Source organism: Podarcis pityusensis (assembly GCF_964106645.2).
Source record: "Podarcis pityusensis genome assembly, chromosome: 1".
NCBI lineage: Eukaryota > Metazoa > Chordata > Lepidosauria > Squamata > Lacertidae > Podarcis > Podarcis pityusensis.
The window spans coordinates 65,225,280-65,296,704 of NC_138028.1; the positions used below are offsets into that span (position 1 = coordinate 65,225,280).

The 71,425-nt window shown below is 46.3% G+C and overlaps 1 protein-coding gene across 14 annotated transcripts; it reads right to left on the minus strand.

Moving 5' to 3' along the window:
* Window positions 1-3,038: 3,038 nt before the first annotated feature.
* Window positions 3,039-45,833, minus strand: PAX6 (paired box 6). Of its 14 annotated transcripts, none has more exons than XM_080983614.1 (14): window positions 45,650-45,833; window positions 35,068-35,213; window positions 30,653-30,729; window positions 30,194-30,248; window positions 24,104-24,234; window positions 23,072-23,113; window positions 22,762-22,977; window positions 21,635-21,800; window positions 11,989-12,147; window positions 11,063-11,145; window positions 10,126-10,276; window positions 9,869-9,984; window positions 4,713-4,863; window positions 3,042-4,106 (listed from the first exon to the last, which is right to left on the minus strand). In XM_080983614.1, the coding sequence occupies exons 4-14, from the start codon at window positions 30,201-30,203 to the stop codon at window positions 4,021-4,023; spliced, it is 1,311 nt and encodes a 436-aa protein (XP_080839740.1). In that variant the 5' UTR covers window positions 30,204-30,248; window positions 30,653-30,729; window positions 35,068-35,213; window positions 45,650-45,833; the 3' UTR covers window positions 3,042-4,020. The 14 variants fall into 14 exon arrangements, with proteins under 14 accessions (XP_080839734.1, XP_080839739.1, XP_080839736.1 ...); XM_080983616.1 differs by lacking the exon at window positions 45,650-45,833 and adding an exon at window positions 44,526-44,743; XM_080983617.1 differs by lacking the exon at window positions 45,650-45,833 and adding an exon at window positions 44,334-44,457.
* Between the last annotated feature and the right edge of the window lie 25,592 nt (window positions 45,834-71,425).

Consider the following 71,425-nt stretch of genomic DNA (forward strand, 5'->3'; position numbering starts at 1 on the left):
AAAGCTTACACATTGTTTCTCATCTGTGTGCCTAGAATGTACTATGCCTCAAGGCTCTGTAGGATAACAGCAGATATAAAATGGAAAACACACAACAGGAGATGCACATTGCTGCATCCAATATATATATATATATATAATGGCATTTCCCAAGAAAATCAATGGCAAAAATCCCCCAAAATTAAATGGAAATGGGTTCAGTGTCACAAACAGATGCAAGAAACACTTAATGATGGTTGATAAATGTCAGTCTGTAAACATTTCTATAAATCAAGCCTGCGTGATCAGGAGCTGCCGTTTAGAACACACGCTCAAAGCTTTCCGTTTACGAACCGCTTGCCAAAATGTAAAAGTAGTACCAATGCACAGACTTTCTCTCATCATGCTTTAAATCCTGGAAATTGTGCTGTGTCCAGTTAGATGTTTGGGTTGCTGCAGAATCTCGCATGCCCCTGAGCCAGGAGCCAGGAACTGGCATGTGAGCTCAGGCATGTTGAGATGTTGCAGCCTCTCTCCCTGCCATCCCACTCCAGGCGATAGACCCCTGTCAGGATTCTAGACAAGAGTCCTCCAGCACAACGCTGCGTTCAGCTAGTGTTCTCTAACCCAAGATGCCCTGTGGCTGAGAGAACCGCAGCTTTTCCAGGCAGGCAGCGCTCAGGGGCTCAAGTGGCCTCTCTTCTGCCTAATGAGCAGTGAGCCAAGGACTCTTCCCAGCCTCTCTCCCTTTGACAAGGAAAAGGATCACCAGCCAGTGAGCCATAAAGGCCTCCCTTGCTCTGAATAAACTCAGAGAATGTACTGCCACTCTGGTACATGATGGTCGTAGATTGTCCCTTGTCCAGGGGTATACTTTGAAGAACAAAGTATCAATAAAATAAAAAATTAAGCAATGCAGATAAGCCTTGTTACTGTACAGATCCAACCTGTAGGAGAAAACTGAATGCCTGCCTAGAGTAGAAAGAAGCAAAATTATTGGGGGACAACGGAAAGAAGAAGAAGAAAGCCTTTGTCTTTGGCTCTTTTCACCAGCTCCTTTGGATGAAAGCACCAGGAAGGAGTTTCTTTGTAACTACAGTATAGGCAAGGATGCTGTCCCGCTCAAGTCTTCTCTAACTTGAGCCCTGAAGTTATCTACTAAACATTTCTGATGACACGTTCTTAAGATAATTTAACATATGCTACCCTTAACACATTGTAATAACCTGTAATCAAGACAGTTTAAAACTTAGGATAGGTTTCCCCCCCCCACACACACACTCTTTCACTTTCTATTCAGATCTTCTATGCTGATGACTATAATCTGTTTTAGTGATGCTCTGAGTACAGAACCAGGAGGTGGTAGTTAGATTAATTAACCTGGAATAAAGAGTGTGATCTTGTGATGTGCAGTAGGACACAATTTGGCTCTCATGTTGCTGCAAATGAGGGGGAGTAAAAAAGTATTTTAAAAATTGATCAAAATATTACTTAGGTTGAAAAGGGTATAGCTGTCTGATTTGGATAAGTGTGCGAGGGGTCAAATTCATGCCTATCTGATACAGATATTCATGTTAAGATTCGCACACTCAGTCATGTACAAGGAAGGGAATTCCTTGGAAGATGGATGATCCTCAGGAGAGATTATATTGTGTTATGAAGAATTATGCAGTTAACTGAGCTGTTTGTATAGGACTGATTTTCCTGATGCCTGCAATTACATGCATGTCATATTATTTTATGCATAAAACGCGTACTCTCTCTCTGAAAAAACATTTAAAATGATCAGCAGAAATAAATAGCTGACTTTTATGCAAAACATCTCTATTAGTTGTGATTCCTAGGTTGGGTTTTCCACATTATTATAGATATTTCTATTTCAGAAAAGCCACCATGCTCATTTTAAACTCATGGGGTGTGTGTGTGTGTGTGTGTGTGTGTGTGTGTGTGTTAATTAAAGCCATATTATTATAGGTTATGCTTTTCTGCATTTGTCACAAAAGAAAATTATGCATCTGGATGCTTTTATGGCATCAGCAAATTGTCTCAAAGCAGCCACAGTGTCTCCAACTTATAGAAAAGTAGTATTTGATTATGTTATGGCACACTGAACAGAAGAGAAATGTTATTCTCTGTCTTTTGTGAGTACAGCTTGTGGTGCTTTCTCTTTGATTCCAAATTCCCTGTGCTTTCATACATCATCAGATCTGTTTTTCCTTGCAACATTGCAAGTAACAGCTGGACCACAATGAACCTCCTCCATAGATGTGGGAATGTTTATATTTAGCTGCCAATGACTAAAGTCCTTCGGCTTTCACTAGCCAGTCACAGTTTGCATTGTTGTTGCCTGTTTATTTTCCTTCTCTCTTTATTTCTTGACATGCACCTCTCCACCCTCGCCCACACTCATGCAAAGTGCATTGAAATATTAGCCAGGTTAGAAGTTCATTGGGAAATTACACTAAGAATGTGCTTTGAGAAGGCACATAGAGAGATTGTTTCCTCAGAGAGCTTTGCTTTTGTTATAATGCACCAGTTTAATCATTTAAAAGGAAAAGGTCTGAGACTGCAATCTTGCAACCAAATATTCCAGCTTAATCCCATTTGATTTAACCTGGATTTATTTGAAGATAGATTGCTTTAGGACTGCTGCAGCACTGAAGTAAGTAGAAAATGTTAACCCTTTCTATAAATCCACATTTATGCAGCATAATTCAAAATGCAGACCTTCCTTAAAAGTTAGCTAGATTTCTCCCTATTAAACAACTCTTTCCTTGCATACACTTCTGTGCAACAGGAAAAAGTTTCCTTTTTATAGCTATTCTAGAGAGACTTCCATATATAGCTCTGGTGTTCCAGCAATCTGTTAACTTTTCAGCTAAGATTCCAAACCAAGCAATAGAATATATAAAAGTGATTTCTTGAGGACCTCCAATATTTAAAAACAGAAAATAATGTCAAAATAAGATTTGTCTGTATAAAAATATATATATTAAAACCTAACAAGGAAAAAAAATTGGCCACACCACACTATAAGGTTAAAAAGAAAATAGTATAATAAAGGAAATACAAAGGCTTTGGCATGGTTTTTACAATCAACAATGGTTAATTTTGATATGTCGTTGTGAACAACTTCAAAACACTTAAGTTTAAAACTCTTGCAAGCACTTTTAATTGATTAGGAATGAATTTTAGATGCACAAAAATGATTGGACTGTGAACAGTAGTACAACTTCAGCTAAGAACAATTAACTTTTGCTGACCAAAAAAGAAACGTTTGATGCATGAAAATGTGTATAAAACATCTATAGAATATTCTTGTCAAATATAAATGAAATTAACTTTATTATAGAAATCATTCTGGGAGATTTCTAGGGAAGACAAATACTTACATTTTGACATAAAACAAATTGGATTATATCGAAGACACAATCTATCCTTTTCCTATCAAACTTTTCTTCTTTGAAGTTCTCTCTTGATCCTTCGTTTGCACATAAGCATCATCTGTTAATAACCTTTGGAAATCCCAACAGATATTTTTCTTACAGAAATCTAATGCCGTATTGTTCCAGGTTGAATTATATGCAATGGAATGATACAAACTTGAAGCATCAGTCTGAAATCTATGAACAGATTGGTAGAAGTATTCGATATAGCTTGATAAAACTCTTAATTCGTGGCAAAGCTTGTTGATCATGGCTTCCTTTTTTAAAAATAAAATAAAAAACACAACTTCATGACCAACACAAAAGCAAACATCCATTCAGTCTACATTGTTCTTTTTTCATTATAACATACAAATGCCCATTTACAAATAATACATCAAAATGAATAAAAGTTTGGATACCAAAATGAAGATTTGTTCCAACTGATATAATGCCTTCATGTATACAAAGGTCCATGTTAAAGTCTTTCTCCATGTGTTATGTCGTAGGGCACAGTTGCAGTACAGACGTACTCTGAAAGCCGTTCTTCTTTTAGAAAACACAGCGAAACCTCCAACTGTTGTCCATAGAGCCATTTACAAAATCAACACATGGTTTACTGTAATCTTGGCCAATATTGAGACATATCAGGTTCACTGCCGGGAACTTGAACAGGAACTGACACTCCAGGGGAAATAAGACCTTAAAAGAAAAAGAAGAAAAATTTTGTAGAACCAAACACACATATATTCAGCTTCTCTGTGGCCCTATTAAAAGGGGGCTTTCTTCTAAAGCTTCCAGAACTATGTTAAAGAAGTCAATAATATCTTTCCCCGTTTGATCATTTCCTAATTTTAGGAAATCAGTTGACCTAGCCATCTGCAAGCATAGTAGAAAATCCTTTTTGGCCCCACAGTTAAATGTCCAGTCAGTCTGCTCTAACATTTTCAAATTGTAATGGGATACAGTATTTTATTTTTATGTTCCAACTTTATCTAGAAGTGCTGAGAGGGGGAAAGATATAAACTAGAAGGAAGAAACAAAACAATGTTCTGTTCATCATTCCTTCCTTCCTTCAAGTGCAGCCCCCCCAAAACAAGCCAGGAATGGCTTCCCTATTTTATACATGAAGAGTCAAGCCACTAGGTTTAAGCAACTGCTACTAGGACTGGGTTTTTAACAGGTAACTAACAATCACATTTGGATAGAAAATTAGCAATAACTTTCTGAATAAATTGTTGAGATCAGACTGGCAGGAGAAACAACTCCTTTAAATTCCTTTTGACAAAGAAACAAAGGAGTGCTTACCTGTTGAAGTTGCGCCAGAGGCGCCCATTGGCTGGCTGTTCATATGTGTCTGCATGTGAGGAGGGGTATATGTATCATAACTCCTCCCATTTACTGACGGACTTGTGGGCAGCATGCAAGAGTAAGAGGAAGTCTGGCTGGGTACCGGGGGCTGAAAGAACAAAGCAAGGCTTGTGAATTTCAGCAGCATCATATAGCCATTGTTTCCTTTTAGGGACAGTAGATAGACTCTACACACAAAGAAGTAAAACATTCATATTTAGTGCCTTGTTCCACAGAGTGCTCAGTCTTCACGGTTCCCACCCCCAAAAGAGGGCAAATGATTCCCCATCTACATTCCATGGCATGCAGAGAGCAGGTCCTTCCACTTTAAGTCTTACTTATTATATTCAAATAGGGGCTACTTTCTTTGAGCACTTCACTTCCCCAGATTTGAGCACTTTCAGATCTGTCACTGGGTTGGGGAGTGGAGAGTGGAGCATCCTTGCTCAGAAGCATTAACTGTGAATTGGGCTATGTTTTTGTTTATATTGGAATGCATGTTAAGGGTATCTCTCAGAAGTGCCAATCCTAATGATTTTCTCAAATTCAGAAGGAATCATCTATCTTCTTGTTTGTAGCAGGAAATCGGATCAGCTTACCAATCTATAAGCCTTACAGTGAACACCAAAACAAAAACATTTTCTCTCTGGGTCTTGTGCACAAGCTTCCCACAAGTTGGTCTACCATTTGGGAATCACTGGTGCAGAATAGAAATTAGGGTGTGCATGAAAGCCACATTACTGAAGACAAATATTGCTTTTAAGAACTGATATCACTCTCAGTGTTTGGCAATGTAATGGTTTAAGTCTTACATCCCAGTCCAATTTCTGGATCAGTGAATATGTTAGACTTCAAGGTGACAACCAGTTTAAACCCATGAGGAATAGCAGCTTAAATCTAAATATTTTATCATAGTCAGGTTATGGATTGGCCTGGTTTTCTAGTTGTTTACCTATATTTATTCAGAACAGCATGGATATAGAAAGCAGCAGATATAATACAACAGGCCCATTGGTAACCTTAATAATATACAATCCACAAATTTATACCTGTATTTATCCCCAAACTGATTGTCATTGGGACTGAGTTGGGTTTTTTTGGGGGGGGGCTGCTAAAAGTAATTAGGTTTCTAATTCCCATTACAATATTCCCTGTGATTTGGATATTTTACTTTCTAATCTCTCTTAACTCTCTGTCTTTCCTTTGAAAGTACTGCTGTTACATTTTTGTGGATATTAGGTTACAGTTGCACTCTGGCTATCTGTGTAAAAGTGCTGCTTCTTCCTCAGCAATCCACATAAAACAGAAATAACAATTGCCTTTATTTTAGGAATATTGTTTTGCTTCCACAACGACTGTCAGGTTCTTAAAGGACTGTATTTTGAAACATTCTGTATTTATCTTTTATCCAGAATTTATCTTTCATGTATTATCTTTGGATTACTTTAGAACTCTTATCAGGCATGCTCAGATTCCCACTCCCAATAATCCTGGGTTCAATTAACAAAGAGTTCCCAACCCAAAATGCAACTCTGGTCCAAAATGCAAATTCAGATGCACATGCCAAGTAAATAACCAACATAAAGCCCTTCCCAACATTTACTCATGACTATGCATTAATATACTAGCTTCAGTTCTAAATTCAAGAGGCATGCCATACAGACATACTGTATTTACTGCAAATGTATTTGTATTTGATTGATTGTGGGGGTGGGGGGTCATAAAGAACATAGCAACCTATTCCATTATGGCCAATTCTACTATGATCTGATTTCCCCAAGTTCCAGCCTGAAATAGCTGTACCAGTCAATGCTTCATGAAAAGCCATGGAAAACCTATAGCTTCTGTATCTTCCTATGAGCTCCATCGCATGTGTACAATAATGATTGGGGACCCTAGCATTGTATTCTCCCCCCCCCCCACTCAGCCAGCTAGTTATCCACCTGCTTACAAGCATGAGGTTTGGCAGCTCTGTTCACTTTAACACAGCTATTTAGAACTGCAGGTGCTGTTCACATCCTCCTCTCCCCCTTGGGTATTTCTAGGGTGCCAATAGCCACAGTGTCTCATCAGCCAAGGTGTAATCCTGCTAGCATTTTAATAAGCCTTTTCTCCTCACCAATGCTATACTAATGAGTTTCTCTGGTTGGGTACATTTTTTTTCTTAAACAGATTCTGAAACTTTTGCTTTATGAATTCAAATCCATGAGCGCCAATTAACTCACTACACATATTTTTCACAATTTTATCAAGTCCTTTATTTCTCTTTTTCAGTCCAGATGATCACATTCCAGGTTTGGAAAGCTCTTCCTAGTTATTGTGTACCTAACTATCATGTTCCATTGCAACAGTCCTTTTATGTTGGCTCATTCTACAACTTTTAGATCAATGGGTTGTATGCTGCCTTCCTATTCATGGAAGGCTCTTTCATCCAGTGGAGGTTTCCATGAATGGAAAGAAGGGGGAAGATGTTTTTTGCAAATTCCCCTTTTCTCCCGCAGTCCCCAGCACTATCTTCCATGAGGGTACTCAACCATTTTAGGGGAAATCAGAGAAAAGGGGGATATCACAATGCCACGCCTTCCATTCACAAAAATATCTGCTGGATCAGAGTGCCTTTCTTGAACAAATCAGACACTTTAGAAGCCCTGATTCAGTTGAAATCGCATGTGCCCTACTAGAAAAACTAGTCATAGACCCCGAGTCTAAACATATTAGCCTTCATTCAGAAAATGTTTGCTGCACTTTTGTTCTATGGAAATCACTCAAGCAATGTATAACATTTTCTTACGATATAGCATGCATATTCAAAGAGCTCCACAACATTTATACACAATGCATCAGCCGCATGTCAAGAACTCTCAAACAGATTGAAATCAGTGAGACAATTAATCACAACTGACTGAAATGCCATGGGGCTTAAGCACAATCAACTCTAACTGGATCAGGACCAACCACCATGATTCAATATAGATTTCATGCATGTTTCATTCTGCACAATACTGTATCCTTTAGGTGGCATTTAGGTCTATTAAGTGCCTTGTAAAGTATACAAGGTCAGGGTGTCAGTTGTATACACCAATGGGCAAACTCCCATTAATTACCTGGATGTTCCTAATACACCCTTTGGTGATAATTTTTCTATTGCTCCGGGAACTTTGCCTCTTTGAAATCAGAGTATTATGCAACTTGTATATTTACCAGGAGTGGAATACCCAATAATATTGACAAATTTGCCTTTTAGTTGACTCATAGCCTATTAAATTGAGTTCATAAGAGATCTTAGGTATGGTCCCATTCTTTTAATTAATGTTAATCAATTGCAAATTAAATTATTCTGGATTAACAACTGTCACATTTTTCTACAGTAAAACATAAGAAGAGTGTGCTGGATCAGACCAATGGCCCATCTGATTCAGTAACCTGTTATCTCAGTAGCCAATGTATATCAATGGTCATGGACACCATTTAGAATCATGCTGTAGTCAAAAGCAAGTCTTCTTTTAAAAATGTGGGGGACTCTAATAGTGAGTTAATAAACAAGGTTAGCGACCGTTAGAGGGTGTCTAAACTGTCCTTGAACACTACTGTTGTGAATTAGAAGCAGGTTCCAGCCTTGCTTCCACACAGCAAAAAGTTAGCTGTGGATAGGGTTAATGCTAAGACTCCCCACTTTGGAGAAACTCAGAGCAACGCCACTTAGCCAGCAACTTCCTGCCATCTTGCCCAATGTTCAATTGAGTTTAGATATTGTAAATTGGGTTTGAAAATCCCCATGTCACACTAATACAGGACTTTTAAAAAATAATAATAATAATTGCATATGGCAGTACCAAAGGAACAGTGCTAAAAAATTATTAGTCATTCTTTTTATTTACTTATTCTGGCCTTCACTCCCAAGCATTACAGTTTTCCCTTGGTTTATTCTCACAAAGGTCCCTGGGATAGTGATTTGTCCAAGGCCACCCTGTGAGCTTCATGCTGAATAGGATTTTGAACCATGTCTAAACACTATCCACCAGTGGTGCTGTCAAGGTATGGCTTTGGGGAGAAAGTGCAGGGCCCCAGTCATCAAAATGACCAGGAGGACCCACCAAAAATGCCATAGGGCTGACTTACCACACGTTGAAATAATGCACATTACCATATGGAGGTGAGAGGTGGGGGAGGGGGAGAGAGAGAGAGCCATAATTTCTTCTAAAACTACCTAACTCACACAACTGCTATCCACAACAACAATTCAGTGGCTTCTACAGGATAGTATTGCCCACACAAAAGGAACAGAGTGGCAAACATAAGAAATCACTGAATTTAAGCATCCCTGTGAAAGCTCAGAAGGACCAGATTAAACTATTGATGTTTTACTCAGGAGTGACCTGATTGAAATAAAAAGGAGAAAACTATGCAGCATAGAAGCAAACTCCTAGGGGCCGAGGTCCCTTCACCCTCCCTCCAATAAAATATTTGAGGGGGCCGGGCCCCCTGGAAGTTGATGGGCATTGCCATTCAAACGGTGCCTGTCCACCAAGTCTTGTGGTCGATTATGCAGGGCAGGGCTTACTTCTCCCCCCCCCCATATTTTATTCAAGTTGGTACCCCTGCTTTGGAGTAGCCAGTTTGGAGGCTGCTGCCTTGCTCCTTCCAGGGTTTCAAACCCAAGAGCACTTTACTCTGATTAATTGTTCTCAAAATACCCTTTAGCTCTCTGTCAGAATCAAGGTAGTTAAACCTTGGCAAAAATGATGTCCCGAGGCCTGTTTATGGATAAAGTGGAACTTCTGGCCGGCATTGTAGACCGCTAGCATAAAGCCAGGCCCTGAGAGCTACTCCACGTTAATTAGCCCAAGGAAGAAATCTTGATGAGTGGCTCAAGCACCTCCATTAGGCTAATCAGTCTCAAGGAGGTTCCATGTTGACTTCACAAATTTGAAGACTTCATAATGGTGTGAAAACAGAAATCCCCTTGACCTTTGACAACCTCCTCTTTTGGCCTGGAATTGGCATTTTCCACCCCAACCATCGAATGGACAAGGCTCTGCCCAGCTCAGAGAGAGAACAAGAAAGTGGGGGAGAAAGAAAGAAAGAAAGAGAGCATATTAGTGGATTATACTTACTTGCATAGGCAGGTTGTTAGCCATTGTGAAGCTAGGCATGGGTGGCAAAGCACTGTATGTGTTTGTTAGCGCGGTGTCTGTTCTGCCCAGCATTGAACCTGATGTGAAAGAGGAAACTATAATAGAATAGATAGATAGACAGGATGGACGTATTAGTTTACGCTTCAATCAGATGACTGTATTACTGTACAGAGCGTTCTGTTCTATTGCCCCAAATGGGTGACTGACTGATCAATACATTTCTGAAAGCACATTACCAGGTGTTGTGGGTTGCGGGATTGGTTGGTAGACACTTGTGCTAAAACTACTGCTGATGGGAATGTGGCTGGGGGTGTTGCTGGCTTGTCTTCTCTGATTCCTTAGCTTCTCTTCCCGTCTCCATTTTGCCCTCCTGTTGGAAAACCACACCTGCAAAACGCAAGAGCCTTTCTGTTAGCACTGTGGAAAGAGGACCTTGTCCTATCACGCATCATTCAGAGCAGAAGACCCAGCTACTTCTCTAGAGCTACTCATGGGAAGCCTCTATAAAGACAGAGCCTCACTGCAACCTTTTTTTCATATTTATCTATTATCTATTTAACAAAATGACTGGGGAATAAACAGGGAACCACTGATCTACAAAGTCATCTGCATGTGTGACTGGCTTCCCACAGGGCAGATTGGATGCACATCTACTACACACCTGCACACATGGGTTTTTGTTAGGGGGGCAGGCCTTTTGTTGGGGGGGCAGAACCTCAGTTTGCTATGTGTTTTTATTGATTTTTATTGATTGGGGGGGCAGCTGCCCCTCCCTTGTGCCCACGCCTGCACATATATAGCTATCTAGGCAAGAGCCAGATGGAACAACAAGCACTGCTTGGGGCTTTCCTGTCCTCATGCATGGGAAGGGCTGTAGCCCAGTAGGAGAGCATCTAGCTTGGAATGCAGACGGTCCCAGGTTCAATCTCTGGCATCTCCAGGGAGGGATTGGAGAGGCCCCTGCCTGACAGAGAGCTGCAATGCACACAACACTGAGCCTGATGGACCAGTGGGCTGACTCAGGATAAGACAGCTTCATGTGTTCCTATCAGGCTGCAGATGGACAGCTTTGTTGGAGACTAGGTATTTCCCCCTGAAAACATCAGTGTCCCCCTTTACAGGGTGATGGGAGGGGAGGGGAAGAAAGAAAACATTACATAGTCACTTGAGTACCTGTATTCTTGCTTCAGGCAAGTCTATTTTGGCAGCTAGTCTCTCTCTGGCAAACACATCAGGATAGTGAGTTCTCTCGAATTCTGGTAGAAAGGAAACGTGGCGGAGTTAGTTTTAAAAACAGATCTCAGAAAGGACGGCCGCTTCCTGCTTTCAGCTGTCTATGTTTGAGTGCACTTTATGCTTTCAATCTTTTATGAGGAATATTTCCACCAAAGTGCTCCTATGATTTTTATTCCTTTCCTTTAAGAAGAGGGAGATGTCATTGTTCAGTGTTCACACACACATATACATTCTCTCACCCTGCTAGATAAATATGTGATTAATACCAGACTATGCAATTATAGGAGTAGATTGTTAAGAAGGAATTGACCAGAGTTCCTCTGTGTTTGGATGTATTTAGAGCAGCCAATGCATAAAAAATGAGGGCCTCCTTTTCCTGTGCTAACATTTGAACATGAGTAAGTTAATACGTGATCATCTAATCGGATTTCAAGCAAAGCGTTTGAAATCTGGGCCCAGAATCGGAGGTGCATCAAAAGAAGCAGAAGGACAACTGTCCTCTGGGGCAACTGGTGATGCCAGGACAGGAACTGCAGTCTCAGTATCCTGAAAGCTGCCCTTCAAGCATATAATGTAACCTGAGAGAAGGGCGAGGTTGGCTGCAGTCAGAAGTCTCATCACCATGACTCAGCCAATATGAGCTGCCCAACTGCTGCACTGTGGAGCAGGTGGATTGTCAGTTTAGAATGCTGTCCTTATCATGTCACCTCCAAGCATTTAAAAGATGCCTTTGGTAGGAAAACCATGTGAGATCCTCGTCAATGTCCATCGAAGAATTTCTTTGGAACTTGTCAGGATGGGCCAGAAGAGAGCAGAGGATGTGAAGCCCTTCCCTAGTTTTGACTCAGGCACATGCCACATACCTTTCTCAAGCGCTTCAATTTGTTCTTGGGTGAAGGAGGTCCGATTTCTTTGCAGCTTCCTTTTCAGCTGAAGCCTCATCTGGGCCTCGTCTGAATCTTCTCCATTGGAACTGATGGAGTTGGTGTTTTCTCCCCCTCCTTCTTGTTGCGGACAACCATCTGCAACAGAATGAGGAAGCCATCCTGAGAAAGACCAAGCTGGACCGCTATGTTCTAGCACAAAAAGTCAGCCGTGACCAAGGACATAGCTTCTTAACCTTGCCCAAGTTACAACCACCCATCAGCTTACTTGAGGGTGAGATGAGGCCTTGTGATAAATTGTATGAGAAGCCTCTTATTGGTCAAGTTGTTTCTCAGTTAAACCAAACATATTTGAGGTCAATGTATGTCCAGACCCAAAACATGCTGCCACCTGATAGTTCTGCAGTACATGTATCTCACTGAAGTTACATGAAACTTCCTTGCATATAATCAGCTTGATCCAACTTCTGCTGTGGGACATGGAGCGGTTATACCCAAAGGAGGTGCACAAAGTGGGCATCTAAACAAAAGGCAGAGGGGAATCTGCACTTCCAGGCTCTGAGTGTGCATGGCAACACTTGTGGAGTTTCAGACTGAGATTGGTGTAATAGGAATTGGGGATCAGAAGCCCCGGTACTCTATTCTAAATGGTTTGTGGACTAGAGTGTGAGGCTTAAGCCCTTGGTCCATACTGAAATACATGGACTACTGTGGGACTGGTGATATAAGGACAAACAATGCCTTATTTAAAAGGTTTATCAGTCTTGAAATCTTGGGTGGGATAGTGACTGATGAAAAAAGGTCACCCCCCTCCCACTTGCAATACAGAGGAGTTCAAAGGAATATGTAACAAAACACAAATTAGTATGTAACAATGGGGGACATATATCATGTTCAAATAAAGAAGATGCAGTTTATCTAAATAACAACATATTCCCACTGTATGAACTAAAGATTAACAATACATTTTAATTCTATTGATAAAAGACATCACTTCTCCCTCCCATACAAATACAACAATCCAATAAATGATTTCAAGTGGAGATGGTTGTAACTTTTTGAAAATGCCCTGCAAAAGATCCTCTCTGTATGGAATTTATTTACCTATTGCTGCACTTAAAATAGTGATGTTCAGTATTTCAGATTATCTATAATCAGTAATTCCTATCTAATCAATTAGATGTTGATAGGTTTGCAGAAAATGCTATTAAGAAACCAAACCAAGCTTGTAATCTTTTTTAAAAAATATTTATCTAGTTTTGATTTGAATTCTGCACAGTCAATTTCATTTTAAAGGTTGTGGATTTAGAAGTGCCTGCATTGTTCTGCAGTTTTATTCAACTATTGTATGAGTGTGCATTGCCTTGACACCTATTACAGAGCACAGCTGTAATTATATCATCACCAAGAACAGGCTATAATTGCTGAAAATGGAATTTTATATTTAGATAAAAGGACTGTCCATTCTTTGTAATGTGTTGCACCAGAGAAAAGTAAGATTTCTTTAAAATTTTTAACATGTAATTTTAAAAAGAAATAGTAGCGAGTTCGCTAAGTAGCTAAATATGCTATTCTGCAGCTGAGCGCCTGGCATATCATTTAAGTGGTACATTTTTAATTAGGGCATTTCCAACACTTTTAATGTAATTTCTATCATTAAACAAGAGAAAGTTTTATTGTTTTCACATTGCTGCTGGAGGTAAAGATATGCTCGTGGTCTAGCTGTCTTTCAAAGTGTCTGCAGACACTGAGGGAAAAGGGAAAGGAGGGGGGGAGAAGGGTGTTTTACAAAAGGAATGGACATTTCTGTAGAGGCAAAGGAGAAGTTGTCAGTAAATTAACTCTCCCTTTCCTTTCAGAGAATAATTTGAAGCGTTTTGATGTTGCTAAATGAAAAATAGAAGAAGGGATTCTTTTGATTCTAACACTCTGGACTAGGAAGGAAGAGAGTGAGAAAAGTTATGCTACCAAAAAAAAATCAACCAGCAGTTTTCTCTCTCTCCTAAGCCTGGAAAAAATATATATATATTTGTGGGAAATCAACTTTAAAGTAATATCGTTTATAATCGGCTCACAATGGGGCCCAGCCTTCAAAGCCTCAAGAGAATTGTGACAGGATCTGGTAGGGATCTTTTCAAACACTTTGAAATGTTTTAAAACCCCAACTTTCTCCCCCATTTAAACAGTTGGATTCATCTCCAGTGGTCACCATATGGGCGTTTGGAGATCTATTGAGATGACCACCAACACTTGAATAGCGAGGGGGCTGCTTTTCACCAGGACACAATGCCTGCAGAGTAAGGGAAACTATTAAACTCTTGGGGCAAGGAGGAGGGTTGGCAAACTTTCGTGGGCAGAATTTTGAGGACACAATCAGGCAGGCCCAACAAAAGGATTCTCTTGAGGCGTGCAGCGGCCCACATTGTATCACAAGGATCCCAGTCAACAGACTTTTCAGTGAAGTATGTTAACCTTTAGGCACTACTATCATTAATCACTGTCCCCTGGGCTGGGCTACTCAATGCTATTTAGGATTTTTAAAAAACTTTCTATAGGAGCTGAGGAAGAAAGAAAGAACACCCCTAAACTGGTGAATAGGCCAGTTCCATACACTGAGCCTGTTTACTCAACACCAGGAAGGGGGAAAAGAGGTGGGGGTTAGAGGAGAGAACTACTTAGCTAAGATTAGAGAAGCTTCAACTAGCAGAGGAGAATCCAGGACAAGGGCCCTGTTTTTATTTACTAGCTAGAGTTGGTGGCTGGCTTTTTAAGTTAAGGGCACTGCTAGGAGCCTCTTCCAGGAGTCCTCCGTGCTGGAGAAACGCAGCCCACTCAGATCTTCAGCCCTAATTACTTCTGCCTTTTCTCACAAGGCTGATGGACTCTGAGCCCTACATTACACCTTGCACGCAGGTTGAGGTAGTTGAGGAGATACTTGAGCGCAACCCAGGCAAACACTGGTCGCCTTAGTCAATGATGCACGTGTGAAATTGACTGGGGCCCCAATCCTTTCCTGGATTTAAAGGAAGGGGCACTGTGGACCGTTCAAAACTGAAGCCAATGTGCTTATTTGCAATTAAAAGCACTTCGGAGGAGAGTGCTTGGGTTCACCGGGATTTGCATCGGGTACTTCAGCCCAAGAAGAATTCCCTGCTCTGAAATGACTGCGCATTACGCGGGCGAGATCCAATCAGGAGGCGCATTTGCTGCGCGGACTTTAGCCGAGGGTCAAAAATGTCTACGTGGTCGGGGATAATTCCTTCCGTGCGATGCAACCTGAACTCATGGGATGAAATGGCCTGAAATCCAAACGCTGCAGCTTATAACCAGTTTTGGAATCAGGCTGTCCAATGCAAGAGAAGCGCTGAGCTCATTTTGACAGACAGCTCAGCGGCACTTAATTCGGAGCAGCCGTTCGCAGGATCGCGGTGCACCAGTTCCGCGGTCAAATCGCATTTCTGGCCACCTGGCTGAAAAGATGATTGAGTTTCAACCGTTTTGCCCCACTGATATCTTATATGAACGAAAGTTAAAATGAAATAAAGAAACTCCAACGGTTTGTGCTTAGCGCGTGTATATAACCAAACCAAATCTGCAAGCGACAACAAAGTCCCAGTGACCCAGAAGGAACAACCTTCGGTATAATCGGGACATTTTGGGTGGGAATTGGCTACTTTGTAGTTGTGGTCAAAGGGAGTGCTCCAAAAGCACGCAACACTTTCGGATCTTTCCAACTCCATTCCTTATTGCTGCGCCCTCCCTCGAAGGTGGTGCCAGCGCTGGGCAAAAGCCCAAATCTGCCCGTTTTCGGCGCGCCTTTGGAGGGTGCGTGCGGATGGGTCCGTGCGGGTGAGCAGGGAATTTTCGTCTGTTGCAGCTTGCGGCTTGATCCCCCAGCCCAGCTGCTTGCCAGACCTCTCCGGGGAGGCGGTTTGGGATCCTAAGGGCCCGCGCGGAGTCATTTTTCAGCTCCTCTTTCACCGCTTAGCCAAGGCAGTTTTGGAGAAATGGCAGGAGCCGTTAAAATTAAAGGAACCAGATTCAATCCACGAAAAGCAGGGATAATTCTCTCCTTCTGCAAGGCGAAAATGGCCCCAAAGCAGGATTTGTTTTCTTTTTTCTTTTTTTCCAGGTTAAGGGGGGTTTAAAAACAAAAGGAAGCAACCTCAACCCGCTCCTCATCCATTCTCCAGTCAACCTCCGCTTCTAATGACCCGCAAAGCCCCATGGATATCAATGGGAGGGTCCCCATTGACTTCAACAGAATGACGGTTGCACCCGAAATCAAGAGCTCTTCGTTTTCTTTAAGGAGCACTTATGACAACTTTTTCGCTTGTCTTCATTCTGCTGTTTGAAGACCCTTTTCTCCCCCCGCCCCTCAAAACGGTGTCTGTTTAAACTATTTTAAGTTTTGCTTTGGAAAGACAGATATATGTGTGCGTGTGTGTTTGTTTTTAAGGGAAAAGAAATGCCAGACAATTAAGATATCTTTCTTTCTTTTAAAATGAGACTTGGGAAAAAAGAAGAAGCCTATAAAGGAATGAACTCAATAGCCCGTTCCACCTTCTAGACCTAATCCGTAAGAAAAAGCGAGTGAATATGCTGTCGCTATTATCCTATAGCTAGACCATCTGACGCTGGGTATAGGATTTGTTTTCCAGGAAAGGGGAAAAAACGGGGGGGGGGGATAAAAGACGCTGGGAAATAAAATCATTCCTTAGTTTCTTAGTGTCTTAATCAGTGAGGCGGAAAACTAGCAGAGAGGGGGAAAAGAAAGAAAGATAGCAAACCGATTGCGGCACCTTTCAGCTGTGGAGCTGGGATCAAAACATTGTAGCATCTGTTGAAAGAGAAAGTGTCTAAATCCTATAGAAGGCTTTAGTCTTATAAGGAGGGGCGAGAGGAGGCGGAGGGGGGGGGGGAGATAAGAAACAGTGTCTCAGTGATCCCTAAAACCGCTAAATCACTGGAGAATTTCTCCCGGATAGAGATGTCTCTTTTTGTTCTGTCAGCCCTCATGTATCCATTATTTTATTCACTGCTGCATGGCGTTTATCAGATTGAGACCATATTTGTCCCCCTCTGAGACCTAACCTTGCCTTATGCTTTTGGAGTAATGGACTCTTAAAATCCAGGAACACAGAGGCAGCCCGGCGAGGGGGGGCACCCGAGTCCCCCGCATGAATATTCCAGGGCAGAGGCATTTTATTAATTTTAATTTAGTGGTGCAAAGGCTTTAAGTGCGCGTCTCTCTCTCCTCTTCTTCCCCCCCCCCCCAGCGCCTCAGCCAAGGCCTCTACGCCCCCTCCCCCGCTTTCCTCGTCCACATTTTTTTGAGGTTGACTCAGGGCCAAGAATATAGTAGCAGGCCCCCATCCGCAAGCTTTATTCCCATTCATTTGTTTTAACTATATGGCAACTGGTGATTAATGGGGGTCTTTGAAACCCTGGCACCCAGATCCTATACACGTTGACAAGAAGAAGAAGAAGAAGAAGAAGAAGAAGACCAGTGGGCCTTACTTCCACGTAAATGTGCTTTAGGGAGAGCAGCTGAATACACTCTGGGGAAAACGATCCAGCCACAGTTAAGCACTTTTAAGATTGTAGTCCCATGGGCGTTTAATGGGGAGCTGGACTCATTGTCTAAAACGGGGCTTTTCTTCTGAGTAAACCTCTTACCAGCAGATCTCAGTGGTGTAAATGGGATGGATTGATCCGCGCGCTCCCATTAAAACCGGTGGGATTTACAAGGGCTGAATCCTGCCCCTCGTCTCCCTCCACGGGCCCTAGCCAAATACTGCCTGAAATCCAGCACAAAAACCAGCACAAAAACCGAAAACAAAATTCTGAGATCCAGCGCTCCTGTCTAGGGAATTTAGAGAGCAAATCCACGCCCTGTCCCGCACGGGTTAATCTTTAACCCCAAGGATCTCCTCAGTTTTTGTGCGGGGGAAGGTGTGTGCTTCGGTTTAAAATTTAAATTTTAAAGGATGAGGATGGGGGCTGCTGTTTCAGGAAACTATAGAGGAATAAGACATCGCGTCTTTTCCGAAAGGGCTTCATGCCCGATTCCCAATGATTTCTGCGACAGATCTTACTTCCTTTCAATACAACAACAACAACATCACCTGGGAAGGGAGAGAATTCCAATTTTAAAATAACTAAATACGCGCATGGCGATGAAATGTACCCTCGGTTCAGATATTACAGCAACGGACTTCAAGCAACCTGTTATCTCACTGCAAACACGCACGCACCAACCGGGGTGGGTGGGTGTGGAGGAAGAAATATTGAGCCCAACAAATTGAGGGTGAGATATCAAAACTGGACCTTCCGACACCCAGAGAGAGAGTTTCTTGACTCCCCCTCCCGCCCCCGTTTACCCTTGGAGGGGCTGCATACGTTCCTACACTCTGGTTTATGACAATGTTCCGCTTTGGTATAATATCCGATATAACATTCAAATAAAGCCAAATTTCCCAGCTTCTTGTGATCAGGCTCTCTTCTTCCCTCTCTGATGAGATCTGAAGTATCTGGAACCCTATTAATTGCCAATGATCTCTCTCATTGTCTCTCTCTCACACATACTTCCACGATCTGTAGGCTATACGTATGATCTATTTAAATAATCCTCTCATTTGGGGTTGCGACTTGTAGGTTGCGAGTCAGGGCGAGCTAATCTGCGCCAATGTGCTCACCCTGATCCTGACAGCAAGTCCCATCCATCTTAGAAGGGTTAAGGTTGCTATTCTAGAACATAGGAAGTCAGAGAAGCCAGTGTTAGGTGGCTTTAGCGGGGTTGACTAAAGGTTGGGATGCAAGTTCCATTGGAGCCATTCTTAGCATCGGGCTGTTTAGGGCCCTAGCCTGAGGGCCGGATCCTTACATCAGCAATCTTAAAACCGTATCCGCAGAAATCCTGTGGATTGCAGTTCAACGTGTTTCCCAGCTAGAATACGGAGTTTTGCAGCTAGCTAGACCCTGACTTGGGACTTTGTAAATCATTTTGGATCTTCTTCCGGGCAAATGCGCTCAGGATCGTGGCACTGTCAGCCTGAGCTTAGACGTCGTGGGGTTTAACTGCAGAGTTAACACACAACCAGGAAAATTCCCCATGCAAGACCCTCGACGAGCCTGGGGCTGCCCTGCCTCTCTTCCTTATTAATTTCAATCCAAGGTGGATCGTGCCCGAGACCGTGGACCGCCATAGCAAAAAAAGGAGCTGGGATGCCAGTGTTGAGAATCTCCTAGCTTTAAGAGTCCGAGTTATACACACAAAGAAAAAAGAAAGGCGGATTTAGCCTTTCTGATATTCAGGACTGATTTGAATCGGTTGGAATCCGAATTCTTCCATTGCCCTGCAGGAACTGTGAGTGAATCTTTGCGCCTGGGACCATCTAAGTTATATATAACGCGGCCTATAGAGGCATGCAGCTTACAGTTCAGGTAAGGGGAAGGCGATTCCTTCATATCGCTGTTACTCAGATCAGCTGAACAGCTGGCTTTAGGCGCCGTTCAACAACCACCCCCTGCCTACCCTCTGTCTGCATCCCGAAGCGAAGCTCAGGCGCAGCTTCCTCGCTCTTCTCTCTTCCTCGCTCTGCTTCGCGTGTCCCTCTCCTTATTCCAGAACTTGGCAGCTCTAAGGAATTGGAAAGACCTGGGTGCTGCTTTAGAGTCCCAGAGGCCGATGTCCAGTTCTGGAATAAGCCACTAAAAGTCCGGTGGCACTTTGAAAAACTAATATGTTTCATGGCCTCCGTGACTCAGAACAAGTCCCAGGGCAACTGATGCCACCACAAACAGCTTTGAAGGTACCACAAGGCTCTTCTTGACTGTGGGCTTGTTTTTCGCTCCTTACACCACATGGGCGCCACTCTCCCTTTGGAAGATGTCGGCAATATGTGGTCTTAAAGACCTGGGTGCCGGATCAGGTCTCCCTAACCCTTCCATCCCTCCGAGGGGCGCACCTACCCAGCCACTCAGAGCACCATTCTGAAAAAGGATGGTTCATTGAAATTAGTGGAACTCAATTCCAACTAAGTGTGGTTAGTTAGGGCTGAAGTGTCAAAGGTGCTAACCGGCGGGTGGGGGTGGGGTGGGGGTCTCAGTGAGCAGGCTGGCTCCCCGTCATCCTCCAGCCCCACGGCATTCTTCCTCCCCAATGGGAGATCTGAGAGTTGGGGCGGTAATAGGATGCCCCGAAGCTCTTGTCTTTCCAGGGTCCCTCCTAGACTGCTCCCTTCTCTTAAAACTGACATGTCTAATTGGCAAGCGGAGCCATATCGTGTCCAGAGGTCTCCTGTGGAACATTTCTACAGCTGTCTCCTTCAACTAGACGCTTATTCATGTCGCCTTAATGAGAAACAAAACGATCTCTAATGAGCAATTACATAGCGACAGAATTGTTCCCATAACAAATTCTTGCGTGTGACAGAAACATCCTTTGTACCAGATATTCCGCATATTGTTACTGATTTCTTTCTTTTCTCTCTCTCTCTTTCTCTCGTATCTTAACCTCCTTTTCGGGATGGAAAGAAAAAAATCAGGTTGTTGGGGAGACACCTCTCCCGAGAGACTGACCAGAGCCAGAGAAAGGTCTCGTGGCCCACCGAGAGGCCGCCTTGGCAAACAAAAACAAACCCGTCGCGATTATTACAGCATCTCCAGGAGCGAAGGAGCGCAACCCGCCCCGGAGCCTCCGCATTAACCTCTCGCCATTCCCTACAACAAACACCTATTAATCTTCCGCGTAAACAGGGACCCACATTGGCCAAGTGGGAGCACGTCTAGCTGAGGAGCGAAGGCGCCCCTGGATCGGGAGCAGGCGGGCCACCGAAAACCTATCCAGAACCAGCTCCAATCTGGAGCGTGACCTTTTCAGTGACTGCACGCACGCACGCAACCTGGAGGAAAATCCAGCCGACCCACTTCTCTGCTTTTCCCGCAAAGGCTATTACGTTTGTCCTACCTTCCTAATTCCCTCTACTACCCTTGCAAGCAAAGACAAGACACGCCGAGATGGAAACCAACCAGCTAACCAGAAGCCAGAAGCTTCTCTTGCTTCCTCGTCCATCTTTCTAGGTGTTTCCTCCACAGAGTCACAAAATTTGTCAATTACCCTGAAAGCGCAATCGGATACAAGGGTGTTTTCCTCCCAATCCGTCAGCGCATGAGCGTCTCAAACTCTAAGGAGAGGGGTGGCGTAGTTGTTGGTCTGGTGTGTAAACCAAAGCCCACTTTTAATCATGTGCTTATAGGGCGTTTATGGATCCAATGTGTGTCCAAAGGAAAGGGTAGGGTTGGGGGCTGCCAAAAAGATCCGGTTTAAAATAAAGCTGCTGCCTTTCAAACGCCTCTCCGACCTGTTGCCCTCCTGAGCATTCACGCGACACCCAGCCACCCAATCCCACCCCACCGCTGACCATCTCGAGATAAAGTAGGAGGAGGAGGAGGAGATTGCCGCGGAGGTGGAGCCACGAGGCAGACCAGCGTGTCGAGCTTTACCACTTTGGACTTTGATGGGTCATTAGAAAAATCGGATTGATCAGGGTGGGGTGGGGGGAGGGAGAGGAGGGAGAAGAGGAGGAGGAGGAGGCTTGCTCTTTCTCTCTCTTCTGCTTACCTTGCGTTGGCTGTCCTGGCACGGAGGTCCCCGGGTACCACCCCGGCCTCGTGCCCCACGTCCCGGTCTGCCCGTTCAGCATCCTTAGCTTGTCATACATTCCATCTGCCCCCATCTGTTGCTTTTCGCTAGCCAGGTTGCGGAGGACTCTGTTGATCGAAGATACCTGAAAAGGAAGCGACATTCAACGCGATGGTAGCAAGGAGAGGAGCCGCTTTGGAAACAAAGCGGCGACAACAGCAGGAGCAACCCCCCCTCCCCCACCCGCTGACCACAGATCTCTAGAACCACTGGGACGTTGCTGTCAGTCCCAGAGGATGTGCGTGTGTGTGGATTGTGTGTGCGTAAGAGGACTTTAAAAAAAGAAAACCCAGCCCCCAAATTTATTTACAAAGAAACCATTCCCACCGATTTCAATGGGAGTCGCTTCCAAACAGGCCACCGATCGAAACCATCGCGACCCTTTTGCTCCAGCGCAGCCCCGCTGACTGCAGCAGGACTACTCTGTAGCAAATGGGCTGTGAGAATGGCAGCCGGCTCGCGTGTTCAGCAGGGCAAGCGAGGCGGGAGATGAGAGGGCTGCGGTCGCCCTTGAAAGCCAGGACGTGTCCCCTGCAATACGCGGGGTTCTCTCGCCAGCCAACGCGTTTAGAGCAGCAGTCGTCTGAAAACTATTTAGGGACTTAAGCAGGTTGTGCTCAGCAGAGTTCCTTCGTCGGGAGAACTGCACCTTATGGAAAACGCACAACCCGGGCAGAAATGCCCTGTGTTTTTCAACCTAGAAATAAATCCTCCCCCCCTGCATTGCTTTGCACATTCATAATTCGCTCGAGGAGAGTTCCCAGTTGGTTCCACCACCCTGGGGCGGGGTATTTAGCCTCCCAAAGCCACCTTGGTTTTCGGAGCCCTGTTAGCTCAAAAGCCAAGGATGAGTCCTGAGCATTTTTTAAGGGCACCCATAAGTTATTTGTGCCAAATGTTGCCCTTACCCAAGGGCGGGGGAGGGAGAAATTGCGGGGGGAGGGGCTCCTTCGTGCTAGAAGATCAAAGAGAAGGGGGAGTTAGCGACAGGTCTCCTGCTATTGTTCTAGGTCAGAGAGAGAGAAAGGATTTATTGATGAACTTACGCTGGGTATATTATCGTTGGTACAGACCCCCTCCGATAGTAATCTGTCTCGGATCTCCCAAGCAAAGATGGAGGGGCACTCCCGTTTATACTGTGCTATTTTGCTTACAACTTCTGGAGTCGCTACTCTCGGTTTGCTACCTCCGATTGCCCGCGGTCGGATGGAGCCAGTTTCGTAATACCTCCCCAGAATTTTACTCACACAGCCATTCGACACCTGCATCAGGGAAGCGGACAGAAAATCACATTATTAATAATTTCAAGACAAAAATAAAATTGTTTAAGTATGCATTAAACAATGACAAGCTTACGTTTTGATTGTCCAGCACTTGGACTTTTGCATCTGCATGGGTCTATAACACAAAAATATACCTTAAATGGTATGAGAACTTACTTAGAGAGGTTTTTCTTTTCTTTTTCTTTCTTTTTCTTTTAAAAAATATTACATTTGTGGCCCTACACGCTACAAAGGTGAGATTTTTTAATTTTTTTATTTAAAACCCACTTTGAAGGGGGGAGGGGGATAAAAACTGGAGAAAAATGTCAGATATTGGAATAAATGTTAATATAGACATCATCAGCTCAGTTTCCAAAATACTCAGATTTCGGGAAGAGGGAAGGATTGGGAAGGTGTGGGTGGATTATAATACGGGAATGATACTGTATCCCTAAGCCAAATCCCCGGCCAAATCGTTTTCTCATGAGCTTCTAGGGAATAAACAGGCAGCAATTTCAAAAGAAACCAGCGTTGCTTATTGCTTATTCACATATACATATACAGTACATATATATATATACATACATACATACATAAATTTGCATGCAGAAACTTTCAGTTACATGGAGGGGGAAGCGGACAGTTTAACACCCCCCTGACCTGCACACGCTTGCTTGGAAAGAAGTCCCTTAACCAATCGGTGGGCTCTGCCTTCCAAAGAAGCGTCCTTAGGATCGGGCGCATTGCATCGGTCAGGTCACTCCAGCCAACTAATATTCGCCAATAGAATACAGGCGTACATATGGAAATAAGGCATATCAGGTTGTCAAGCAGCCATTGACTTAAGGAAAAAATAGATAGCTCTATCCCCGTGGTTTTGAGAAGCAGATTGATGGCGATTTAATTTTTTTAAGAATCCTTCTCTCTGCCCCTCCCCCCGCCCCAAATAGGCTGGAGAGGGAAGGTTGCAGCTACAGAATAATACCCTTCCCTCACCCACCCACCCCCAGGATAGGCTGTGTCCGGTTTTTTGTTTTTGTTTTGTTTTGCTTTGGTTTGTTCCTTCCTTCCCCAAGCCAGGCTGGCGTAGGGTTGCTGGAGCTGGGAAGGCGAGGCGCATTTTCACCTGCAGGATTCGGGAGATGTCACACGGCCGAGCCCCGCTGTGGGCGAGTTCCACGATTTTCTGTCGGGTTGAATCTGGCAGCGGCCGACCGTTGACAAACACGCCGCCGAGCTGGTTGACGCCGCTGTGACCTGCGTGGTGGGGGGAGGAAAACAAGGACAATGGAAGCCTCGGCTACCTGAGCTGGAGAAGGACGACCTGGGGCGCCCCAGCTCCCTCCTCCCCGGTCAGGTTGCTGCTGCTGCTGAGACAGAGAGTGGGGGGGGGGGGAGAGGGGAAAGGAGTCGGGATGGGGGGGGTCGGTGGGGAACAGCGAGATCAACAACCAAACAACCCAAATCAGGCGCTTTTCTGGTTCTGCTTTGGAGTTGGCAAAGAGAAAAGCCCCACTTAGCGCGGGCACAAGCGAGCCAGACCTATGGCTGTGGATCTCAGGTATGAAGACTGTAAACACACACACAAAAGATGCACACACCTCCCTAGGCAAAATCACTGCAGCCAAGTCGCCACCGATACTCCAACAACCATCTATTTTACCAGTTGCAAAGCACGTTCTATACAGGAAAGTCATTCATTCATAGATAGATAGATAGATAGATAGATGTAGATATACATATGATCATCAAAGGAAAATTCCACCACCACAAAGACTTTCTCCCCTTTGAACTGGTCTCCTTCCCTTCCTCCCCCCCCCCCCAATCCTCCGCCATCCCCCCTTCTAAGCTCGACGCTGACTCCTCTCTAAGGCTCCATTCACGGTCCCAGCTCTGCCTCTCAAGCCCAGAAGAGCAACATTTGGTTACACACTTTCACTCAGAGACATCCTTTCAGCAGCCTTGGCACCAGCCGGCGAGTGAAGGGCACACAGCCGACTGTGGGGGAAAGGGGGTGGCTGGGGGTGGGGTGAATGAAAAACCGTCCCCTCTCTCTTCCATGGGGCGGCGGGAGGTGGAAGATGCCTTTCGAGACCCAGCAGCGTGTGGACCCAACGCAGCCTGGAGCCCATCCACAGAAAGTCCACCTCGCCCGCCCGCCCCACCACAAAAAGCACAAAACCTGCCTGGATCAGAAACTGGCTAAGCCAAAAACAGGCGCCTCCTGCCCTCCATCTCTCTTAGCCCCCTAAATGCCACCAAGATCCCCACACCCCAAATTCCTCGTCTGGAAAAGAAGGCGAGGGAAAAGGGAATTGTTGCTATTATTTTAAAAGGAAAATAAATCGGAGTGGTCTGTTCTGAGCTTTGCGACAGTCCCTAAGCATCCTCCTAGCTACAGCTCACTTGGCCAAAAGCAACGCGAATGGATTTCTTTAAAAAAAAAATGGTTCGAAAATAATTCCCCAACCTGCAGCTTGAGGCTTTGGAGGCAAAAGGCTCCCTGGAGAAGGTCTGGGTTCGCTCTCTCTCTCCCTCTCTGTGTGTCTCTCTCTGTTCTGCTCTCCTCCTCTCTTTGGAGCCTCCTGCTAAATTGACTCCAGGAGCCTCGGCTTCTTAGCAATAAATAAGCTCCAAATATAGAAGAGGGGGAAAATATGATGAGTCTCTCTGACATTTGTCTTTAAAATAAAACTAGCTGCACGTCAAGTTTGAGCTTAATTTCTGGAAATAGGCGGAAGTCGCCCCGGATCATGCATGGAAGGCTAATTGAAAAGATCAGTTGGAGCACTTGTGGCAGACGTGTCACTTTATGACAGTGCTCCGCTTTTGAAAATTGCATCGTCACGACAAACAGGAGCATGATAAAAACGACCCTTTCTGTCCGGATTTGGGTATCACTCCGACGAGATTGAACTCTACTCGTTTCCCCTTCGAGGGGAAGCGACTTTTTAAGGTAGCCACGGGGCCAGTGCGGAGACAACAGAGGGGGCGCGCTGCCTCCTCGATAGATCCGAAGTGACATGCGGTTTGGAGAGCGATGGAGGGAAGGGAGGGTGAAGGAGGAGGGGAGGGGTGCGGGGGGAAAGAGAGAGAGAGGCAGGAGCGTAAAAGCCACTAGAGAACCGACCAACGTGTGCGGTTTAAGAAATATAGGGGGGGGGGGCACAAGGCACAGAGCCTCTTTTTCTCTCTCTGCCTCTCGGATGGACCTGCTCATCTCTCTCCCCACCCCCCAACTATGTGAAGAAGGGGAGGGAGCTTCCATCCCCGGGTCGGGGAGGTGGGGCGTCAAATGCCCCCCTTTTAATCCTCCCAATCACCACTCCTAGGTTAGGTGGTTCTGGACACATTCCCCTTCCCCACCCCACCCAACTCCCTGTTTCTTCCCCTTACCTTCACCCTCCCTCTCCATTGCCCTGGATTGTTGTGGAATCTGGGTTGCTCTCCTCTCCAGTCTCTCAGGGACCCGATCCAGCCTCGGCAAGCCCTTATCAGAGACCCATTGTTTCTCAGAGGGGTGGTGGGGCGGGGGGGGGTGTTTCAGAGAGATGAGCACGTGCTTCATTCTCTCTCACGGAAACCAATGGGACTCCCAATCCCGTGGCTGCGATGTTTCCTTGGGGCCTGGGGATCCACGGAGCAAGATCTCCCTCTCCCTCTTTCACTCCCACACACGCATGGGGCTGTGGACAAGAGGCCCTTTGCCCGCAGCCCCGCCAGAAATGTATCTCTGCGCGCGGCCCAACGAGGAATGCCAAACTCCCAAGTTGCGCGTAAAAAGGTTAAGCCTTAATCAATGCCTTAATTTCCCTAGAGAGGGGAGGCAGTTCGAGCCCAGTGGCAACGATTAAGCGCCTCGCCTTTCTGGGGCTAGGCTTGTAATAGGAAAGCATATGGTGTCAATTTGGAGCCCCGGCACCACATACACCCAGGAGTTGTTCGCACAAAGCCTGCAGAGCCGGCGGCGACCTTTGCGCAAAACCCGGGCTTCATCCGGACGGGATCTCCTCGCTTCACTCCTGCACAGGCTGAAGGGGAGGGGGAGGAAAAAGCGAGCGCCAAGGGCCGGCATCGAGGCATCTTCTGGCCCTCCGAGGAACACTTTGGGATGAACTGTGCCTCAAGGCCAAGGGCCCAGGCTAGGAGAGAGGAGGGCTCGGCCTCCATGCCTTTCTCCCTGCTCCACCCTGACCGCGTCTCTTTCTGATCAGCGCTAAGGCTTAGCAAGCCGTCGGTTTAAGAGAGATCCCAGGCGAAGGAAGCAACAGAATAAATACAGGCCTTCCCGGCCGGAAAAGTTTATCATCACGCTGCCACTGTCCGCCACGGGGAATCGCCCGAAAGAATCCCCCCACACAGGGCAATTTAAAGGCGCACTCGAAACCCACAGTCCGGTTTGTATGCTTAGAAATGCGTCCACCCCACGCCCTTCTCCCACAGTCCAGGAGCTGAGACCTTCCTGCAAGGACCCCCAAGCCCTTCTTTGGAGGAAATCGAGTGGGGCCTCGGAAAGCCGACGCCAGCAGCTCCACAGCGAACCGCCTTTGGCTAGGGTATCCCCGCCAAGGATTTCAACGCGACTGGCGCCCAAAGGGAGACGAAGAAGGGTCCCGCTTACTCGGAAGAAAGTCCTGCCAGAGTTCAATGGGGCCAACTCCCAAGTAAAGAGAGTGGCAGCTAAAGAAACCTTGATAATCCCAGATCCTGCGCGAAAGGCCAGAATAAATGCCCAGGCCGAGTCAACTAAACTCTGAAGTACCTTCGCTTTAGGAAGAAATACTTGGCCGGCTTTTGACTTCAAAGGCAGCATCTTTAAACATGACAGCAACTCGCTAACGAGCTCAACATTATCTCACGGAAGGGGAATTTTCTGGGCAACCAGGCCCCGTTCCATCCATCCAAAGCTATGTACTTTTAAGTCTCCCTTGGCCCCAGCAGGAGAGATTTAAGCAGGTGCTGCAACTCTCTGGTGGACTCCTGAGAACTTAAAAGTGCATCCCTTCTGGATTATCCCTTAGCCCATCCGACCTCCCTACACCCAGGAAAGTCGACGGGACTTAATTTCCCAATCAAAGTCCGCGGGAAGGCGGCTGATCTGCTCGGCCAGCGCCCTAAATATATTTATTAGGAAGTGTCACAGATTTCCTTTCCACCAACACGCTGAAAATCAGCGGAGCTGCCGGTCCAGAGTGCGGGTCAAACTGCCGGAACCTTGCCAGACTTCGCTTGGAAATCCAGACAAGGCCCTCTGAGAAGGACTGCTTTGTTTGCGAGTTCTACGCAACTGACACCTTATCCCAGTGGGCTGATCCACTGTGGGTACCACCCGGCTCCCCCAAACACAAAGAGGGCTGGTGGTGTGGCGGGATTGCGCCCGGTCCCTTGGCTTCTAGAGGAATCTACGTCCAAATAAGGGCGCTTTGTGAGAAGCCGCTGTCATTGGGGATTCCCTCTCGGGAGCGGGGAGAGGATAGCAAGACAGGCCTATGTAGGGCGTCCCTCACACGCAGCCTGGCCAAACCAAGTCCTCTCGGAAGGCAATCCTACAGGAAGCAAAGGGTTTCCCTTCTATTATTTTGACATCCAAGCGCACAGCTTTATCAGGAAGCTGTTAAGCAGCTGCTGCCAAGCTGGTCTGGAAGACGATTGAAAGGGACAAAATCTCTCATCTTCCTGAGTTTTCATTAAGTCTGGTGGGTTCAGCTCCAGGTTTCGCTTCCCATCCCAACCCCCCGGCCCCAGACCACCACAAGTGACCAACATTTTCTCAGCCAAGGCCTTCAGTCTCGATCGCTTTGACATTCGCCCTTTTTTTTGCAAATCCCCACATTCCTCCAGCCAGAAGAACACACAACACGGTTAGTGACGTGGGAACTTATTGCGCATTTGCAACTTGCTTGGCGGACGATTGATTGTGTGCAATCAAGGGAAGTTCTGGTTTATTTAATTTTATAAAAATCCGATCGAGGCAGTTAATTCCAGTTCGAGGTCTCCTTGGCTTCGAAACATGTTGGAACTGATTGCAATGAAACAACCACAGACAGACGCGACTGTCCTCTGAATCCGGGTTCGGTGACCCTCGCTTGCCCTGCCTCCTGGACGGCGCTGGAGTTTATTATGTCAACACATCCAAACTGTGAAGCTATTGGGGGGCTCTCCCAACCTTTCCGCTTTGCCAGCCTCTACAAATCTAACAGGATAGATCTATAAGCACCCATCGCCGCAATCCTAGACACACTTACACAAATCAGATCGATTTTTAATGAGACTGGCTTCCAGAAAAGTTGCGCTTTCTCACGGGAGCATTAAATCGAGTTGCATTCTCGGCGGACTTTCCCGCGGCCACTCAGATTTATTTCAACTGCACCACAACAAACTGCCCCCTTATTGTCACCTCTCTCCTCCTGGGTTACAAATCTATTTAAATCCATCTACCTTTTTCGCCCCAAGAATTTTCAAATCTACACAAGCTTCCCTGCGCGAGTACTTTGCGCCAGACATTTAGGTCATCGAGACTCCATCACCGCGAGATTTTGTGAGGAGAGTCCAACCAACAGAAGACCAAAGAAAATGATCCCATCAGGTCTTCCCTTCCCATTCAGAGGACTTTCCTTACATCGACACCCTCCCCCCCCCCAAAAAAAAATCCCCACTCACAAAGAGCTGATTTACTCCAGTGACTGCAGATCCGATCCATGAGCAGTGGGATTCTGGAGTGGTCAATTCCACACTCAATGGGTGGCCAATCGCTCCAGACGCGCCATCCACAAAGCAGCTCGCTCACGCCTCCATCTTCCCAAGCACAGTTACTTGGAGGTAAGTCCCATGGAAACGAGAAGGGCACTTACATCCCCTCCCCAAGTAAGGGTGCTTCGGTTCACGGCCTCGGAAATCTCCATTCGGGAAAAGGAGTGCGTCGCTGCACCGTCTGCTGTTGCAAGAACTACCAGCTGCATCTCTCTTAGGCGAAGGACTCAAATGGCAGCCACCAAGCGCCGGGTGTTGTAACTCTCCTAAGCTTCACAACCCCCCTTTTCCAGAAGGAGCCACTTCTGCTATGATTAGTATTTTGAAAATGTGAAATTCTATACCTTCCCCCGCCTCTCTACCCCCACCCCACCCCCGCCCAGCACACACAAACACTACCCACCCCAATAATACATCGACATCCTCAAGCCGGCAGAGTCGTGAAATAAGAGGGAGAGTCACTTACTGTTCTGCATGGTGGATTGATGGAGCAAGATCCCACGTGGCTCGCGGATAAGATTCTATGAGTAATAAAACAGGCTTTAATCAGGGGAGGGAAGCTCGCGGGCAGGTAGTTGCGCTGCACTGAGTGCCCAGGTCTCCAAGGCCTCGTTGCTTTCTGCTGGCCTCCCAAATGATGTCAAATATTATATATATATATTTTTATATATCATGCGAAAACCCTCCCAGCCCCAGAGCCTTTGTAACAACAAACCTGGAAACGTTTCAACCTAGCAAGTCTAGTTCTTTAAAAAAATAAACAAATAAACAGAAACCAGCCGTGGCCTTCTCCTCGGCAAACTGGCTGTGGCAAGTGAGGGCTCGTGATGCACCAAGGAAATTGGGTCGGAGTGCGAGAAGTTTTCTAGTGATGGGGGACGGGGGGGGACGGGGACGGGGAAAGTAGAAGGTGCTTCCAACTTGCCTGATTTATGAGCGGACTCTCCTCTCTGGCAATTTAACGACTCACACATCTGCGTAGCGCTTGTTAAAGTCTTCCCGCTAGGATGAGGGGGAAAAGTATATTAAAAGTATATTAAGCACTTTTAAATTTGCGTTCCCTAACCTCCTCCCCGCCACCCACCCCAGTCATAGCCGCCTCGCATTTGGAGGTGGGGGTGGGAAGAGAAAGGCAATTCAAAAGATTCAGCAACACACACACACACACAGAGAGAGAGAGAGAGAGAGAGAGAGAGGGAGAGAAAATATGCCCAAGTTTTTTCCAGCACGCCTTACTGGAGCGCCTCCTGCCCATAGGAAAGAGTTCTGATCTGTGACACCTTTTGTGTCCGTATTTACAAACAGGACCTCGACTTTGGTTGGGCTTGGTTTGGCTGAAGGGAGCCGGCGCGACGTCCTCGCGCTGCACTTTGGGGCCAAAGGACCCTTTCTCTGAAAAGAGGTGGCCAGCAGAGTTTGTTGGCACTTTCTCTCCCTGGGTCCCCCTACCCCCGCTGCAACCTCTCCAGGTTGCTTAGGGGTAAATCCTGCTCTCTTGCATGGGGCGTGGGTGGATGTGCTGGGGCACTTCTTTCTCTTTTTAAACCACACATGTTTGGGAGCTACTTCACTCTGGTGATTCTTTTCGGGGCACTACTAACCATCCTGAAAAAACAAAACCCGAAGAGGGAGAGAGAAGTGGGGAGGTGGTGGTGGGGGAGAGAGAGAAATCCACTTATTGTGATTAACTTCTTTTTTGGTCTTTAGATCTTCCCCTTTTTCACTGTACTGTGACACACGCTGTCTACCTCGCCTCAGTGCTTTAAAAAGTAAGGCCAGGAGGGGGTGAGGGCTGGGAATACAAAGCCTCCAGAAGGCGAACAATGGCCTCCATTTTACTCCCCTACCCAAACGCCGAGCGCAAGACCCCAGCCAGGCAGCCTCCTCCGGAACGGGCCGCGGCGCAGCCTCCCAACTCCGCGTTCCCAACAACCCTCCAACTTACAAAGGAGCGGGTGGGAGGGGGGGCACACAGCGGCCTTCCTCCTCCCTTCTGTAGGGCCCGCCTTGACCCACGCAGCCTGGCCAGCCCCAAGCCCTGCCTTGGGTTGTTTTTGTTTTTAAACCTGCCTTTTGAGGAATAAGACGAGGAATAATGCAACAACAAAAGAAGTTCTGCAGTTCTTGATGCTCTGTGTTGCATGTATTTATTTATTGGGTCCCAGCGCTTTCTTTTTAGGTTCCCAGCCTAGCAGGGGGAAAATAGAAAAGTAATTTCTCGTTATAAATATCTGGAGGTAATTATGTTACTGGTGTGAGTTGTTAGGGGTTGTAAAAAGATACAACAGCGCAGTGGGGTGCTCAATTGGGGTGAGACAATTACAATAAAGAACCTATTCAAGAGGTTTTGCTTTAAAAAAAAAAGAGGGGGGAGAAGACAGAGAGAGAGAGAGAGGAGGTAAAATAATGAAATAGTGGCAGCCTTCATTTTATTCGCCCCCAAAACCTCCCCCCTTTATTTTTATTTTTTTTGGGAAGCTTTAAAAAAATCTCTTCTCTTTCCAGGCTATAATGAATATTAATTTTATTCTTTCTACATAGAAAAAGAGGCATCTTCTTCCGGGTCCAAAACGACTCCGGTATGATTTTTTAAAGTGCTTTTTTCCCCAAAGCCATCTACGTCCCATTAAAAGGGGGGAAAGAAAATCAACACGGAACAAGGACTCCTCTCGCAGCGTGAATGAGGCGCGCGGTGGTAAATATTTACTCCGCTTTGGAGAGGCACCTGATTAGCAGCCGAGCCTAGCGCCCTGGACCCTTCTCCGGAAAAAGCCGGTGCCTCCAGTCGCCCAGAGTTTCCAGAAGGCGCCCCTTTAACACACCAAACACGTCTGCCGGGACACACGCTTGCACGCAGGACAACCGCTCCAAGACGGAAAGACGCCGAAGCGTGAGAAGCAACGAGAGAGAGAGCCTTTTTCGCCCAGGCGCGGAGGACTGTTATTGTGAACACTTCCCAGTCTCTGCTATACCAACTGGCGAAATGTATTTTAAGGAACTCACTTTGGCACTTATTTGGGGTGTTAACAAACAAAGACGGCTAGCTGGTTTCAGGCACCAACAAACAAACCGAGGCGTTATTCTGATGAATCCGTGACAGCAAAATTGGGGTAGGGGGGAGTGAAGAGATAAAAGAGAGAGAGAGAAAGATTTGGGCTTTTGGGCTATTTTAATTAGAAGGTGGACTGAGCTCTACAACCACCAGCAAAACCGACCCTTCTTCCCTTCCCCCACCCGGAAGCGCAATAATGGTGGAGTTTCTCTCTTTGCCAGAAAGTAGCTCCTTTTTACTGAATTTTTAAAATGAAATTATTCACAAAGAGATGCAGGTAGGCAGAGAGCAGCCTCGATCAAATATCCCGGTGAGATTACAAACCCTACGCGAAACGCAACGTCTCCCTGGTCCCGGCTAGGCCTAATCTGCAAATTCCTATTTAAATCTCCAAATCTGGATCTAATCTGATCGTCTTTGAGATTTGATCCTCCCCTCCGCTGCAAACATAATTAGCTATTAAGATGACAAACGTTTACAATCCCGGGCCGTATAAGCAAAAGATAAACGCTAATCCATTGGCGTAGAGACGTTTGCTAAAGGTCACCGGCTATAAAAATTTATTGCCAAAGACCACAATTATTATTTTAGGCCTATAAAGACGCTCAGTCTCCAGCCATAATGAATGGCTTCACTTTCTGGAAGGAACTGCTCGGTGCTCTCGACTGGGCCTGAAAAGTTTATTTGTAAGCCTGGTCGCATCAGGAGTTTCTCCCCTCGTATTTTAAACCCCTGATTTGAAGACGCCAGTGGTTTATTATTCCCTCCCCCTAGTTAGATTAGTTTAAATAGAGTTAAAGAAAACAGACAGAAGTTTATTCTTGCACTCCTGAAGCGATCACTTGTGCAGCCCTTGCCTATGCAAGTTCACTCAGAAATGCTTTTTGTTTCAGTGACGTTTATTCTCACATTAAAGTGTGCGTAAAATCTCAGCCTCAATGTATGGCGGTAGAGGTGGAAACTCTGAAGAAGCGAGGAGGTGGGGAGTGAACTTTTTTTGGGGTTGCCCTGCATTTTACGTGAGTCTGGGCGAAACTTCAAAACATCCACCCAACAAGGAAATGAGATTTCGAAAAACCAAAACCAAACCAAAACAACAGCAAGAAAAAACCCATTTGCTACTTGAAAAGGAAGCAGACAACATTCTCTAGCCTAGAAACTTGTGGAGAATGGGGTGGGGGGAGCTATTGATCGCAGATTCTTTGGAGCGCAAAACTCAGGAGACTTAAACGATCTCGGAGATTTGAGTGAAGCGCTGGGGGGGGGGGTGGCAAAGAGCGCAGAGAGAGAAATGTTGTTTTTTTGTGGCTGTTTTTGTTTAAACAGTTTGTACTTCGAGCCAGGTAGTGATCAAGTTAGAAAGTTCTGCTCATTCCCAGTCTCGTCGTGGACAAGTTTGGGGAGATCTCGCGGCTGCTTGATTGAGAGTGACAGTCCTTCAGCTCCGCTCAGACCTTCCCGGATACAACTACTGAGACCTGACTTGGCCTAGAATGTGACTCTGTGTGTCGTCGTGTCCCCCCCTCCCGCCGGCCCGCGTGCCTCTCTCTTCCCCATTTCCTTAAGGCCGGTTAGATTGAGGGGGGAAAGAGATATATAGACATAAATAAAGGGAGAAGCGAGAGTTGCCTAAACGAAAGTCCCTCATCAACACACCCGCATACGCACACACAGCTTCAGCTTGACGGAGATACAAAGCAACCAAGGAAAAGAAGCGGGGAATAAAGACACTGAGCTTGGATGGACCCAGCTTCCCAAGAAAGCAAGGGGCCAAGCAACGCCGTGTGGTCCATAACGCCTCCTTCACAACAACCGCAACAACAAATGCCCCTCATAGGAACCAGGTGTGATGCATTCTCGTGTGTGCGCGAGCGCTCAGATGATCCCTACAGCTTTGGCCGTCCCTATCGCACTGTGCCAAACGGAGCAAGCCTTTCGTGGGGCTCTGTCTAGCAGAAAGGCCGGGCGAGTCTGCTGCTGTTGCTATCCAGAGAGAGAAAGAGAGAGATAGATGCTTTCTCAGGAAACAGGGGCGGGGGTCGGTCCGTGAAGGAGGAAGAGGAGGAAAAAGAAGAGGAGGAGAAAGAAGGCTGGAGCGAAAAGGACAAAGTTTGGAAGCCTTTGAGACTGGCATCTCGCCTAAGATCCTTTCCCGGAATGTAAGAAATGGTGTGTATGTGAGCGAAACGGGGGGGGGGGGGGGAGAGAGAGAGAAGGGGGGGGAGAGGGAGAGACCTGTCTAAATATTAAAATGAACTGAAGCGAGGAGAAGAAACGAGCAGACTCACCTTTCTGAGGCATCCTGTCTTGTTGTCAAAGCTCCTGTCAATAGTTTTAAAAAGCGCCCCTGATTTGAAATGATGGTGCCTTAAAAAGGGTTGCCAGTAAAAGAGTTTTTCTCCACTGAAGCTGCTGGTTGTGTGATCTTGAGTTCCTGGGAAGGAGACAGAGATTGACAATAAAATGGGCTGTCACTGACTGGAGAGGGAGAAAGAAAGAGGATGTGAGCGAAGTAGGGGGGAGAGAGGGAGGGAAAGAGGGAGAGACAGAGCACACCTATGCTGATTGGTGATGGTTCAAGTGTATTAATGTATGTGTGCGCCTGGTCTCTGCCTCGCCTCCCCTGCTCCCCACTGGCCCATTAGCAAAGCCTGACCTCTGTCATCATCTTCCAGCAAAACACTTCCTCCCTGCGCCTGAACCAGAGCGGGAAATGAGGCTGAGCCAGGGCTCGCTTTTCAAACCCACTAATCACTCCACGCATGCAAATGCTCCGCTCGCTCCCACACAAAATATTGCTTTATGCAAAGCAACGCCATTGCCTCCTAGCTGCCGATTGGACGCTCACTCGCACTGCCTGGTTCAATTGGCCCATTTGTTTGAATATGAATGCACTGGCTTCTCTCTCTCTCTCTCTCTCTCTCTCTCTCTCTCTCTCTCCTGCTCCCCCCCCCCAGCTCCCCGCTCCTCCTCGCTTAGATTCCACCGACCTCTCTCTCCCCCTACACCCCCCCCCATCTCCAGCCCTCTTTGCCCTGAGTTCCTCTTCCACCATCCCTGGGCTCAAATGCGAGGCTCTGGGACGCGCGGTGAGCGGACAGGCACCCTCCGCTAAGGTTTCGTGTTTTTTGGGGGGGTGGGGTGGGACAATGTTTTCCTGGTTAGGGTTCAGTCATGTCTCCCGGCGGAACTTTTTAATTTTTTGCCTCTTTGCCTCCTTCCCCACCTCAGAGATCCCCTCTGTTCGCCCCATTTCCTCCGAGATAGGGCCTGGAGTAAATAAATAACGTCGCTCGGAAAAATAAAAACGAGGACTGCCCTTTTCTTTCCAAGGCGATCTAGGTTTGTGCGGGCGGGCGTGTGTGTGTGTGTTTGAGGGGTGGGATGGGAGAGACAGAAAGGGAGGGGGCGAACTATTTGCATTTAAACAGTTCGCTCCCAGCAGACAATGGAGATAAGGAAAAAATAACATTCAAATGGTAACGACATAAATATTTGGGAGACAGGCGCTTTGTCAACTGGGAATCGCCTGGAGGTAGCCAAGTCCACAGTTGGGTGTGTGGGTATTTTCCCCCTCCCCTCCCCCTTCCTTTCCTCCCCCCCCCCTTTCCTCTCTCTCCTCGAAATGTGATGGAGAAAGGAAACTCTCTCTCTCTCTCCCCGCTGCCTGGAAAGTGCAGAGCAAATACACACTTTACTTTGTGTATTGAGGACTTTCGTGAAGGGGCCTGAAGAGTCCTTTCCCAAACACCCAAACTTCTTCCACGTGCCGTTTGTTGACTAAGTGCTGTTGTGTTTCTCCCCCCCCCCCACCTCTCTCTAGCAGACACTCCAAGGAGGGGGAGAAAGAGAGGAGGGAGGAGTGCTAAAATATCTCCACCGCAAGGGTCGGCGTGTGTGTGTGTGTGTGTGTGTGTGTGTGTGTGTGTGTGTGTTGGAAAGGGGGTTTTGCTTGTTGCTCTCACCAGATTTAGCTCACTCATGTGCGCAGGACGATTCTCTCTCTTTCCCTCCCTCCCTCCTTCCCTCTCTTTCTCTTCTGCCAGGGAAATCAGGGGCCGAAGGAAAGCAAATGACTTTGCTTCTCTGACCACACACCACCACAAGTTCATTTGTTGAATGGCGGAGTATTAAGACACACCTCAGTACACTCCAAAGCAACCCCTCCGCGCCTGCATTTAAGGTGACACTGGCAGCACCAGTTTGAGCTCAGGGTGTTCCGATCGTTTATGGCGAGTGGTCTGGGAGGCGGGGAGTGGGGAGGGGTGGGGGAGATGAACTTCTGCACAAAGAGGGAAGGGGAAAGGAGGAGAGAGGGAGGGAGGGGCAGGGAGGCGACCGGAGGGGGGGGAAGGAGGAGGAAAGAAGGCAAAAAGCCCCAGAAATTCCAAGAGGCAAAAAAAGTGGGGAAGGGTTTCGGGTGGGGGTGGGTGGTACACGAACGCGCCAAGCATAAAATGAAGTCGTAGCCCCGCATACACTTGACTTCTCTTGACATGTGAAAAGTGCTAAAAGTCAGAGCTCATCAATAAAGTGGCTGGCGATTGAATGAGGGCCCTGACAACCATTGCATTCTTCAATAAAGTACAATGAGGAGACAAACGACTCTGCCAAGGAGTTTGCATGGGAGTGAAAGGACGCCTCAATAGGAGCTGGATAATGGGCTGCCAGGCCGTCATGCACTGTCATCTCCAGCCCTGCAGAGAAGCTACCGCGGCCCCTAATAGCACAAAATGGGCTCTTAAGAGACTACCGGGCGATTCCTCTCTGGGATGTGTGTGGATCTCTCTCTCTCTCTCTCTGTGTCCCCCTCCCTCTCTCCCTCCTTCTTCATCTTCTTCCAAACTCCTTCTTTCCTTCCTTCTTGTGCCAATTTGCCTTGATGCTGATTACCACTAATGTGTGGGGCTGCGCTTTTATGGGTCTTGCTTTCTATTTATTTTATTTTTTTTAGGGGAAAGAGAGGAGGCTGCAGCAAAGAAAGGCTGGGATTTAAAATCAGGACTTTCTCCTCGGTCCCCTCTTTTTTTTTCAGGCCTCCGCTTCCAAAGTTTTTGGTGTCTTTTTTGCAGCAAATGGGAAAAGAGTCACAGAGAATTGCCCAGCCTAGCTGGGAGGGTTGAGACATTCTTCTGCAAACGCCACTCAGGAAGACCTCTCTCTCTCTCTCTCTCTCTCTCTCTCTCTCCCCACCCCCTCCCTTTCTTCTTTCCTTTGCTGATCCAGATTTTCCCCCACCCGGGCATTGCCCCCCTCCCATTTTTTATTTGTTTCTCTATCCCACATTGCAGCCCGCATCGATAACCCAGGCCACTTCAGTTTGCTGAAGGAAAGAGATCCGGTGGGTTGGACAAATCTTTTACCTCCAGCTACAATAGTTCAGGCCTAAGGCGAGCTGCAGCCCCCTCCACGCTTGCTGGAAATATCCTTTTTATTTCAATGTAATCGGAGCCGAATAACTATGATGGAAAGCTGGGGTGAAAAAACCAACCACACGGGGACATTCTAATAGGATTCCCCTTAAAAGGTAGGTAGGAAACTTGAGAATTCTCATAGCTGGGATGCTGCTACAGATAGAGGTGTAGGGCTGTGTGTGTGTGTGTGTGTGTGTGTGTGTGTGTGTGTGTGTGTAGTGTTTGGACGATTTTAGTTCTGTGTTTAAATTTATTATCCTTTCGTTTTGCCCTACTGTTATTTTTGAAGTGTCTCCCATACATTGGAACCCTACTAATTTCTGCAAAGTCCCCGCTATCAATGGCTAAATCTTACACGGCAGTCCTGCTCCATTCAACTCCATGGGAACTTTGCTGTTGACTTCAGCGGGCGCGGGCTTTTTCAAAGTGCGCCAAAGGAGATCTTTGCAGAGAGATCAAAATGGGAAGAAAACATAGATTACCAAGCCAATGTCTCGCTTGCCTCGCGGGTTTCACCGCATAGAGTTGCCGCTGCGGGATAGTTTAGCAAAGTGTCTTGAAAAGACCCCGCTCCTTCAAGCTAGTCCTCTGCAAAGCTTTTTCTTTTCTTTTCTTCCTGTTGTCTGAAAAATCTCTCCCTCTTAAAAAAAAAAAATCGCAAAGAGAATAAGAATAATAACAAAAATAATCCCCGAGATCCTGGGGATTTTTGTTTTGTTTAATGTGACTTCTAGTCTTCTGGAAATCAGACGAATCCTTTCTCTTTTTTTTGTCCAACAAACATTTTTTTTAATACTTTCCTCAAGTGGAAAGGCAAAAAAGGGCAAAACAACAGGGTAGAAAGTGGGGGAAATAAAAAGAACTCATGACGCTTGTTTTTAGGGGGGACGGACACGTCCAGATCTTCAGGCAAATTTCATTTTTACAACCATTCAATTAGCCTTCGTTTGGATTAGCAGCTCCTTATATGCTGCTCCTTCAGAATAAAGAAGCCGTAATCTTGTTGCTATTTCCCCCAGGGCACAGTGGGCCTTGCGCCCCTTCCCTCTCCACCCCCTCCCGCTAGTTTTGTTTTGTTTGTTTTTTAACTGAGGGGGGAAGGAAATAATAAGGGGAGGGAAACGGTGAATAATCTGACGTCATTGCAGAGATGGGAATGGAAGGAGAGAGGAAGCAAGTCTGGGAAGAAAGGAAGAAGGGGGGAGGAGAGAGAAAAAAGTGCCACAAAAGGTGAAGAAGAAAAAGATTGGGTGCCTCGCTTTGCTGCTGATTTATCAGGACGTTGGAGACGGGAGGCCGAGGGCAGGCGAGGGAGCCTCCGAAGCAAGGAAAGCAAAAGTTGAAAGGGAAGGAGGGGCCGAGGAGAGGGAGGAGGGAGGGAGGAGGAAGACAGGAGCGGAGCGGAGGGCCTGCATGACAATGTGCATGTGTGAAAGAGAAAGAGGAGAGGAAGAGGACAAGGCGTGTAGAATGGGGGGTGTGAGAAAGGAAAGTGGGATTTCTGCGAAGACGTGGAGAGGCGAGAAAAGGGGAGGAGGGACAGAGCCGGGCGAAGTGAGAGTGTGTGAGTGTGTGTGTGTTTTAAAGAGCGAGGGAGAAAAGTGTAAAAATTGTGCGAGGGGAAAAAACACAACTTGGGATGAGTCCTGGAGTAGAGTAAAGGAGGCGGGGCAGAGGGGGGGAAATGGGGCCAGGCGCGCTTGCTTAGGAGTAAGCGCCGTGGAAGGAAGAAGCCCGCTTCGGATCCGGCTGGGAGAACTGAGATGGAAGAAGACGCGCGCGTGGGAGATCCGGGCGAGGGGAGCAGGTTCTCACGTGCAGCGAGAGCGCACGTCGGCCAGGGAGGGACGCCCTTCGCCCTTCGCCTTCGTCTGGGGGGGAGCGCTGCCAGCGACAACGCCGGGAGCCTTTGAAATAGTACCTGCTCTCCAACGACCAGGGGGGGAAAAAGTCCTTGCCAAGTTGAGCCACAACTCGAAGGGCGCCATTTTAACTCTGGGTTGCTCTGTTTTGTTTTGTTTTTAAACAACAACACAAGTTTTTTTTTTTTTTTAAGCACGTCCTGGATTCCCCCAGGTATATATAAGCAGGTGTAAACAAAACAAAACAAAACAAAACAAAACAAAACAAAAACAGAATAAAACACGAGAAACCCCAAACTCCTCTGCCCTGTTACTTTTTTTTTTAGTCTTTTGTCAGCAGCTTTGAACTTGAGAATTAACTTGCTTAAAGAGGCAGGCACACGATGGAGCAAGGAGGGATGAGGCCGTGGAAGTGGTCGCGAGTGGGGTGGCAAACTCAAGCGTCCTTCTTGCGGGGTAAGGGATGATTACCCCCACCAGTTTTGCTTGTGAAGTGGAAATGAGGAATGAGCGCGCCAGGGTAGATTGGCTGCGGGGGAAAGAAATGGCCCTTTCCTCCAGGGATTTCTCTTGACCACAGGAGGGAAAATAAGCGCTGAACGGATAATCAAATGCATTTGATGCTCACTAGGTTGGCACCTTAGCACCTTGCCCACCAGACCTGGAGGGACCGCCGCAACCAGAGGACTTGAGAAGCAAGGGTCCGGATCCCAAGCGGATTTCTAAGTAGACACGTGCACTCCACGTAGATTCGGAAATGTCATCGTGGATGGATGGGGCGGGGGGAAGCTTATTTACTCCCCAAAGACGCGCACCTAGGATGGCAGCTTGCGCCTTTTCTAATTTGGCAAGAACGAACACCAGACGGGCAGCAACAGCAACGAAGAGTCTTGTGGCACCTGAAAGCCAAACAGATTTATTGTGGCATAAGCTCTGTGTGGAGGGGAGCCAACGGAGTCTGATGCACGACGTGTTTGTCTGTAAACTGAGTGCTAACTGAGGATAACACTTCCTGCCTCTGAGGAAGAGGGATCTGCACCACCAAAGCTTATGCCGCGGTCCGTCTGTTAGGCTTTATTTCGAAGGTGCCACTTCCTGTTTTTACGACAACAGAGTCTGGCTCATTCTTCTGAGCGTCTGGTGGATTCAGAGTGGATTGATCAGAAATGTCTTGAGCAGTTACGAATACTCCTGCGGTGGGAAATAACTCTAGGGATTCCGGTTTATATCTTTTTTTTCCTTTTTTTTGGAGGGGACGGAATGGGGAGAATATGATTAATTCTCCCTCGCCTTATGTACCAGTGTCAGGTGCATCAGTCACTCTGCCTTTGGATTAAACTTATCTTTGCCTTGAATTGTGTGTGTGTGTGTGTGTGTGTGTGTGTGAAGGGCACAGGTGTTCAGTAAGTGGATTCAAAATCACTCGGAAAGTTAATATTAAGATGAGAGAATTACAACTGAAAAATTATAATCCTTTGCAATTTAACCCCCCCCAAAAAAACCCTTACACCCCCTTAAAAGAAACTGCAAACATCTTTCCCACTTTCTCGCAGAAAGCAAACATATCAAGGAAATGTGACTAAATTAGATTCATTCTCCCGATACTGCCATTGATTGCAGAAGTAGGTATTTATTTGTCAGGGACAAATAATAATAAAAAAATTCTCCCCTTCTCCGCTTCCTTAGGAACAGGAGTCGCTCAGTTCAGTGCTCCTGGATCGTCTTGTTGTATTAATATCTGGCTCGCGAACCTCCTTTTTTTAATACCCAGAAAAATGCTTAAAGTCCTCTTGTCCACTTCAGTCTCCCACTGAAGAGATACACAAACCCTGACGTGTTAGACTACAATGCGTTTGCCTCCCGGACACCGAATGCCGAGTCGGATATGGAGAAAGAGCGCTTGAAACCTCTAATGCGCCGGACATTGAGTTAAATAGAGCTTTGGCGAGTTTAGGAGCAATCTGCAAAAAGTTTGGAATCGATTTAACCTCTTTTACGTCGGGCGTTTTGCAAGAAGGCGCAACCTTTTGTGTGGAAGGATTAAAAAAAAAATAAAGGCGAAGGGGAGGGGACAAGAAAAGGACTCAATTTATGGACTCTGAAAGAAAAGACAACATCCATGTTTCCCCCCCTCCTTCATTCAGGAAAGGTTTGATATTTATCTCGTTCTGGTAGATTTTTCGAAGGGACTTGCTGGAAAAGTCTCCCCCCCTCAAAAAAAAAAAAAAAAGTGGAAAGGGAGCGGGGACTCGCCAGCAAAGCGCATCCTGACGGGCTTTTTAAACACTATTGATTGGGACAAGCTGTTCCAAACCCCAGTAACACTTAATCTGCCTGTTAATCAAGGCGCTAAGGAGCTCAATGCGAGTTTTATTAGCGACTAGAGAACACAGCGGCAGAAAGGATCAAAAGACTCGCCCCCTTGATATTTGTCAAGCCAGACTCCCCCCCAAAAAATATATTTTCAATTACAGAGCAATTCTTAGCTTATCATCGCCGCCTAACAGAAACACGCAGATGGTTTCACAAACGCTGCCAGAGAAACAACTGCAGCAAAGGCAGCCAGCGAGACCCTCAGAACTGCAGCCTCCGAAAACCCCACGCCGGTCCCGACCCGGCACTGCGCGCCTAGAAAGGAGCACTGGCTCACCTCAAAGCGAAACCAGTGTCATTATTTCTCTCTATCTCCCCCGCTGCCTTTCTATTTACCACCGGAATTCGAGAGAGAGAGAGAGTGGAAGGCAACACCTGAAAAGCCTATGCCAATTTAGACTATCCTTCCTTCCTCACTTTTCTCTTTTTCCCCCTCCTGTGCCTGTTTGCGAACGAAGAACTTTAGAGTGGGTTTGCAGTCAAAACGGACGGAAAGAATTTCCTCAACACCACCTCACTCAGATTTTTTTTTAATTAAAAAGATTTTTTTTTTAATTATCCTGAAGGGAAAAAGTTGAATGTGTGGGTTGGTTCTTCTTTTTTTTTAATGGACTGGCCCGACGCTCAAGTCCGTCCCTCCCCTCGAGGTGAGTTTCAATTAAGGTAAAGGTGGAGAAATATTATCCCGTCTGCGAAAATCAACATTTTGATCTTGTCATTTTTAATGCGAACCGATGGTGCTGGATGTCAACGAGATATGCGTATAAAAGACTATGTGGTCAGAGGTAATTATGTCACAGCTTTTTCTCGTCGTGACAGCTGGATAAACACAATCTCCAATAAACATCTCTAATTAGGGAGGAGGACCTGCGAGGCTGGGTGTCTGATTTATTACTCACCCAGAATGTCCATTTACCGGTGGAGATTAAAGTGGACTCCCCCCCCTTTTTTTTGGTGCCAAAGCACCTTAAGGGATTTGGTGTAGGAGCTGAGGGGCTGGGAAGGCGAAGTCTTACAGCTTGATCCAGGAGAGTGAATGGAAAAGAGAGAGAAAGAGAGAGGGAGGGAGGGAGGGGAGAGCCATTATCCTACTAATCCCTTTTTTCTAATTAAGTACAAAGAAGGAGCAGGAGAAGGAAGAATCTAAAACACAATTTACCTGCCTTGGGCTGCAATCCTAAGCGCCCTCCTATTTCCAGCTGCTTGAATTTACTCCCAAGCAACCGTGCGCGCAGGATACCGAGTTTTACTTCTCAGAAAGTGCGGTGCGGACTTCTCCCGGCGCAACTCAAGCTCTGTTTACTCACGAGTAAGTCCAATCGGTTGAAACAGAACTTTTCCCTACAAATAATGGGTGCCTAAGATTGGAGTTTCGATTGTGCGGCTGAAGTTGCGTTTCTGAACTTAAATGCACCGTACAATTCCCCTTGCTTTCTCTTCCACTAACAAACCAACCATCCAGAGTTAAGCAAAAACAAAAACACAACGAGAGGCTCCACCAGGCACCAACCAGGGTATTTCCGCACACCTTTTCAGACGTTCGAGCAACCTAATGGAAAAGAAAACCATCACCACGCCGCAACCTCAAAGGAAGTTAAACGCGCGGATCCAGGAAGCAGTTCCCAAAGCAGAAAGTTTTAGAGACAGTTAACCTGACGGCAACAGATGACAGGCGCAACAGAAAAACAGAATCTCTTCTCTCTCCACCCCTTATAATACACCGACTGCATTTTATGCAGACCAGGAATACTCAGCAGTATACTTTTACATACAGCCTAGCATTAAACACATCACCTGGAAACAAATCCTATGGATTTCTAAGGGACTGCCTTGAAAACACCGACGTTTCCGGCTAAGGCCCCAAAGCTCCTTTACTCTGGAGTAAGTCTTACTGGGCCGATTTACCTGTGCTTAGAAAGGAACGTCAGTTTTAACTTCAACGGAAGACGTATCGATTTCGGCTGAAGTGGTTTGTGGATCGGGCGCGAAAAAGCGCGCTTCGCAGGTTGCCTTAGTAAAGGATTCTTTACCCCCTCCCGCTCACTCTTCCCTTGGTACAGCTTCGGTCTGCGAACAATGATCTAGCCGAGACATTACCTTGCTGGAAACGTGGGGACGCCCCAGAGTTGGTGGGTGCCCCAACGGAAAGCCCCTCCCGGCTCGCCTAAGCGCAGACGTCGCCGCGAGCAGAGCCATCCAGGACGGGGAGAGAGGGGTGTGGATTTGCGCCGGTTCACAAACAGACCCCGGTTGGCAAGTGGTTACCAGGCACGTGAGTGAACTGACCGGAGAGTGGAGCAGGACTCGAGGTCAGACTGGGGGAAGGGAAAAACAAAAAACCAGCCCCAAACTCCGCAAAACCCCGAAAGATCCACCGGACCCGAGGATTTGTCTGCGCCAAACGCCCCCGACGTCTCTGCGCTGCAGAGTCCCTTCTGAAGTGCCCAGAAGCTCAAGGCGAGCCGGGCGTGCGTAATCCGAAGCCCCTTTTCGTTCTACCTCAGTGGAAATCGTTAATTATTAGGTCTTCCCAAGGAAAGCTCAAATCACACGGTCTGGGGATTGAAAATGCTACCCAAGTATGCGAGCCGCATTCTTTCGTTCCCTTGCCTGAACTTCGGGAGCGCCCTGGCGAGGGCTGGAGGCCGTGGGCGAGGTCAAGGACCAACTTCTTCCTCCTCTCTCAACCCCCCCCCCCCGCGCACCCACCCCATGCCTCTCCCCACACATCCCCAAACCGGTGGCAGCGAGCACATGAGCCGGTGTTTCCATACAAGGCGCCTCGGTTGCCCAAGCGGGGAGAGATCAGGGCTGCTCCAAGCCTCGCGTCTGCCTAGCCACGCCAAAGCCCAACTCTCTGCACCGCGCCCTCTTTCTCCCTCCCACCTGTTGGCACTGCGCTTTCTGTGCGCGCCCCCTCGAACCTGGCAGTTGGTCACGAGCCAGCGTGACCCCCCTTTTATGCCGCTTGTAATTAACACTCCGCACAAGGCTGAGAGAGATGGGAGGGGGGCGGAAATAAGAATTTAAAAAAATATATAAATAAATCCTGGGCTTGGTAATGGAAACGAGGAGGTCAGAGGGAGAGAAAGAACGGGAAAGAAAGGAAGGAAGAAATCTAGACGAGGCAGAGAAGGGGAGAAACAAACGCAGCGGCAATTGTTTCAGGAGGAATCCGGCAACTCCCCCCGACGCCTGGATAAAGAGCATCAAATGTTTACCTGTTAGAGAGAGGGCAGGCAGAGGCTCATGATCCGCGGGTTCCCAATTGCGCCTCTGAGAGTCGGTAACTGGCAGGTTTGATCGCCAATTTCTACATAAGAATCTGCCACACAGTTTAAATGTCAACGACAATAAAAAAGAGGGTGCCTGGCTTTGCACTAACTTTCCCTTAATATCAGCGCCAGCGCCTCTCCCATTGGCTGGGCTGCCCCGGTGACGTCACGGCGGACAGTAGTTAGAGCTGAGCTCATAAGAAATTTTAGACAACAAGAAGCTCACCGGGGCCGGGAGATAATTCACCTTCCCGTGACCATTGGAGGGACTGAGAGGCGAGGCGCACGTGGACGTGGGCCAGCCATGCTGGCTTGTTCGCTCCTGCCTGCCTGCCTGCCTGCCTACCTCTATCCATCCATCCAAAAAAGAAAAAGAAATATGTTTCATTATAGTCAGATCCCACTACCAAACAAGGTCCTCCTGGCTGATCCATAGAAGCGACTCTACCATAATATGTGGTCTGTGGAGTGTTGTCCAGAGGACGGCCCTTGCAATAATAATAATAATAATAATAATAATAATAATAATAATAATAATAATAATGCTTTAAAAAAACATCACAGCGATGATTTGTGATTCTGAGTGTTCTTTTGCCTTTGTCTTCCTCTTGGATCCTCATACTACGACTGCCCTTCCCTTCCCCCCGGTCTTTCACCCGCACAAAAGGAAGATCTTTTCTCCTTTTTCTTTCCTTCTGTGTATACAGGAAAATCCGCAGGTTTAATTATGACGCAGCATCTTCGGCACGGCGGACGCAGAGATGTCCCTGGACTTTTGTGTGTGTGTGAAGTTCTGGAGAAGAGCTACCAGGTGCAGCAGAGCCGCCGACTCTCAGTGACCGTCCAAAGTCGAAGCCTGGGTCTTTCTACCTGAGGCTCCAGATCACACACACAAAACCCCCACTCTGCCCACGGCTCAGTTATCAATAAAATCAACCTTTATCACTTGGTTCCTAGGTTTCTGTTTATGGAAGGGCTCCAGTCAGGGGGAAAATCCAATTTGTACTTTTGGATGGCTACTGGGTTGTAGCACTGGCGAAGACGAGGCTTATACTGTATATTCGCACCCAAGCAACCGATGCTGCCTTCAGAGGGGTCTGGATCTAAATTTTATTTTATTTTATAACTGTGTAAAGCTGTCCAGTTATTAAAAGTCGATCATTAAAATAAATTGGAAGAGAAATTCAAACTGCGCAAGGACTTTCACTTCGAATCACTGAACACCTCAAACACCGAGGTGTGAGAGGTGAGTTGATATTTTGTGGAGGTTTTCTTCCAACCGCGATTCAAAAGAGGACCAGCGGATCCTTTCTATCTCTCTCTTCTCCCCTCCCCACCTTTCTCTAATCAATTTTTAAAACGAAGGGCGTTCGTTTTAAAGTTAAGCCCCAAGTTAAGTGCCGCTTATTTCAATGGAAGAATGGCGCCCTCGCTCATCTCTCCTTCCCACAGGAATGAATGGGACCTAGAAGACCATAGCGCTGCTTTTCATTTCAGAGGGGCTGACACAACCTTTACGCAGAGACCAGGCCGCATCGCACTTTTTTGGCCCAGAGGGTGGTGTTAGAATAATCATCAACATCTTGCTTTAAGGCCCCTTTCTTACAACGACACCGAACATGTCCCCTTTTCCTTAAAGTTCTGGAGAAAACGAAGTTTTCTCTAGGCAGCTAATAGTGTTCCCTCGCCCAGCAATGTTTTCTGAAGGGCAGGGAAGCTACCCCCTGCTCACACTTTTGAGGACACAATCCACTGGATAGTTCTCCTGAGTAAACAAATGGGGTTGGGAAGGTGAGTTATGTTCCGAAGAAACCCACGAGATTTAAGTGATGGGGAAAACGGTGGAGATCTTCTTTCCTTTGAAACCGGGGCAGAATTCTCTCTGCAGGCAACATCAAGCAGGTAACGTGGTCTGGGATTGCGGGGGGAGGATCAGAATAGTTTTAGTCGCATAGTAACACCCCCCCCCACACACACACTTGTGGATTTCCCCTCGACGCATTCATCCTGTCCCCTTAAAGGCAAAAACACCAGGACGGGTGGGGTAGGGGAACACACTTGTCGGAGTGAATACTTTTGTTTGTCAGGAAAGAAGCGCGCACGCCCGAAAGTCGCTGTAGCTTTGATTGAACCGCGCGTCGGTCTCTCGGGAGCTGGCAAAGGTTTCTCTGGGCTTTGTTTGCGGCGGATCCCTGAAAAGGGAGGCGTGGGGAATAAGTCGTCCTTGATGCACCCACACATCTAGAAATACCCGTCGGGGAGACCGCCCACCGCCGAGAAAGGATAGCTTCTCTTTCTACATGGTTTTCAGTAGCTGCGTTGCTCCCCACTTCTCCTTCTTAGGGACCGTCTCCCTGTTGGTACACTTACGGCTGCGATCCCCAGCACACTTACCCAGGAACAAGTCCCGCTAAAACCCATTTAACTTCTGAATGAATAAATGGAGGATCGGGATGCAAACCAGATCTTGATCTAACAGGCGAGGCGAGGGAGGGCTGTCTACCACCCGCATCCCCCAGCTTCGTTGAGCTCCCTGGTGCGTATACATATATGCATACGTGTGAGTGTGTGTGCATGTATGTGCGCGCGCACCACCCACCCACCCCTGACCTAGAACTTATGCCTGACGCTCTAAACTGCTTCAGAGCTTTGTGACACTCCTTTGGGGTTTTCTGTTAGGGATTAGTCGGGTTCCTTATAAGGAAGTCTATCCCCCAATGTTACGTAAAGATTTCCAGAGCAGAAAAAGGAATGAAGAAAGGACAGGCAGCCGATCCAGCCAAAGCACCAGCAATCTGTTCCGAATGCAATGCGCTTCAGAATCGGATCGCAGCTGCAGGGGGATTTCGAATTGGCCAGCGGCGAACCCTTAGGCCTTCCTGCCTGCGCCCTGTGATGCCCAATGCACCTTTTCACTCGTGGTCTTTGGGCTGCGGGGGGTGGTGGAAGGTGCCATCCTAAGAATCTTTGTTTGGGGGCCAATCCTGCCGAGCTGGTGAGGGTTTCTGTCCTAGTATAAAGGCCGGCGTGGAAGCTGGGCTCAGTGGTACAGGCAGCCCATGGGCCGCCAGGATCAATCCCTCGCATCCCGGGTTGATCACATATTTCTGGGACCCTTGAACATATCGATCATGTTGGGACCGGAAGGAAGTTCGCGTGTGGGTTGGGCGAAAGTTCATTTGATGAATGCGCTTCGATTTAGGACCGGTGTAGGTGCACGCTCATAGAATTATACAGTTGGAAATGACCCCAAGGGTCATCTAGTCCAAACCAGGCTGCAGCTTCAAGGCAAATGCGGCCGAATAGAAAGCCAACCAGTCAGGCGCACGGAAGGCCAGCCTGGTAGTGGCGCTTCTGTTTCGGGCTCAGGCTAAGAGGGCGATCCTATAGTTAGGACAAAGGCCCACGAAGCCCTTCTGGGGACTAAGGGGAACCGCCTGAACCTCTCCTCTCTCCCCAGTCTTCAAAAGGCGCCCGCGTGGAAACGCCTGCGGGTCTCAGTGGAGTTCAATTCGTCGAAGAGAGAGATGTTCCCGACTAGTCAGAGTGGAGACAGAGCGTCCTCTGGGCAGGCTACTCTGACCCGCTTGGCTTTGCGTGCTGGGGGGTGGGGAGGGGGTTAGGAGGAAGGGCCTGCATCTTCTTCCCTTCTCACCCCCCATGACCCGCTCGCTGCCTCTTATTCCTGCCTCCTCTTCTCTCTCTCCCCCCCCCCCCCCAGAAAGCCAAGGCTCTCCCCGACGGCCCTGCGGCAGGTCAGGTTGGCCTAGGAGGAGCAGCAGCGTCGCCGCCGCCTCCCTGTCTCTTGAGCCGACGCGGGCAGGCAGGCAGGCAGGGAGGGAGGGAGCCGTGGCCAAGGGCTTGTCAGGCGAGAAAGTGTGTTTGCCTGATTGTTTGGAGTTGCTGCCATTAAGGGAGCCGGGCTCCCTGCAACCCAGCAGGGTTCTCCAAGGAAGCGCTGGAAACGCCACGGCTCCCGCCTGCTTATCTGGCTGTCAATAAAAGGAGATGGCTCCGAAAAGCAGGGCCAGGTGCTGCCTTGCCTTCTCTCCAACCGGCGCGGCTCTTCAGAAACTGATCAGGCGTGAAGCCAAGTCTGCTTGGCCAGGCCTTCGGAGCGAGCAGACAAACAGTCCCCCGGCCAACGCCCGAGTGTTGCCCGGGTTGCCTTCCGAGCTCCGGGGGCGGCGAGTGTATGTGTGTGTGTATGAGAGAGAGAGAATTAAACATAAAAAGGCAGTCAGGACACACAAGCGCGCACACACACACCGGGTGATAAACGCCGCAGCGTGGCTTGATGATCCGGATCCGATCCGGATTTGAAAAGGGAAACCAGTCGGTAGGCACGATCTGGATGCTGGGCTGGGGCGCGCGCGCGAAAAGCCCCCCCCCCCGATCTTTCGGACAGCGCAGCCACCTCCATCGGATCAGATGGCAGTTTAATTACACGCTTGCCTTTTCCTCGCTCTTTCCCCCCTCGAACAAATTTTCAGGCGAGCATAATCTCAGTCACTCCGCATCTCTGCGGCGTGGAGTGACATGGCTTTGGGAGGAGACCCTCTGCCACCCCCCTCCCCTCCGTTCCCTCCAGGCTCCCGTTGGGTAGCCCCTTAAGCCCCTTCTAAATTAAAACAGGAGTAAACAAAGAGGTGCATCTGTGTCTAAGAGGTGTGTGTTTTTGAGAGAGAGAGAGAGATCTGAAATCCCCGTCATCATTTCCTAACTTATTCGGGAAAGAGAGAGAGGAAGAAATCCCACAAACTTCAAAGTGAGCATAAACATCACCTGAACTGGTAATGTTTGGGTCTGGAATACGTGTGTGTGTTTGTGGAGAGAGAGAGAGAGATCGCCCCTCTCTTCCCTCTTCGCAGGTCTTTCAACGTGCTGGAATCGTCCTCCGAGGAGCTAAAAAGCTGGCGCCGTGTAAACGCGGACGGGAACTTCCCTTTTCTCTCTCAGAGTAACATTAAGGGGAAATTAACATGCCGTCGAGGTAGATAAGGCGCTAATGAGGGCGCTGAGCTGGCAAGGAGCGGAGCCCTGCCTTCAATGGAGGCGTTTTGCCGCTCAGCCTTTCTGATGGGCAGGAGGCTCGAAAGCTGTGAAGCCACTTTGAATGGGATGCAGGCAAGAGGCAACAATAATGTGTTACAAATTTATAAGCATTATACATATTTGATTTACACAGCGATAGGAAGCCTCTCTCTCTCTCTCTCTACAAGGATGCCCCAAACCCCCGTGTGTTCGCTTAGATGGAGCAATTCGCAACCCACACACACAGACACACACACGGGCACACACACACGCGCTGTAATAATGAGGTTTAATTCTCTACCCAAGCAGAACTTGAGCAATAATAATAAGCACATCAGAACAATTTGTTTACTGTGGCATCGCACAGACGGCAAAATAAGGTCCGAGAAGGACTAGCTGCTAGAAAAGGGTGTTTATTTTTTTATTTTTTAAAAAAAGAGGGGGAGGGAAAAAATTAAATAAAACAAGCCAGGGACGAACCTAAATTTCACAGAGGAGGGGAAAATCTTGCGAGCAGAAAAGTGGCTTGAATCGAAGGCAAAAGGGGGAAATGCTTCCGTAGAAGGGATCTGGTGCCCTTGCTCAAGGTATGTGTTTTTTCAAATAAGTCGATTACTTAGTAAATGCTTTTCCTAGGGTCTCCTTGGACTTTGATTTCAGAACGTGGGGAGGGGGACACCTCAAACCCCCTCCCTGCTGTCTCCTGGTCTTTAGTTTTTCTCGCACACATTTCCATTTCAGAGATGGATGTCTTGTTGTTGTTTTTTATCTGTCCCTTACCTACCTGCCTACCTGCCTTTCAGGCTAACTTTTAGGATGATTTAAACCGATGTAAAGCAAAGCTGTGTCTGCAACAAGAGAAATGGGTTGTCATCGGATAGATCATGCCTAGGTGGGCTTGCCCGTGTTGACGTGGGATCCAGCTCGGATTCAAATCGATAACAAAAGCCCTCTTGCTGCACCTGGTCAGGGTAGGTCTAGGTGACATCAAGAATCCGGCGGCAAGCCTGGCTAGGCAAGTTGAGAAATAATTCTCTTCCTGGGTCTCATGATACCTCGTTAACCAGCTCTCCCTCCTCATACCCTCCGAAAACATCGCCTAGCATTTTTCAGTACTTGCAAATCACAGTATTGCCCGACACTCCTGTCCTCAACGCATGATGGGAAGGCAAGTCCAGCCCCTCTGATATCTGCCGGACCGGCTCTCAAATAATGTTTTGCAGATCAGGCGGTAAAAAGGCTGCAAGGTCTAACAGGCACCTTTCCTGGGGAGCATGTCCCGTTGAACTCATTGGGACTGGCTTCTGAGTAAACATGCCCAGGTTGGTTCGCTCTGCAAATGAAAGCAACCCCCTTGGAATTGGATGGCCAGACTTTCCAGTCGGGAGGCGAGATTTTTCAGGGGGCTTCGACTGTAGCGAGCTATAGGCAGAATCTCAAGCATTGCCAGAAGGCTTGTGCCATTGCGCCCAAGTTTTGCAGAACAGAAAGATCCAAAAGTTACACGCAACGCTGTCATTCTGACAAGGACGGAAGGTTTGCAGCGCCCTGACTTTCCCTCTCTAGTTTGTCAGGCGCTCCTAGGGAGGGAAGGAAGGAAGGAAGGAAGGAAGGAAGGAAGGAAGGAAGGTAGATAGATCCTGGGAAATTCCGTGTTAGGTTTGAAAAGAAGAAAGGGAAAAAAGTTCCTAAGAGGCATAGTGCGATCCTAACGGAGTTCAGAAGTAAAAGTACAGCCTTAATTTAAGATAGTCTGAGGAGGGGAAGGTAAGGAAAATAATATGGGGGAGGGGGAGATGAATCCGACTCCCCTAAGCTGGGTTTTCCTTCCCTCTCCCCTGCCCCCTTCAGGATTCTTAATGGTATTAATTTGGCTCCAACATGATCCCGGCTTGTCTTGTATTATTTGCCCCCCCCTTTCCCCCCTCCTTTAAAACATTTTCATAATAAGCGTGATGCTGGCCAATGTTGTTTGATTTGTTTTTCTGCCCCTCATCCCCGAGCTCCCCCCCCCTTTCCTTTTTTCTCCCCCGACTGAGACATTAGCTGAATTCCCTGGGGGTGATTGGATGCAGCTCGCTGAAAGTCGACAGGCACGTCCTGGATGTTAGAAATTCACTTTTCCTCGACGTGACAAGGCTGAGTTCGATCTACAATTGTATTTGAAAGGGCAACGAGCGGAAAGATCTCCCATCATTAAAGCTTCTCCTCTCCTTTAGCGAAATAACAAGATACTTCATTTGCACACAAACACTCCCTTTTTAAAAAAATAAAAAAATAAAAATAAAGACAGAAGACGCCACCTCGACCCTCGATAAGTATAATAATAATAATAATAATAATAATAATAATAGCAGCTCTTGCTGCATAAAGGAAGCACATTGAAAGAAAAAGTGGGGGTGTCCAGGATCCCCGCCCTCCACAAGCGTATCCGAGCTTCCCCAAAGCGCCCATGTGATCCAGTTGACTTTTTTACTTTAAATCTTGAATAAGATGTGAGTTGTAACAAGGGGATTTGCACTTACTCCCTGACCCTTGTAATTGGATTAAATATAGACTGAGACGTACAAAAACAGACCAAGATTGACACCTGCCAACTGGGCTTCCTTATGATTGATTGTGATGCTTCGTGCTGGCAACAATAATGAAACAAATTGTATGGATAAAAACGGCGCGTTTGTCATTTCCGTGCCATAAGAGGAGAAGAGGCAGCGTGGCTGGCAAGCTGTTCGCTGACAGCCCAGAGCGGAGCGGGCACGTTGTGCAGGAGAGCTCAGGCCAGCGAGGCCAGCCGCTGACAGGGCAAATGATCCCTTGTCACAACCTCCTTAAATCGCCCCCCCTCCCCAAAGTTTGCCCATTAACATATAGATTGCTCGGGCGAGGGCGAGGAGGGCTTCCAAAAGTTACCACGCGCGGAGCAAGCCGCCGAGGAAAGTCTCGGAGCGCGGAGAGCCTGGTCTCCAACATGGCTCCTTCTTGCGCGCGTCGGAGGAAGCAGAGGCGGCCGAAAAGTCGCTCCTCCTTCGCTTCCGTGGGGTGGGCGGCGGCGGGGCATTTCCCCGAGGCAGCAACGGGGCCCTGGCCCTGCCGGGGTGGGGAGAAGGCGCAGGCCAGCCACGGGGAAGGGAGGCGCCTGGAGGAGCCCCGAAGGTCCCCTCTCTCCGCAGGACCAGGCCGAGTTCAAGCGAAAGGCCCCGCCGAGTCCTGGAGGCGGGAAGGAAAGGGCGCTGCTGCTTCTCCTCTCCGGGCTCAGGCCCCCCGCGCCCACAGCGAGCCGCTCGCGGGCCGCAAGTTCGTGAGAGAGATCGGGGCTCCTTCTCGCCGGCAGAAGCGAAGTGGCGCCGATTTCGCGGCGGGGAACCGATTGGGAAATGGAGGCGCCGAAGAGCTCCTCGTGGCTAAAGCGGCAGCCCAGGGCTTGTGTGTGTGTGCTGCTTCTGCAGACTGAGGCCTGGTCCTGAAAGCAGCCTCCAGAGCCGAGTTGAAGCCCCGCTATCGCGCGGTGAATTTCGGGGTCAGGCACAAAGCCGCCCGCCTTCCTGCTCAGTTAGGCGGCCTCTTACAGCCACCCGGGGGGTCACTTCCTCCTTCCTGGATGTCTCCTAATTTCTGCCTCCCAAACGCCAGAGGGAATCCTACTCTCGCCCTTCACCAGTCCAACAAGTGGTCCTTATTTCAAACGACGCCATACCAAGGGACTACAACTCCCATGATACCTGAGCATTGGCCTTGCTGGCTGGGCTGGTGGGAATTGTAGTTCGCCAGCGTCCGAAGGGTGCCACGTCGGCTTCTCCAGCCATAAGTACTCTTCCTGCAAGCGATTTATTCGCGATCCTTAACACCACCCTGATCTTGCTTTACTCACCTGCAGCGCGGGAAGCCGAAGGTGCGGCTTTTAGCCAGGCCCATAAAGTGCCTCTTTTGTTCACAAGAGCATAGGAGACGCCTCTGACTGCGCCCAGATCTCCCCATGTCTCTTGGAACTCCAACCTCTAGTCCCCTGAGCCAGAGTCTCTTGCTTTGCACCTTGGCAGCGGCATGCGATTAGAAACGGTGCAAAGCTTTTAATCGGTCGTCTGAGAGGGATACTTTTAAACTCCCCTCGCCGGCTCACTGATGCTTTTTTCCCTGCGGCCTGCTAACGCACAGTGGCAGCGAAGGGTCGTGGCTCCGGTGGCAGAGCATCTGCGTTGCATGCATAAGGCCCGGGGTGCATCTCCAGATAAGGTTGGGAATGGCGCCTTGTCTGGAAAAGCCTGCGGAGCCGCTGCCAGCCGGTGTAAGCAGTGCTGAGCTACATGAGCCACTGTCTGTTATATGTTCCTATGATCTTGAATAAGGCTTATAGCTTAGTATAAGCTACTGTTCCATATTAAAACTTATCACTGGGCACACTTGGCCCAGTGAAGTTGGCCACCCCATTTCGGAGTTCTAGAGAGCCTGCATCAGTTTAAGACGATTAAAAATAAATCTAAGAGCACTTTATCACTGCCTGAAGGCTTTCAGTTGTTTCTTCAGTTTATACCTTCTCTCCGCCAAATCTTCTGTTCTGTCTGGAAGAGAACATATTTTCATCAAAACACAACACTTTCCCTCTCTTTGGTGTAACTGCATACAGGAAAGGTTCTCCAATAACCCAATTCACAAGCCACTTAAACCCAAGTAATCTAACTGGGGTTAAGGCTTGCATCCTCCTAAGCAAGTGCCATTGAAAAAGGAAATGATAATTTACCTTTTTGGGGGGAGGGGCTTTCTTTTTGGAGTAATGCTGAGTCTCCTACGCCTTAATGTATTTGGCTTATTGTTCTGCAGTGTTCAGGCACCGTTCTATTCCCAAAGTGGTGACTGGTGCTTCCTGTAGTCCTTCTGCGCTGGAGGCTCAAGATTTGATAGCTTCTGATGAGTAACTCCAAATGAGTGCATTAATATGTAAATGGAGCTTAGTGGCTCTAAATCTTCATGGCCTTTTCCTCAGCCTACAAAGTTCTGTTTGTTTTGCGTTACACACACACACACACACACACACACACACACACTCTTGAGCCAAGTGACACTGGTATGGAAAAGGAAGACATTAATGGTCCAATTAAATAGCAACATGCATGACATTACACCTCTAGCCAATAACTAGGCAGGAGCTTCCCCCCCTTTATTTCAAGTACAAAATGCCCTTTCTTCCCTGAATGAAACAGGAATGGACTTTACAGATCCTAGAAAGGTAATGCCAGACTTCACCTCCTGCTCTTCTATGGTGTGGGCTACTAGGTTACAATTAGAAGGAACTCTTCCAATGCTAAACAGAGCAGCCCACATCACAGTCGAGTAAAATGGGGAGTCCTCCAGAGGTTGTGGGTGGAAGAGGGCAGCAAAAAGAGGACCAGCAATGGGGTAAACTGGGTGCTTTTGTGGCCTATGGGAGAAGGAAGAATTAGTTTGAGCTACGTGGTGGAGAAGCGTTTTAGTGGCTGCAGTTACTGCGAAGGGGATGAAACTGATGCTGATTCCCATTAGGAAGTAGGTTCAGCTGAAATTCATGGGACTCATTTTTGTGGTGTCCTGGGCAGTAAATCACTCTGAGGCCTATTGGTTTTATGTTCAAGAGAAAAATAATGGACCAATGGCTTCAGATTACAAGAGAGGAGATTCTGACTCAACATCAGGAAGAACTTTCTGACAGCAAGAGCTGTTCGACAGTGGAACAGACTCCCATGAGAGGTGGTGGACTCTCCTTCCTTGGAGGTTTTTAAGCAGAGGCTGGATGGCTACCCGTCATGTACGATCTAGTTGAGATTCCTACATTGCAGGGGTTGGGCTACATGACCCTCAGGCCCTTGCAGCTCTATGGTTCCATTAGTCTATGATTCTATGAGCATATACACAGAGTGGACAAATATATGACCCCTTGGCCAGCTAATGACACCCACTGCTTTCTATTGTGCTGTTTGGAAGCCTGCCCACAACAGTGGGACAATTTCAAACATGCATGTAAATAAGTTGACTTCTCTATATTTGGCTCAACCTTGATCGGCACTGGACTGGATATCAAGGCCGCTGCCATCATTAGGCGATATTGGCAGCTGCCTAGGGCATAGGCCTCAGAGGGGTGCAATACAGGCCTTTGAGGGACACAGTTTTATGCAGATTAGATTTTGTTAGCCCTTATACATTTTTGAAAATATTTTGCTTTTATTTTATATTTTGATGAATATTATCGTTTCTACATGACATCTGCTTTTGAAAATTAAGGTTAAGATTTTTTTGGGTGTGTGTGTAAATAATGAACCTTGCAAAATAGCCAGGCCCCAACACTGGGTGATAAGAGAAAGTCCTGCTCTAGGGGTTAGATCTGTGGTGGTGCATTTACCTAGTCAAAATTACTGGATGCCTCCATCTAATGGACATACATGTGTGAAGGAGCCAGTGCTAATGACACCTAGCTCACTTTATGGTCTCGAGGCATGTCATTTGATTGCATCCTTCCTGGTGCCCTCCAGATATGTTGGATCACAACCCATCCATCATCCTTGGTCACTGGCCAGGCTGGATGATCTGATGGGCTGCAGATGGAGGCAGGTTGGACTACTGGGATCACTAAATATTTGGGTTTTGGAAGTCTGTTTCTTATTTTATTCACTATAGATCCACTTGGCTGGATTTCTTGATTTTGTATTCTTTCCAGCAAAGACTAAGGAGATAAGTCTGCAGCCCAGTTTGCATCTACTTGGAAGTGAACTTTCTTGTCAGGAGGGGGTGGGATGGGGATAAGGAATGCAGCCAAATGGAGGGATTCCCTAGCCACCACACCCCTCAGTGGGACAGGACATTGGTCAATGATCACAAAAAGGTCAAATCCAGCCAAAGGATTCCAGGTATCTGCCAACATAGGAAGTAGTGCTTCTGCAGGCCTAGTTAGGATCTGTCCTTTGTCAAGAGCCAGAATTGTTCAGCTGGGGAAAATCATGCCCCTCCCTTTAAAAATACTGTCTTATCACCCTCTCACTCCAATCAATCTAATTTTAGTTTATAAAGCATAAAAGAAGTATATTTGGTGCCTATTTCTGGCTGCTTACCTATCATGGAAAAAGACAAGCGACGAGATTCACCCTATCCCCAAACAGCATAAATTGACCTTTCCAGTTCTCTGTAATTGCTACCAAGCTCATTCCTAGAAATTAAAATGCTGAAAGTGATTTGAATTCTGTTAAAGTAAGGGAAGGGGGTGGAGGGGAAGGAGGAAAAAAAAAATAAAAATAAAAAAGCAAAACAAGAGAGGGACAAAACCGAAGTTCCATCGAATTAGTTTTAGTCCGCCTGCTCTCCCCAGTGACTGCATCTATTAGCATTATAATCTCAAACACCATTTTTTATGTAACACTATTGTTAGTAAATCAACTCCTCAGGTCCACAGAGACGCTGACCCCTGGCAATTCAGTGAAAGTGTAATTATCTCCCCGAATCTTGGACAGATTTAAGAGATTACATTGCAACTAAATCTATATCAATGCTAATTTCTCCCCCCTAGACTCCAGGTGCCGGGCAAGGAGGGGATGGTGCGCCTGCCCAGCGCAACGGCTTACAAAGGGGGGAAGCGCTTGCTGTGGAGAGGGCCAAAAGAAACGGAGCCCCACATAAAATTACACCTATTTCCCCCCCTTTTGCTACAAAACCTGGTTCTTATGAGGCAAAGTTAAACAAAGCAGCTATGCTAAATTAGCGTTAAATAAAGGCGAGTTTAATGCTCGGCTACAGTCAACTGGTGTATATTTGATGGCTAATTGTCTATCAAAATTAAAGAGAAAAGAACAAATGATTCGTTATAAGAAGGTGTTAAAAGCTCCAACAAAGGGGGACATTTCACAAATATAATATCTTTGGATGGTGAATTTGAGTCTTTCGGGTGGTTTGGGAAAAAAGGAGAAGTGAGGGGTGGGGGAAAGATCTGAAAGTCCGTCAAAACAGCACGAGTTTTAAACAGGGAGCCTTTTAAACCTCAAGAATGGGCTCTCTGAATGAAAAGAGAAAATCGACACAATAAAATAGGGCTTTTTTTAAAAAAAGAGAGAAATAAATAATTGCTGAAAGGAACTAATAATGAGCAACAGTACCTGCATTCGAAGTAAAGGTACTTCAGGAAATCACGCTAGAGAGGAACGTGATGCTTTTGGTAGTTCTTGCAGTTATTAGGAAAGGTATTAGGAGTCTGGGAAGTTCTCTTGCGCAAGCCCCAAGGAAATGAAGTGGGACTACGCAAAGAGTACTGTTGTTGCAGAGGAACAGAGATATGATTTACAAATCAGCTCCTAGCAAGAAGGCATGTTGGGGAGACTTCAGAGTAAAGGAGAAGCTCCTTCTGCGGATAAATTTATGTAGTTTGTGTACAGGGATTTCTTTATTTTTTTAAATTTAAAAGGTAACTTTGAAATATTCATCATTTCTTCTTCCATTGGGTTCCCTACTTTTGAAAACTGATTAAAATAAAAACAAGCGCTCTCCCCTCATCATGAGAAGAGTTTTAAGAACATCCTGAAATATTTCCTATTGGGATTAATGCGGCCGAAAAGTTCTTGACTTTCTCTGAATCGTGCCCAAAGGAAGCGGGGATAATAAAAAAGTAAAGCATAAATTAAAAATAAGACACGCTGTCTAAGTTCAGCAAACAGCAGAAACAAAACAAACCCCAAATACTCCTTCGCCCCCCCCCAACCGAAAAAAGTCTCGACTAAGGCGTCAGAGCGCAATGGTCACTGATGAACTCGACACCAATTTTGTCGATCTGCATTAGAAGAAGACGCAGGCGAAAGGCTTTCGTTGGAGTAAATGTAAAAGAAGCCATATATGCAGAGAAAAGAACAAGCGGGGGGGGGGGGGAGAGCCTCGAACTAAATCATGCAGCAAGAAGGACAAACCGTCTGGAAAATGGACCTACGGAGCAGCAAGAATGTACTTTTTATTTTATTTTTCCCATTAAACAAAAATTCTTTGACAACTTGTGTCCTAAAGAAACTATCTTGAAGATAATTGAAATGATTACAATTCATTGCTGCAGCATTACTTTGAATATCAGCAGTCAAATAATGAAATCTTAGTAATACAGCCAAAATTTAATTTGCATTACAGCATTGTTCAGGCTCTCCTTTTATGCCCAGCTTCCCCTAGAAAATTTTGTGATAATACATAATTCTGTACTTCGTTGCATTATTCATATTTTGGGGGTAATATTTTCTCCGCCTTTCCTTTCCCAGTAAATGGCCTCCTCGGAAACTTCAAGGTGGGGGGGGGGGATGTAAATGCACAGCGACTGGAGCAAATCAGCTTCTGATCAGAGATACACACATATATTTATATGAAAAAGAAAACAAATGTTTAACCTCTCCCCCCAAACTTCTTGCATCCCCACCCAAAATATTATTTTAAAAAAACCAGCTTCGTTTTGATCTTGGTTGAAGTAAAGGGATCTTCTTTTATACATAAAAAAACTGTTCTTAACAGTTAATAGAACAATAACTTGCTTGAAATAGTCAGGGCAGCTCCTTACCACCGAGTAGCATCAAAAGCAGAATATTCTAGCAGAACTGATGGTGAGCTGAATAAGCGGCGGGAAGACCGCATTCCCCACCTGAAAAGGCTTATTTATGGGTTTCCCTTCCATAAATTTGAGCCGGGTCTAGAAATCCATATGGCTTATCAACTGTCTCTAGAATAAGTACTTTCACACGGAATTTATCTGGCAGACCTGCAGCTCGATTCACTTTCTAATGGAAAGACCTGCGCTCTTTATTTTGATTTTAAAAAAGAAAGATAGAAAGGACTCTGTCATTTCAAGTAAATTTGTTTGGGATCGCAGTTCCGGAGACGCACGTTTTGTTTTGATCTCTCTTTTGGGAAGACTTCGTCAACATTTAGTTCAGCGCAAAGTTCAAAAGGTCTTGAACTCTGAGGCTATATATTTTTTTTTATTGGGGGAGAGGGTGTCTAAGAAATTAAAACGTCGTCACCATCTTATTTAATTTAATCTGTTCCATATAAAAAAGTCCACCTACTCCTCCCTCATTAGACTATCGATCATACACAAATCTTTGCATTAAGGGCGAGGAGAGAGGAATGAGGGTTCTTTTTTCATGGCGTGAATGCAAAACACCCACACCCTCACACACCCCCATGGCATGTTGCGGGCAACGTGTCTCTTAATCCAAATTAGAGAAGGACCACTATACATCCTTCAACAGACTTAAAAAAAGAAAAGAAAAGAAAGACCATCTGGTAATTGTCTTTCTTTAGATCTTCCCTTAATTATGCTTTTAATTAAAGATGGTTCAAGGCATTGGACCACATGAAGGGCAGTAATTACAAATTACATTACAAATTCAACAGATGTAGATGTATCTGCTGGGATTGTGTGTATGTGTATATATATGTGTATGGGGAGAAGATACCGGAATATAAAACGGACTAAACTTTGGGATCGCCCCCCCCTTTTTTTAATCCTCTGCCCTGAGAACAGAAGCACATTTTAGAAATTATTTTTATTATGCAGACTCTCGCCAGGATTTAAGTTCTCTGTCATGATTGTTTTCATATTTCTTTGACATCTATTGATTCGGAGGCAGCTGCGAGGGTTTGTCACAAGAGAGAAGAGCAGTCACAATATATTAGCTTGACGGCATAACTCAAAGACCAGGAGGAGCGGGAGGGAGCGCGGCAGCGGGGCACGTGACCCAAGGCTGGGGCCCTCCGACAAAATCAAGAAATTAATTTTTAATAATAATCTTTTTTTTAATAAAGGGGGTGGGGGGAGAGAGAGAGAGAGAGAGAGAGAGAGCATGGCGACGGCGGCAACACTCTTGTTAATTTCCCAACACTAGAGAAGCCGAGACAGAAGCTCTCCCAGGCGCCTTCCCCGGGATTTCTGTATTAATTTGTATTTCGAAATTCCTTTTCTGCATCAGATGCGAAGCGAATGCCGCAGAGTTTCGTGTGTGTGTGTGTCTCTGTGTGCGCGTTCCCATTTCCACCAGCCTCATCTGCTTGGGAAAGAAAGACTACTTCCGATCCTAAAGTCAGAATGACTCCCCCCACGGGTTGGTTTTTGTGGAATCAAACTGGGGTGCGGGGGATTATTCTCTGCCGCGGGGCTGGGCAAAAGGGAGTCAGCCCTGCTTCAATGATTCTATGGAACCAACTCCTGCTTCGTTCTGAATCTGCGATCAGGAGGGCTCTTAATTGGGACGCCCCTGGGCTGAACAGCGTCGTGGGTCTGGGTTTGGGAAGCGCTGGTGGAATTGGTTGTTTTTGAGCCACCGATCCTAATGGAGTTTCGTGTATTGAGACAGCACACAGTATAAATCCATTAAACATAATACTCCTTTACTGAATCCTTAACTGTTTAATCTTGCTAAATCTTGCTAAAACAAGGGGGAAAGGGGGTATTATGTTGTAATATGGAGTAGCTGGAGAATCGGGTCCATTGATACGGATAGCTACACATTTCCGGCTGCAGAGGACTGAGGTGTCGGATCCAGTTCAAGCCCGGGCTGTTAATGATCAATTCACACTTCAAACCAGCCTAGTTCGCTCTTTGCTTGGGTGCGGATGAGGGGAATCAGGAGATTTTTTTTTTTTAAAGTTTGGGTGTACCAAGAGGTTTATAAAATCTACTTCTGGTTCAACGGACAAAGACATTGAACAAAATAAATAAATACGCAGAGGTCGTTAACCCCCCATTTATTATCTCCCCCTTCTTTCATCAGTTCAAAGTCTTTTGCTCCCCCCCCCGCCCACCCCGCGCCTCTGTTCCTTCCAAAATTTCCACATTGCCTTGTATGTAGATGGAAGTATTTCGAGCAGGTTTGGGCAAGAGATCAGAATTATGGCTGGTGATTAAAAGCAGTCATTGTGCTTAATCTGGAAAGGGAGGGGCGGAAAGAATCCCTGAATCAGAGACACGCGAGGAACCAGAGCAGGGCGGGGAGGGGGGGAGAGTCCGGTTTAAGGGAGTCACCTGTTCTTCACCATCCCTACCACCTCCTGCAGCCCCAAGCAGTGGCATCTCCGTCCAGTTGACTGAACTCTGGGCGTCTCCAGGTGGAGGGGAGAGGCGCTGCCCTCGGGGCCATGCCCTCTGCAGGTGCCCTGCGGGGGGAACCGGCTTGAGGATGCCCGAAAGTTATTTATTTATTATTACATTCCTCCCCCACCTTCCCTTCAAGAAGTTCAAGGTGGCCTCTGTGGCGCTCCTCTTCCTCTTCCTCCTCTTCCTCCATGTTAAACTCACAACAACCCTGTGAGGTAGGTTAGGCTGAGAGACTGTGCCTGGCCTAAGGCCTTCCAGGGGACTTTATGGCCCCGTGCAGATTTGAAGCCTGGTCTCCCTTTGCTTTCCTCCAGCGCTCTAACCACTAAGCGGTGCTGCCCATCTCACCTGCAAGGCTTTATTCCTTGCAGCTAGGGTTGGCCTGGGCTGAGAGAACAGCACTCTACACATGTTTAGATGACACCTTTTGTATATTGCCACTATCTCAGGGGGAAAATAACCTCTGGGCCTGAGGGCTCTGAGTGCATTCAGAAGAGGTTTTCTTCCAGACCTCCTTTGACCACAACAGTGTTAAAACACGCCCATACACCTAGACTACAACTCCCATCAGCCTTAACCCTTGGCCATGCTGGCTGGGGCTGCTGGGAGATGGAGTCCAACATCTGGAGAGCTGGAGGTTCCCCATCTCTGATTTATATCGTTCAGATGTGCTTTGTCCTGCTGCCCTCAAAACGACCCCCTGAAGTGGGTTACAAATATCCCAGTTGCAAAGATGGGGAGATGAACCAGAGAAACCTTGGGGCCCCAGATATACCCTAACTGGTCTAACGAAGAAGTTGAGCTTGTATTGTATCCATGACTCTCTCACAGACAGAGGGAAAATAAAAGATCTCTGTCAGTTGGACATTCTTTCCTCCACTTGCAAATACCCTCGTCAGCTAAACCAGGCTACATCACTACAAATCTCATTCAAGTTTGCCTTAAACCCCAAAGACCTTGGCTTAACCTTGTTATGGAACTAAGTGGGAAATCTTCTTTTCATTCCAAACCTCTCTCTCACCCCCCCACTCCACAATAGCTCCCCCCCCCCAGAGGTGAAATCTACACTGAAGGCAGTTTAGCTGAAACTACAAGACTGCCCTTGCCTTGTGTGCAATCCTCATGGAGCCACAAAAGAGAAGGTAATAAACAGGAGTGACAAGCGATTGTATGTGTTAACTAATGTGCCAGGAGGATAATGCAAACATATCTGCTCACTTACCCAGAGACACAGCTCTCCCCTTGTCTCTTCTTCCACTTCCAAACACATTCACTTGGAAGTATGCCCCACTGGGCTCAATGGAACTTATTGTCAAGGATTCAGAACCGCTGGCCTCTCCTGCAATTCTGCCACATGCAGCCATTCCGTGATAGGATCTTCAGCGAATATGATTTTTATAGCAACCTTCCAACTTTTCTCTGGTTTCTGTGTGACAAAGAAAAGAAGGAAGAGACTCCAAGGGTGGGAGTGCTTCATATCCAAAGTAAGGAAGCGCAGCTATTCAGCCCTGCCTGGAAGAAACCACACTTTCAAATCCGGAAGCCCTGCTTCATTCCTCCATACATGTGGACTTAGATATTCAGCAGAGAGAGGTGGGGATGCATTCTGTCCATGTTCAGATGCATTCTCTATTATGTACTCACAAATTCCAGGGCCAAGCACAGACTATAGAAACAGGTTCTTGGGCTGAGCTCTGGTGTACATTAAGGCCTAGATTGTTTAGTATCAGCTGCTGCAGGTGGTTGTTAACCAGCATGATGATGATGATGATTTTATTAACTGAACTTATTACCACCCCATACTCACAGGTCTCAGGGCGGTTCACAGAATAATACAGAATTATCAAATATAATACAGATCACAGTGCAGCTACATATGGGTCCTGCATATTTAAGAGAGAGAGAGAAAAAGAGTTATGTTTACGCCACCCACTGAAATCAATGGGACCTATGCTACAATCCTATACCCACATATCAGGGAATAAGCCCCACTGAACTCTATGGGATTTACATCTGAGTAAGCATGTATAGGACCGAGTTGTTTTTAAGTGCTGGATCACTTAAGAGTGATAGGATTGGGTCCACTGTGATTTATTATAATGAAAAGTTCTTACATAAGTATGTTTAATTTTGCATAAAGCTCCAATATTCTCCTCAAATAAATTGTACTGAAATCAGTGGAACCTCCTTCCTAGGGAATAGGTTTCTTGATCAACTCAAGCAATCGGAGCTTCCAGATCTATCTATCTATCATCTATCTATCTATCATCTATCTATCCAGGACATCCTATTTTGTTATGTGAAAGTGATCACAGTGATTATATACCGTATTTTTTGCACCATAACACTCATTTTTTCCCTCCTAGAAAGTAAGGGGAAATGTCTGTGCGTGTTATGGAGGAAATGCCTACGGGTGGCATGCCTACGGATTTTCCTCCTCTAAAAACTACGTGCGTGTTATGGTCGGGTGCGTATTATAGAGCGAAAAATACAGTATTTCAGATGTGGAATAGCTACATATCAAGTGTCATAAGCATGTGTTTGTGTGTTTTTAATAAATGAAGATTTACAAGTCTTCCTAAAAACTCTTTTGGTAGTTATTACTGCTTAGTCTTTCTTTGGGCAAACTATGCATATACACAAAAGGTAGGAAGTCATAAATCTGGTGTGGTTCTGTGAACCTGAAAACAAAACCTGTTCTGGGGCACCTATTCAAGATAAATTTAATGCAGATTAATCACCCTCAGCTAGTCCTGTCACAATCAAGAGTAATTCAAGGGTGTATTTTATTTATTTATTTATTTTTAAAATTTGTATTTATACTTTTCAGATTTTACAATCATTTTGACATTTCAAAACTTGACTTCCTCCCCCCTCTTTCTGCAGTTTCTTAGATTTATTTTTAATACCTTCTGCATATCCAAATTAACTTAATTTGCTCATTTATTCATCTTCTTTAAATATATACTCCTATGAAACTGCAGGCTATTACAATAATCTTGCCAATGTTTTTATCTGTTTACAATTTATCTGTGAATATTCAATAAACCATTTTCATTCTTTTTATTAAAAAGTTTGTTATCTTGATTTCTTATTATTCCAGTAAGTTTCACTATTTCTGCATATTCCATAAGTTTTTATATCCATTCTTCCTTTGCTGGGACTTCTTCTTTCCATTTTTGCCCAAAAATGGAATCAAGGGTGTATTTTCCAACTTTGGTTGTTTCAAGTGTAGATGGCGCTTTAAAAGTGCGGAGGTGGAAAAAAGAAATGCAAAACTTGCCAGCCAGCTGTTTTGGAGTGTGGTCATAAAAACATTAGCTCATTTTCTTCTGAAAGTGCCTTTCTGGATAAAAGTTGCAGTCTGAACAGGGAAATCCAGTGCTGGTTAACTGAAGGGTCACTTGAACCAGCAAAGAAGCAGTTGGAATGGGATGCAATTAATTACCACGACAACTAGTGTTGTTGTGCCAGCATTGCAAACCAATTCAGAGGGTGATCCTGACCTCACTGAAATCTGTGAAAGTTTTTTCTATTTACTTGAGCACAATCCAGATTTCTTCTATGGCGAATATCCCAACGAACTGTGACATTTATTCTGCAACTGAAAAAGTAAGCAGGGCCAGACAGATGTACCACCGCTAGCCCAGCTTAGCCTGTGAGAGACAGAAGTGTTATAGGTCATGAAATATGTTACGAGCCTGTTAAGAGCAAACTGGAATATTCTCACACTCAAACTGACATTCATACATCTGCTTTCCCTTTTTTCAGCATCCTGTCTGGAGCCAATAAAGGACTGCAGATCAGGCAGTTAGCCTAAGAGAAACTTCTCACATTACATTATGGGCCAATTAATGCAATTGGTGCAGATACATTTCTTCAAATGAAGGCCTGCCCCTGTCATGAATACAGCAAGGTTGGAAGGTGCAAAGCCCTGAACAGCTTGGGACCTGGGCTGCATACACACCATACATTTAAAACCTGTGCCGTTCCCCAAAGAATAATGGGAACTGTAGTTTAATGGTGCTAGGAATTTAGCTCTGTGAGGTGGGAAACTGAGGTATGGTGTGTGCACAGCCCAAGTCGCCAGGATATTTAAAGGACTGTTATGATCTCATATGATCTTGCCCATCCAATGCAGGCCATCAGAGGAGTCCTTCCTTCATATCCGGCCACTGTCTGAGGTCTGGTTGGCAGGAAAATGGGGAACAGCCTTCTGGGGGCATGGTGCCCAGGCACCAGAATGGAAGCCCTAACCTTGCAAAATTGCCCAAACCCCTTCTGTAATGGCATTTTGAAATTGTAAACTTCATTGTTCCAGCATACTCATGACTTGACCAGTTCCTGCAGAATTATATAATGGCTCTCTTTTTATTGTTGGTTTTATCTGCTGCTCTCCTCTGTGTTCTATTGGTTTTGTCATTGGATTGTATTTGAGGAATTGGAGAGGGATTGAAAAAGCAAAAGGGGTTGAAAGGGACAGGGGACAAAACCTTTCTCTTGTCTGAGTCCCTCCTCTTCCAGGTAGGTTTCCCATCAGCATCAGATCCCAACACTCTTAACTCTAACCAGCCCCAGCTAGCACGGTCAGTGGTCAGGGATGATGGGAGTTGTAGACCAACAACATCTGAAGGACAAAGGTTTCAATCTCTGGCCCAAAGTATTATGTTATGAGATACGAAATATGTTATGAAATAATATAGTCTTGTTTGAATGGAAGGACTAATTAATAGCAATGAGTGCAGCATTCTAGGATGCTACCTCTGGTAGTCACTTGCAGGTAAACTACCCATGGGTTCTGAGGCAACTGAAAGTCTCAATCAAATTTATGGTGGCACAAGGTTTCAGGCATTTTTTTCAACAGGTGTATGGCCATTTTACAAGAGAAGATGTCACCTTCATCTAATGAATCATTGCAAAGCAAGGAGACTCTGAGCTTCTTTGCCCTCCCATTTCTCAGCCCCACAAAAAGACTCATAATGCAATTCTGCCTCTGAAGAAGTCTGACCAACTTGTGAACCATTCAAAAGCCCCTCTGAGCTAGTCAAGAGATGAATATGGTGTGTACAGTAAAACAAATAAAGTAAAATACAAACAACAACAACAACAGGCATAACTTTTCTAAAGTGCGTTGTGGGCATCAAGGAGGGCCTAGCTACGTACTTTCCCTCTTTTCCTGTCATCTCTCTCTTAGCATTGAAACTGAGAGCCATGTACAATTTCAAAGTATCTTCTATTTGTTTTGTAGGCAAAGTCAGCCCATCTCTGGTCCAGGGAGGATGTGAAAGAGAAGTGGTCTTTGACTGGCAGCCCCCTTTCTACAGGCCACACATTGATCCAAGGCCAGCCCAACCAAGTTGTTTCTCTCTCCTCAATAGGTAATTCAGGCCTCCCACTGTTAGGGCTCACTAGAAATTCTGGTGTGCAGAGAGAAATTCAGCATGGCCAAATGACATAAAGTATAAATTTCTTTTGATATATATAATTCTTTAATGTCATTGCTACATCTACAACAGAGCATTAAGGTGGTGTTGTTGTTTTTGCTGCTTTGAAAGTGGAATTAATTGACAATATCCAGTCAAATGATTCACTGATAAATAGCAAGCAAAATCTTGATTTTGCAGTATATTTGAGCGAAAAGTACCTGTCCAGAATTGTACTGTGATTGTATGATGTTCTTAAATGAAGACATAGAATATGTGGCAATACTTGGTAATCATAACCACTGAGAGTTCTGATGCATTTAAATATCCATTTGTTCCTTGTATGTGAGACTTCAGAAGTGAAGCTGAAATTTGTTCTACATTTTTCCTGTAGAGCAAATTTGAGATAGTCACCTTCAAATGCAATTCACATTACATTTTTTAGTGTACAAAGTGCTTTACAACAGAATATTCCTATTTTTCTCTTGAGGAGCTGATGACCTAAGCACAGAACATTCACTTCTTGCCTTCAAGTGGCCAAGAACACAATACCACAAAATTCTTAAGTACACACACTCATGCAGCATGTAAATTAATCTGGAATAACTAACGTCCCATAGTTCCATGTTAATAATCACTAAAAGTTAATCAGGATCCCTAACCCAATCACAGGCATGCAACACAGCTGAATAAAGGGGAAGAGTGGACCATACCGCTTCATAGTTCAAGTAGAGGGCAACATTTTTGAATGATTCTTCCCAGGTATAATATTCTCTGCAAATGGCAAATTAGCTCAGGGAAGAAATTTCCAGCTTAAAGAAAACAAGTGCCTACATTAAGCATAAAGGTAAATTAAAGGGACCCCTGACCATTAGGTCCAGTCGTGGCTGACTCTGGGGTTGCGGTGCTCATCTCGCTTTATTGGCCGAGGGAGCCGGCGTACAGCTTCCGGGTCATGTGGCCAGCATGACTAAACTGCTTCTGGCGAACCAGAGCAGTGCACAGAAACGCCGTTTACCTTCCTCCCAGAGTGGTACCTATTTATCTACTTCCACTTTGACGTGCTTTTGAACTGCTAGGTTGGCAGGAACATTAAGCATACACTTCCTCAATTACTGTTTGAAATGGTACAGCCCATTTTACCACCTTAGGACTATCCCCTTGTTCCTACTGTCCTTATGCTGCAGAGCCACCTTAAGTTTGCAGTTGAGAGGTGCTGAGGTAGATTTGGCTTAGAGGCCTCCAGATGTTGATCTGGACTCAATTATTGTTTTATTGAACTTTCTATACAGTAAGTGTGGCAGGTTAAAACTGAAAATGGAAACCCACAAATATTTCAAGTCATCATAACTGGGTTTAAGTTGAAGCTTTGCATCCAAGACTTAAGGGGTTTCCAATGCCTTGGATTCAAGTGCTTGGCTTAACAGGCTTGTGAAAGATGTGTAAAGCTTCATGTGAAGATAAGGAGGTTGATAAGAAAACACATTTTGAAGTGTCTGAAATCCAAAATAGTTAGTGACCTGGAAAGATAAGCTTATTTAAATGAAGATCAGAGCAGAATATAAAATGGGGCTTGGTGGAAAAACCCAAACACCCCTTGTTTGTTTTGTGGCATCCATCATACGATTACAAACCACTATGATCCGAATACCTTTCTTAAATGCTAAACTGCCCCACCTTGAGGATAGCCCCAAGAGAAGCACTAATTCAAAGGCATTCCTGTGAGTCATGCAACCTTCTCAGATTGCTGTTCAAACCGCAAGCAGTTTATTGCTGAGTGCTAATATCTGAAAATCATGGAGGATTTTTCTTTTTTAAATGAAATCAAGTTCTGCTTAGATATGCTGAGACAAAGACCTGTTCCTAGACCTATGGGGATTTCAAAGCTCTGTGACCTTTCACAGGAATCCAGACGAAGCTTGTTAACCAGTAAACATTTAGATCTACCTTTAATTTGTTCCTTTCTGTCTTTCCCTGAAGATGAAAAATGCCTCTCTCTTCTGGCAGAATAAAATGGCACAGCACCTCCAATGCAATGTTGGTTCTCTTTCTCTGTAAAAAAAAAAAAAAGGCCACAGAGACTTAAACCTATGGGTTGCTGTGTGAGCAAAGAGGCAGCTCAAAGCACAAATTACCACTCCAGGTCACAAAGTGAAGCATCACATTTAGTGGGCCTGTTCTGGTTATTCTTGAAACAAGACCGTTGTCATTTCATGTGCAGAGCAGGTTGAGGTTAGGCTTAGGATAACAATTCAACTTTATTCTTCCCACCTCCCTTTATGATGATGTCTGCAAGTGCATCATTCTTGACCCTGCCTCACATATTTGCATCGCTGTATTTGCTTGGGATGTTTGTACTACTCGTTCATGTTTTTTGATGTTGCTCTGGCATAGCTGGAGGGTTGCCTTGGGGATTTAAGAGCTCTGAACGTGGAAGTCTATCCAGTTCTGAAATGGATTAGCATTGTTTTTGGCATCTGCCCTGACTCTGGCCTAGGCGTCCTGTATTTTAGGAGCTCCTTTTGATACCCTCCGTCCTGACATCCCAATTCTGTTAATGTCTGGTATGGAACCACCGACTGCGCTTGCTAGAATAATCAATTTTTCTTACTTGCTTCTTCTGATCACCAACATTGTCAGGTGGCAAGCTGATTTGGTGCCCTAGGAAGCCAGGGTCTGTGGTTGCCATTTTAGGATTCAGTTCAGGAAATGGCCGAGAGATGTCAATATGTTGTGGTGGGGTGGTGGTGGTGAATTTGCAGCAAGACTAGAAGATCCCACCATGAAACTGGAAAAAAATGGAGGAGGAGAAAAAAATACCATATTTACTCAAATGCAATGAGCACCTTTTCTGGCCAAATTACATTGCGAAAATTAGGATACACATTAGATTTGATAGTGCATTAGATTCATTTGCAAATTTGAAAAACACTGCTGACATAGCAAATACTTTTTGGGTTTCAATGTTTTGAAAATTGAGGTGCACATTAGATTCAATGGCGCATTCGATTTGCGGAAATATGGCAGTATATTTTAAGACGATTTGCTGTGATAGCTGTTGTTGCCTGCGTGTAGCTTGCCTGCATGTAGATTGGCACAGCAAGTTTTAGGATTTTAGACAAGAGGAAGGACAAGATTCTGTTTCTTCATAGTCCAACTATCTTGTATATTACTGTAATTAGCGGCTAATAT

Coding starts and splice junctions, on each gene's coding strand:
- PAX6 (XM_080983613.1), bottom strand. CDS start 29,677: ATGGATCGGATCTGCAGTCACTGGAGTAAATCAGCTCTTT. Junction 22,978..23,071: donor AAGTGCTGGACAATCAAAAC/GTAAGCTTGTCA, acceptor TCCCTGATGCAG/GTGTCGAATGGCTGTGTGAG. Junction 4,107..4,712: donor CTCTGGCGCAACTTCAACAG/GTAAGCACTCCT, acceptor TTTTCTTTTAAG/GTCTTATTTCCCCTGGAGTG.